Source organism: Ixodes scapularis, unplaced genomic scaffold, assembly GCF_016920785.2.
Source record: "Ixodes scapularis isolate PalLabHiFi unplaced genomic scaffold, ASM1692078v2 PGA_scaffold20__3_contigs__length_1032517, whole genome shotgun sequence".
NCBI lineage: Eukaryota > Metazoa > Arthropoda > Arachnida > Ixodida > Ixodidae > Ixodes > Ixodes scapularis.
Genome location: NW_024609847.1, coordinates 45,924 through 118,012, shown reverse-complemented (window position 1 = coordinate 118,012; position 72,089 = coordinate 45,924).

Genomic DNA, 72,089 nt, shown 5'->3' with positions numbered 1-72,089 from the left:
GAACGGTAGCCTCATCTTTGAGGACTTGGCGAAAGTTATACGAAAGCGCAGCACCCGGGGGAAAGCAGCGCTGCTCGGATCCAAAACAGACTCTGTACAGGCGTCTGCTTTTGATGCTTCTTTCGATGCGACTTTCGATGCGTCCTGTCCTGCAATTTCCCCGGTACTGCGCTTTTGTATATCTTTCACCGGGTCCTTAAAGATCGAGCCGCACGCCACGCCGGGTTTCAACAATATGCTTCGTCAAACAATTTCAATCAAGAACGAAATATAACCCACGGCTATTGTTGCAAAACGCTGTCTGCCATAGATGGATGATAGTGGCTGCACAACGAGGTTAAGGGGGTTAGAGTGATAAACCGGAAGTTCGGAAATAGCACCCCCCCGGTTGCCGCCATGTTGTACGCAAATGTGACCACTTGTCACGTGACCTCCCAAGAGCCGTGACGTCACAGGTAAGATGGCAGCGCCCATAGCTGGCGGATGCGAGTTTGTTCGGTGCGCGGTAGCCGTGATGTGCAGCTGCTTTCCGACGACTTCGTTCTTCTTCGTGCTGGCTGACGCAGGTATAATGTGAAAATATGAAGGAATGAGACTTCATACCCTTTTTGTGCAAGATCGGTCTGGATCATCTGGGTATTAACACCTGTGAGACAGCATCAGCTCTGCATCGCCGTACCGGTGCTCGGATTCCGGGATGTGTTCCAGGATCGATAGAACTTTTGAGTGCTTTTAACATGAAATTTTCGCATTCTCTTAGTTTTGTTTGAACGTTAAAATACCTGAGAATCTACGCGAAATGTATGCGTCGCGTTAGGGCCTAGGGGAAGTTGTTTCAGCCCTCCGTCACCGAACAACCATAGCAACTTTTAGCAAGGAAGCTCCTGCGATTTTGACCTTTTGTGCTAATCCACAATTTATATTCGATCGCTTTTTTTTCCTTTTTTTGTGTGTGAGTGCGAGGTGCACTTATTTTCAACTACGAGGATGACGTTTTTTTGAGCGTGGGGAAGAATAAATCGTTGCAGGCACCTGCTTCAAAGCTATTCGACTTGCTGTAAGAACAACTGTTTTTGTGCATGCATGGATTAACTGCACACTTTTTCTCTTTTGTAGGATTTATTGCACCAATAATCTTTTCCCTTAAGAGTGCATTGTATTAGTCGGTCAATTATTTAATTGTTCTAATTACCTGGATAATATGATTCATATTTGTGTTCACCCTTGCCTGGAGAGCAGTGTTGTTGAAAAATGTTGAGTACCATTCCTTTCGGTCTTTTCAATAGACTCTTTTCAAAAGTGTGGGCGGCCTATACTTCGTATCACCGTAGCTTGGAAAAGGCTAACTGCCACAGCCCCCTCGAGCCAATCAGAGAGACGGAGCGAAGGGGTGTGAAAAATCTGTGCAGACGAGCACTCTGATGACATGTTGTCATGTGCCTCTCTCCAACGTGCATATTGACTCACCGAGACTGTAGCCTTTGCCATCTGCAAAATTCTGCTGAAACAAATTACAGTAGCTACTACTCTAATTACCCCAGGCTTTCATACTTTGGGCATTTGTTCGACAAGGATGTTGTGTCCGCCATCCCTGTGAATTCGGTTCAGCACCTATGGGACTCGAATGCTGCATTAGCGTTCGACGTGAACTGAGGCCCATTCGTGTGCTTTACGCCAAAAAAAAAATTGGTGACAGTTGTGTTGCTTGATGGGGTTCTGCAAAGGGTCTAATGTGTCATACATATAGGAAGTGACATGCTATACACCAATGCATCAACACATACTACATACTATTAAACACTATGCTTAGAGGTGTGTTTGTTTACCAATTAACACGTTACAGCAGTGTGCTTTAATGTTATTATCATGTGTGTAGTTTTAAGTATCCTCTCTGCATTGCCGACGAAGGACCCTGGAGGAAATAAATTAATAAATAACATTTTCACATCACTGGAATTGGTTTTCGGACTCACCACATGTTCAGAAAAAGTTGAACGAATGCAACCCCATCCAAGAAGTCTGCCAGTCTGGTATGTCCCATTCATTAATATTGAAGGGTCAGAGATGCGAGTGTCCTCGTAAGGTCCAGAGCGTGCAGTGAACACAATTCTCGGTGTATAGACTCTCAAGGCGTGAAGGCAAGCGGAAATATGTTTATCTGGTTAGTGTATCAAATATGTTTATTTCCACTTGATTACATAATTATTGATTCTTAGTAAATTGTTCCATAACGAGTTCTTTCTGCGTGTTGAAAGTTGTGAAAGCGCACAATTAAGACGAATACGAAGACGGAGAGGCAAACAGGACGAGCGCTGACTATAAACTGAATTTTTTATTAAAAAAAAATAGAAACAGCAAAATAAAACCAGGAAAAGCCACAAATAATTGTGGCTTTTCCTGGTTTCCGACAACAAGCATCGCCACATTACTTCTTTCTGCGACAGTCTCGTGTCAGATGTTCAGTCGTAGTACCTGTGGACCTTGTTGTCGGATGACGCTCCTGGCACGTCACTGTTCAGTTTGGTCAAGTGGCAACTTTGACCGACTGATGCTGTCTTGTAATCGTACCTCATGTGGGGCCACTGACGTCTGATGCATTGAAGCTGCAGGGCTGGCTTCTAATCCGAAAATTTTCCTGGTAGTTTTCTGCACCAATGCAGCAAGCTCGGACATTTACTGCTCACGTGGCTGTGCCTTTTGCTGTACCGTTGACTTGATAGCTGGCAACAATGTTTGTTTGCCATCCAAGTCTGGTGATGCTTGCAGTTCACTTTTGAGAGCAACCAACCATTCTATTCCTTCAACTCACTCAGGGGCATTCTCCCTCAAAGTTGGAAATTGTGTGCTTCGTGGAGTGGACACAGATAATTGGTGTCAGCAAATTTTTAGGTATTGTCCTTGGACGACAACGGACACCAAAAATCCACTTTCACTGCATTGCCGCTCACCTTCTTTGTCGAGCTTACATCTCGTTGAGGTCATGGACATCAGAAGCTTCGGGGTAATCAGGCATTCCGCGTCTTATATTCAGCACCTTCGGCATCAGGGACAAAGGTCGCCGAAGGTAATGCTTTATCTCCCGCGGTCACTCTTCGAGACGTGATTGAGGGTCGTTCGGCACGAACCCTCGCAGACCAATCCATTGGTACGGGCAACTTTGGTAGACATGGTCGGCTTCATGCAGTGGTAGCAAAGTGGTTTTCGGTCGGCCATTCGCATCACCTACGTTTTCCTCGGTAAACTTTGTTGAGCACAGACCTACACACGATGTCGGGAATGCATCGGCATATGGAGTGTCTCACTGAATTGGCATTGAATACTAAGGGCGGTCGTTGTGCCATTGTGGGGTAAGTTGGCCTTGGTTTGTCAAATGCCGCTTCGCTCACAGAAGTCTCGGTTGAAATACCTGTCAAACTTGTTCCGAAACAATCTCGGCAATCAAAATAAAAGCCGGGCAACTGATGGCAGGAAATCGCTTAATGATCTCCTCCCAGACAACGTCGTGGATGATGTCGTGGGTGCCGGGGAGGCTGGCGTCGAAGTAGCAGCTGGACAACTCGAGTGTCGAGACGCCGAGAAGTTGTTCATAGTGACAGGCTCGGGCATGCAGTGCACATTCAATGTTGGAAGCCTCGGTGATATGAACACTTCGACAGTTGTTGGGGGGTTACGGACAAGGCTGCCGAAGGTGTTGTCCCTTACATGAGGGGCATCGGATTCTTAGGTTCTTGTCTTCTGTAGCATCAAGGTCGGCGTGGGCGTGGGCGCTCGATCAAGACCAAAACACCCTCCACGAGTGCGGTGGCGCTCTCGTTGGGGCAGTGTCCTGGACAAAATCAAGAATGCGGCTCTCTCTCTTTGATGTTGGCTGAAGAATGCGCGCTTCAGCTCGATCTTGCAAACTTCCCATGACGCTAAGGAGGATCCAAGGTTCTCAGACCAGCGCCGGCAGTTTCTTCCACGAGAAGTATAGGTTCTGCCGGAGCTGGTTGTCTGTCCATTCAATGTGGCGGTCGACACTGTCAAATTGTTCAATCCAGTCCTTGACGTCTTCATACAGCTTGCGTGAAAAAGCGTCGGAGTGTCATTTGCGACGGGCATGCAAACAACGGTGGGAGGGGACGCAGTTTGCTGCTACAAGGTTGTCATTGTTGGCTTAGTCAGCTTCGGATTTTTTGGCAGGAGACCGAATTCCGGTGGTTTTTCCTGGTAGCAGCAACCGCCTCGGATTTCAGGTGCTTCGTGGTGTATTTCCGAGGTTACTCCTTGTGATACTCGCTCGTCTTGCGGTTGTTCTGCCAGGCTCGGGTTAGGACTTTGCTTACGGCTCGCCGGGGGTATAAGACGGAGGATAGTCAGCCACCCGTGTCTCATTATCGGGCAACTCGGCTGAGGAGCCGCTGGGTTCACACAGAGTGAAGGGCTATGGGTAAAGTACCCAGCATCTCTATTAGAACATACAATGGCAGCCGAGCATAACCTGCAGTGTTCCAGAATAGTGAATATTGACAGAAGATAGGACTGGAACAAGGATCCGTGACAATATAACAAAACTCGCAGAAGAGAGTCTATCCTGACCACTGAAGAAGCTGCATTGCTTTAGTGGCATTCTGTCCGAATAAATCCTCTCCTTCGGGGTTTGGCGACTGCCGTGGACGAACTGAACTGAAATTGATGTAGGACCACGTTTTTGGTAATGAGCCACTGCAGACTGTTGCCACAAAGCGGCGTGAGCTGGATAGGTAACACGCTCGATGAAATGTCCGTACAGCTTGCAATTCGCGTAACGAGTGTGGATTAAACGTTTGTGTTGACGAAACGTGCGACAGACCAGCGGGATCAATACCAACTGCAACACCTTTGCTCCGTGAAAGTGCACGTCTACGCCGGAACAATTTCGAAAGCAGCAAAGCATCACCTAAAGCGTGGCACAGGAACTACCAGCTTGAAGGCAGCTCTTTGGTGCGCCGCACACCTGTGCTCAGTGAAAGTGCACGTCTACGCCGGAACAATTTGGGAAGCAGCGCAGCATCGTTCAGCACGGCACGGGAACCACCAGCTTCAAGGCAGCCTTCCGGTGTGCCGCACAACCAAAGTGAGCCTTCGGTCATTTGACCGAAGCTGCACCACGATTGCACACCGCCAAGCACGACTCACGCAATTTCCGTCGCTAAACTGTGTATCCAAATATATTGCACACGCTTCACTGCAAACTTCGAAGATTTCGATGGTCAACGAGAGCACAGAAACGTCACCTTAAATTTTATCCCAGCGGTATCCGAATCAATCCGAGGTCCGAGCAACGTAGGTCAGATTGTCTCTTCCGTGGCAATATCCCAGTCGGTAATCAGCGAAATGAACACCGTTCCTCCGTATTTTGACGTTATACCTACGTCAAACACCACGCTGAACTCTGAACTCGCTTTCGACCGGCCTCATATGACGACTGCCGCGTCTGAAATCAACTCGACGAGACGAGCGACAACCAACAAATCATCCGACAAGCTCCGGCCCAGCTGGGGCCAGCCGGTGCATGGGCGCTGCCATCTTTCCTGTGATGTCACGTATTTGGTTTGGTCATGTGACGTGTGGTCAAATTTGCGTACAATGGCAGCCGCCGTATGGGGGTCACTTTCGAGTGCAGACCGGAACCCCGGTTTATCGCTCTAAGCCCCTCTACCTCGTTGTGGCTGCACAACAAGGTAGAGGGGCTTAGAGTGATAAACCGGAAGTTCGGAACATTGCGGCACCCCCCCCCCCCCCGGATGCCGCCATGTTATACGCAAATGAGACCACTCGTCACGGGACCTCACAAGAGCCGTGACGTCGCTGGTAAGATGGCAGCGCCCAGAGCTGGCGGATGCGAGTTTGTTGGTGCGCGGTAGCCGTGATGTGCAGCTTCTTTCCGACGACTTCGAGCTTGTTCGTGCTCGCTGACGCAGGTATAATGTGAAAATATTAAGGAATAAGACTTTATACCCTTTTTGTGCAAGATCGGTCTGGATCATCTGGGTATTAACACCTGTGAGACAGCATCAGCCGTATCGCCGTACCGGTGCTCGGATTCCCGGATGTGTTCGAGGATCGATGAAATTTTTGCATTCTCTTAGCTTTGTTTGAACGTTGGGATGTCTGAGAATCGATGCGGAATGTATGCGTCGGACGTAGGGCCCAGGGAAATTTGTTTTAGCCCTAAGTAACTGCAGAATCACAACTTCTAGCGAGGAGGCTCTTGCGATTTTTACGTTTTGTACTAATGAACAATTTTACGATATAACTTCTAGCATAAAATATTCACATTTTTCTAGCTTCCTTTGAACGTTAGAGTGTCTGAGAATCGAAGCGAAAGGCGTACGTTGTGTTAGGGCCTCGGGGAAGTTGTTTCAGCCCTGCGTCACTGAATAACCATAGCAACTTCTAGCGAGGAAGCTCCTGCGATCTTTAACCTTTTGTGCTAACCGACGATTCTACATTTGATGGAAATACTTTTTTGAAGTGAAAAGCTGGCGTTTGCTTAATTGACGTGCACGCGAACTCTTACAAAGCATTCGAACCAACCATTCGGAAAAAAGGAGCATTTCCAATGTTGATAATACAGTTTGTTTGTCCCCTTGGAACTCGGAACACAGCAAGTCTTAAAATTTTTATTGATCAGTGCACAAAACGTTTCATCCGATGTCTCTTAGAAATTAGTATTAGTAGGCTCTTTACCTTGCCGGTCGGTATCAATAGTCCACAGTAACCTACAATTGAATGAAAATACTCCTCTTTGGTAGTTGTCTAATCCATCATTCTAACTTCTAGAATCTTTAAAGAATGCAGCCTCTCTCTTTAGAGATCTAGAGATAGAACCACACATATCAGCAATTCGTTAATTTATAGTATTGCACCTCAGAAATAGAAGATTAACTGCACATCTTTCTCTTTCGTAGGATTTATTGCAGCAATACTTTTTTTCATCAAGAGTTCATTGTAATAGTCGGTCAATTATTTACTTGCTCTAATTACTTGGACAAGAGGACTCATAGTTGCGTTCATGACTTGCCCGAAGAGCAGTCCGGTTGAAAAATGTTGACTACCGTTCTTTCCAGTCTCGTCAATAGACATTTTTTTTAAAAGTGTGGGCAGCCTAAACTTCGTTTCATCGTAACTTGGTATCGGGAAACCGCCACAGCCCCTCGAGCCAATCACAGAGACGGAGTGAAGGTGTGTGACAAATCTGTGCAGACGAGCACTCTGATGACATGTTGTCATGTGCCTCTCTCCAACGTGCATATTGACTCACCTAGACTGTAGCCTTCGCCGTTTGCCGGATTGTGATGAAAACTGTTGCGGAATGGGCATCCCCATTCCTTTCCAGCTCCATTCCGGGGAATTAGAGTTTTCGATAATTCAATTCCTTTCAACTCCAAGGAATGGGGACATAGGGCCAATTCCAACTCCTGGAATGGCTGAATCATTCCATTCCATTCCTCTGATTTCTAAACATAAAAATTGGCACTTAACAGCTGCATTGCGTTGCAGGGTTGGGCAGAAATAGTCAAAAATGTATTTAAAAATACAAATAGTGGGATAGATGAAAATAGTAGCTGCAATACTGATACTCAAATATATCTGTAAAAATGCATCGCGATACGTATCGGAAATACATTTTAAAAAGAGTCAAAAAGTCTTTATAAGATTAAATACATATACGTTTTAGGGATGAAAGAAATTTGAATACTGATGATTCAATACATTTTTCAAATTTTTTTAAGACGCACACTGAGAAGAGGCTTTAAGTTTGAAGTGGAAGATTTTCTTCTTTATCCCGAAATTATTTTTCCGCAGGCTTAGCACTTCGGCTTAGAGGTAGTGGTTCCGGACAAAGAGGAGCCTTCAATGTGTTAAAAAAACGTTCCATCAAGGATTGACCGCGGTCCCTTCCCTGGCATCCTGTCTGACTGACCAGTGATGCGAAAAAACTTCTACCTCTAAATAAATTACATCAAAACATCATCACTTCACTGTCCAATAAAGGTGCCCCTGTCAACACTGATCACATGACGTCACGGCGCAATGAACTATTATTCTTTTATCTGCAGGTGTTGCCTTAAACATGAAACTTTACCCACGCTGCTGTATGAAAGGACAATACGTGCTTTCGTTGTAGGTGACCTCGTTGAAGACCTTGCAGGCAGTTGCATTTGGAATTTTCGAGAATAGGGTCGACCACCTTTAGCGTTCTGGAGTGCATATCTTATCTCCTGTTACAGTTGAAAAATCGATACGGTGCATCCCTGTTGTGACGGTCCTGCCTGCCGACCTTCCGCCTCCAACGCATGAATGGAAGTCCTCAAGTTTCGGCTAGCATCATCCAGACAGAGACCTGTGGATTGCGACCTGAGATGGCCGGCACAGGTGTGAGCTCTCCGAAAAACAGCGCGCTCGAGACGAGTCGCAGGAGTACGAAGTCTGGGGCGGCACAGCGAGGCCACGTCTGCCCTCCTTCCTGGGTATCGGATCAACAGAGCAGCGGGTCAGGTTCACGTCGACTGATGACGTAACTTTGAGCCGTGCATTAGGCGCAGCGCATTCGGATTTGTGTTGAACTTCACTGGTGAAAGGCGCCACCGCCGCCCCCCTTCCCTCCCCCCTTTGTTCTTTGCTTCGACGCTTGTTTTTTGTGTTGCATATTTTTTTCCATACAAGTCTGTTAGGGTTCCACGCGGGTTTACAGTTTCCTGCTCAATTTATTTCTGAACAACTGACTCACTGACTAACTCGTTGTAGCTATACGTAAAAAAAAAAAATACTAAATTAAAAAAAAAATATAAAGAACCGGGCCGACACCATTTCCATTTCATTCCGGACAAAATGCATCTAATTCCATTTCCAATCCATTCCTCTCAACGTTGCCGCCATTCCATTCCCATTCCATATCGGGGTCGCGAAAATGTGGAATGATTCCGGAATCATTTGAACTCCGGATTGACGATTCCGCAACAAATGTATTAAGGCAGCTACTTCTCTAATTACCGAAGGCCTTCTTACTTTAGGAATTTTTTCAACAAGAATGTTACTTCAGCCATCACAGTGAACTCGACTGAGCACCTATTGGACTCGGATGCTGCATTAGCGTTCGACGTGAACTGGAACTCATTCGTGTGCTTTACGGCGAAAAAAAATGTTACAGTCGTGTTGCTTCATGGGGTTTTGCAAAGGGTCTGTTGTGTCATACGTATAGGAAGTGTGTTTCTATATAACAATGCATCAACACATACTATTAAACTAGTTGCTCAGATGCGCATTTGTGTGTGCAATTAACAAGTTACAGCAATAATTATTTCTTACAATTGTAATTTTTATTTTCGGTAGCAGGGACCGTTTTGTGCTCATTGATGTCTGAGTGCTTTTATGTTATTATAATGTGTGTAGTTTTAAGTATCCTCTCTGCAATGCCTACAGAGGCACTTGTAGGGAATAAATTAATTAACAACATTTTCATATCACTGAAGTTGGTTTTCGTATGCGTCCCACAATGCAGCCAGTCTGGTACATGTCCCATTATTAATGTTGAGGGATCAGAGATGCGAGTGTCCTCAAAATGTCCAGAAACGTGCGGTGAACACAATTCCTTGCGTATACACTGAACGCGTAAAGGCGAGCAGAAATTGTTTATTTGGTTAGTGTATCAAATATGTTTATTTCCACCTGATTACATAATTATTGGTTCTTTGCAAATGGTTCCATAACAAGTTCTTTCAGCGACAGTCTCGTGTCAGGTGTTCAGTCGTAGTACCTGTGCTCCATGTTGTTGGATGACGCTGCTGGCACGTCGGTGGTCAGTCTGGTCAAGTGGCAACTTTTACCGACTGATGCTGACTTGTAATCATACGTCATGTGCGGCCACTGACATCTGGTGCACTAAATCTGCAGGGCTGGCTTGTAATCCGCAAATTATCCTGGTAGTTTTCTGCGTGAATGCAGCAAGCTCGGGCATGTATTGCTTCCATGACTGTGCCTTTTGCTATACTGTTGACTTGATGGCCGGCAACAATGTTTCTTCGCTATCCAAGCCATTTCACTTCCGTTTTGTAATGGGGATATCTTCTGCATCCCGCGACCACCGCAACTTGTGTAAGTCTTGTTTTGCAAAGTGAAGTCGAATGATGCTTAATGTCCACTTTTGAGAGCAACCAACCATTCGACTTCTTTAAGTCACTCAGCGCCATTCTCCCTCAAAGATAGAAATTCTGTGCTTCGTGGCGCGGACACAGATAATTGGTGTAAGCGAATTATTAGGTATTGTCCTTAGACGACAACCGACACCAAATCAACTGTCCTTGCATTGCCGCTCACCTGCTTTGTCGTACTTACCTCTCGCCGAAGGAATGGGGAACTGGAGCTTCGGGGTCATGTCCACACCAGGGACAAAGGCCGCCGAAGATAGTCCTCAATGTCCCGCGGAACCTTCTCGAGACGTGGTCGAGGGTCGTTCGGCACGAACCCTCGCAGGCCAATTCATTGGTACGCGCAGCTCTGGTAGACATGGTCAGTGGTAGCAGAGGCTCATGCAGTGGTAGCAGAGCCGTCTTCGGTCGGCCATTCGCAACACATTCGTATTTGGCGGTGTACTTTATTCAGCGCGGACCTACAGTGGTTCTTCCCGATGTCGGGAATGCTTCGGCGTTGGAGTGTCTCGAATTTTCATTGAATAGTAACGGGTAGCCGGTGGTGGATGTCGTTACATTGTGGCATAAGTCGCCCTCGGTTCGTCAGATGCCGCTTCGCTCGAAGAAGTTTTTATGTGAAGTGAATGTTGAACTTGTTCCGAAACAATCTCGGCAATTAAAATAAAGGCCGGGCAACTGATGGCAGGAAGTAGCTTCCTGATCTCCTCCCGGAAAACGTCGTGGATGATGTCGCGGATGCCTGGGAGGCTGGCGTCGAAGTTGTAGCTGGACGACTCAAGCGTCAAAACGCTGGAGAGCTGTTGATAGTGACAGGCTCGAGCCTGTAGTGTACATTCAATGTTGGAAGCCTCGGTAAAATAAGCCCTTCGACTGTTGTTGGGGAGTTGCGGACAAGACTGGCCGAAGGTGTTGTCCCTTACATGAGGGACATGGGATTCTTAGCTTCTTGTCTTCTGTAGCATCAGGGTCGGAGTGGGCGCTCGATCAAGCGCAAAACCTCGTCCACGAGGGAGGTGACGCTCTCATTTGGACAGTGTCCTGGACAGAATCGGGAATTCGGCTCCCTCTCGTCAATGTTGGCTCATGAACGTCACTTCGGCGCGATCTTGCATACTTCCCACGACGTTAAGAAGGATTCGTGCTTTTCAAACCAGTGCCTGGCGGTTTCTTCCGCAAGGAGTCTAGGTTCTACAGGAGCTGGTTGTCTGTCCACCCACTGGGGCGGGAAACACGGTCATATTGTTCAATCAAGCCCTCGACGTCTTCATACACCTGGCGTGAAAGGGCGGCGGAGTGTAAGGTGCGACAGGCATGCAAACAATGGTGCGAGCGGACGCCGTTGGCTGCTACAGGTTTGTCATTGTTAGCTTAGTCAGCTTCGGTTTTTCTGGCAAAAGACCGAATTGTGGTGGTTCTTGCTGGTAGCATCGACTGGCTCGAATTTCAGGTTCTTCGTGGTGTATTTTCAAGGTTCGTCCTTGCGGTACTCGCTCTTCTCGCGGTTTTTCTGCCGGGCTCGGGATAGGACTTGGTTCACGGCTCCCCGGGGGTTCAAGACGCGGGATAATCCGCCACCCGTGTCCCGTTAGTGGGCAACTGCACTGAGGAGCCGTCAGGGTGCACACAGAGTGAAGGGCTACGGGTAAAGTTCCCAGCACCTCCACGGGAACTTACGATGACAGCTGAGCGTGGCCTGAAACTTTCCAGAATTGTAAATAGTGTTAGAAGATAAGACTTGAGCAAGCACCCGTGACAATATAAAAAAACTGACAGAAGAGAATCCATCCTGACCATTAAAGAAGCTGCATTGCTTTGGTGGCATTCCATCCTCTTCTTCGGGGTTCGGCGACTGCCATGGACGAACTGAACTGAAATGGATGGCGGACCAGTTTTCTGGTAAAGAGCCGCTGCAGACTGTCGTAGCAAAGTGGCGTGAACGGGTGGACTGGGTAGGTAATACACGCGATGAAATGTCCACACAGCTTGCAATTCGCGTAATGAGTGTTGATGAAACTTTTGTGTCGACAAAACGTGCGACAGACCGGCGGAATCAATACCAACTGCAACACCTGTGCTCTGTGAAAGTACACGTTTACGCCAGAACAATTTAGGAAGCAGCACAGCATCACCTAAAGCACGGCACAGGAGCTAGCAGCTTGAAGGCCGCTCTGCGGTGCGCCGCACATCTGTGCTCCGTGAAAATGCACGTCTACGCCGGAACAATTTGGGAAGCAGCACAGCATCACTTAGCACGGCGCGGGAACTACCAGCTTCAAGGCAGAGCTCCGGTGCGCCGCACAACCAAAGTGAGTCTTCGGTCATTTGAACGAAGCGGCACCATGATTGCACACTGCCAAGCACGACACACGCAATTTCCGTCGCTAAATTGTGTATCAAAATATATTGCACACGCTTCACTGCAGACCTCGAAGATTCCGGTGGTCAACGAGAGCACAGAAACGTCACCTTAAATTTTATCCCAGCGGTATCCGAATCAATCCGAGGTCCGAGCAACGTAGGTCAGATTGTCTCTTCCGTGGCAATATCCCAGTCGGTCATCAGCGAAATGAACACCGTTCCTCTGTATTTTCACGTTATACCTACGTCAAACACCACGCTGAACTCTGAACTCGCTTTCGACCGGCCTCATATGACGACTTCCGCGTCTGAAATCAACTCGCCGAGTCGAGCGACAACCAACAAAGCATCCGACAAGCTCCGGCCCAGCTGGGGCCAGCCGCTGGATGGGCGCTGCCATCTTCCCTGTGACGTCACGTTTTTGGCTTGGTCACGTGACAAGTGGTCAAATTTGTGTACAAGGGCAGCGGCCTTGTAGGGGTCACTTTCGGGGGCAGACCGGAACCCCGGTTTATCGCTCTAAGCCCCTCTACTTCGTTGTGGCTGCACCAGCTGTCCATTGACAAGACGATATAACTCTACCAAAAATATGGCCGCCAGTGGCCGCATTCGCGGAGCGGGCAAACGCGATCCTGCAATTGTCATAGAGATCAGTGAGCTAGCCACGTCGCGAAAGTTAGGCCTTATTTTCATACGTGCCAAGTCTTAGACGGCCTTTTCATATAACCTCGCATTTCAACTTTTAGAAATTAGTATTTATTGGGAGCTAGAGATGTTCCCCTCAAAGCGCACAAAAGAAAAAACACACCGGGCATCTTAAACAATCTCTTTGAGCGATCACATGTGGGCAAATACAGGAGACGCTCCCAGCCGAATGCAGCTGATGGAGTTCCCGGTTCGGCCAATAGGGGCGCCGCGTCGCTGGCTTTTTTCTCGTAGGTCCATCCAAAGAGCAGATTCGTTGGTCTACCCAACTGTTTCACACCAGACTGTTTGGCCGCTGTGCTTTTAAGCGCTGGCGTCGTGTATATCATCATCGCTACCGAAACCGAAGCACTCTGGACTCTACCGACTAATCACCAACTTTCAGTGTGAGGGCACAAACGACCGCTTTCTCTCCTTTTTGTTTGTTTGCACTCGACACTCCAAGCTTTCAAACCGTTCCGTGCGTGTTGAAATCGAAAGTTTAGATTTTACGGAGTACGGATCGCTGCGCGGCTGCGCACAGAAAATGATTAGAGGGATTAAAGACGTCTCTACAGGGTGAAACAAGGAGACGGCAGGCTCTTTAAAGTGACCGGAACCTATCGCGCTACGACTTCGTGCAGCGTTGCCCACAGATGGTGCATTTTTTTTTTTTTTAAATTTGCGAAGAGCAAACTTACCTGAGAAAAAAGTAAAGAAAGAAAAAGGCTTGGCTGCTATGGAAACGCCGCGACGCCACCGGTCTGCAAACTACACGGCGCCGTTTCGCACGGGAGACAAGAGATGGCGCAACAAACGCCGCCAACGAACGAGCACACGGCGCCGAGAGCAGGCCTTTTTAGTAGACGATCTTTTCCACTCAAAAGCTGCGCGCGTTCCGCAGGCGGCAACAGTTGCAGAAACAAAAAAGAGAGGCGCGGTAACAACAAGGAACTGCAGTTCCTTTCTGCAAAAGGGCCGGCTCTCGGCGTCGTCTGCTCGTTCGTTGGCGGCAGTTGGCGTCGCGACCGCTTGCACCATCTCTTGTCTCCCGTGCGAAACGGCGCCGTGTTGTTTGCAGACCGGTGGCGTCGCTTCATTTCCATAAAAGCTAAGCCTTTTTCTTTCTTTACTTTTTCCTCAGGTAAATTCGCTCTTTGAAAATTTTACGAAAAAAATGCACCATCTGCGGGCAACGCTGCACAAACTCGTAGCGCGATAGGTTAAGAAACCGAATTTTCCGGTCGATTTAAAGAGACTGCCGTCTCCTTGTTTCACCCTGTAGTTTGACAGAGATTCTGCCGAGTCAGTTCCGTGCCTCATGACCGCGTATTACTAAGTCTACTGCGTGGCGAAGTGGTGTAACAGTTCTTAAAAACAAAAAAACTCGGAGTGCTCATTCTTCTGGTTCCAACAGACAGGTGAGCCTCTATATCAAACCTTTTAGGGGCGAAGCTCCTTAGGGGCTAGCCATGTCCGTATGTCCGTCCGATGTCCGGCGTAGGATGCTCGTGTAGGGAGAGAAAAAAACGCATCTTTACGTGGTGAATGATGTTGATTGGGGCGAAGCTCTGGTGGTGCTTGTCTGCTTAGACGGTGAGCCGCAGCATGCCGAGCCTTTCGTTCGTTTTCATCCATGTCAGAAAGAGAATATGTAGTATGGAACGTGGTTATATACGAATTTGGGCATTTCACCGCAGCGTGACAAGGATGAAAACGAACGAGAGGCTCGGCATGCTGCGGCTCAGCGTCTACGCAGACAAGCACCACCAGAGCTTCGCCCCAATCAACATCATTCACCACGTGAAAATGCGTTTTTTTTGTTTTGTTTTTTTTTTGCTTTTTTTTTTGTCAGCGTTCGAAACTAGAAGCATTGAAATATATTATCTTTCTATTACAGCATCGAAATAGATTGCGTATGCAAATTGCCAGGACTTCGGAAGCCTGCCGATGAGCAAGCTGCGCCAGCATCGTTTATGCAGTGAGCACGCCGGCGCTACCGCGTTTGCAAGCTGTATGATGATTCGTTTGCGGAAAAACGAGCGCCCCACCGTTCTTGTTACGAATCTGTTGCTGCAAGGACTGGTTCCTCCATGTGAGTTCCAGTCAGAGTAATCTTCAGTTAATTTGACAGCTTCGTGTTTATCTTAGGATACAGTACCTAAAAGCACCTACAGTCAGATATATAGTCCCTCCAAAACATTAGTTTCTTTTTTCTTCTTTGCGTTGTCAATTAGCGAGTTTGTTTATGGTTTGATAATCAATTATTCTTGTGCACCTCGTCTCCAACCCTGCCTTAATTAACTTAAAATGCAAGCCTTTTGCGTTATTTCAGAGTCGATTTGTTTGATTGGGTATAAGCGTTTTTGTTTGTAGGAGTTGTTTATAAAGCCACTTAAATCGATGATAAGTGCTGTTCTGTTTGTTTGTATATTAAAGTAATTAATTTCGTTTTACATATTTGACAACGTTTGCAGCGTTTACTGCCTACCGCAGATCTTGGTTCCCCTTGGAGGGCGGTGGACTGCCAACGGAGTTCGTAAATACTTGCTTGAAATACCGCAACTCATTTGAATGGTGTTCAATAAAAAAATAGATTTAAATGAACGGGCTGTTTTTGTTTTATTGCCCTGGTAATGTCACGCGAAGCGCACCGCAGCTCGTCTGCTGGACTGGTGCCGTGCTGGCCGCTCGCAGCGGCTAGTACGGCACCGGTCCAACAGACAAAAAACGTGCGCGGCAAAAAAAAAAAAGGGGGAGGGGGACGGGAAGGCGAAAAGGGTACACGGCGCACGCCCACGCCAACGAGAGTGGTGGCGCCATCTGGCCGTCTTTCTAAATCGATATACTTCAGTCTCACACCGTACGTAGTTCCCGTTTCTGCCACTGGCGCCTTCTGGCGCTAGTTTCTCCTTGCCACGGTGGAGGCTACAGCTCCACTCGGTGGACGCTCCTGCGAAAAGGAAGTTTTTAACTTTTTATACCGGTCGCGCCATCTGGAGCACGACTGCAAATTTATTGCCAGGTGAAGTGCTGGAAGCTCTGGAAGATGGCAGCGCTAGAGCACTATATAGCTCCTACGGAGCAGAGTAGCGCCATCGTTTGATCCGCGTGTTTCGCCGACATACTGACAGAGCAGCTTGGCGCGAGTCACGTGGTACTCAGGGTTCCAGGGGGCGGCCCGCCCTATGGGAGAATACATGGAGATCAACACAACACGGCTGATTAAAAAATAAACGCCAAGTTCACACTGTTAGAAACAACCCAGGCAGCACCGAGTTCGGGCCAAAACTTGGCTTGCGTCTGGCAGTTTAGGGCATTAAAAAGCCCGAAGAAGCCAAAGTAGTGCCAAACCTGACCTCCCTTGGCAACAGTCTGGGTATCTTGACCCTAATTCGCCAAACAAGTGCCAAACTTAGGCTTCGCTGCCGGGTAGTTCGGTTATTATCTGGCATCTTCGGGCCTAAATCGCCTAACAAATGCCAGATTTAGGCTTACTGCCCGTTAGTTCGGCAGATCTTTGGCATTTTTGGGCCAAAATCGCCAAACTAATGCCAAAGTTAGGCTTCACTTTTTGATAGTTCGGCTATCACCTGGCACATTCGGGCCAAAATCGCCACAGATGTGCCAGAGTTAGGCTTACTACCTTGTAGTTCGGCGGAGCTTTGGCATTTTTGAGCCAAAATCGCCAAACTAATGCCAAAGTTAGGCTTCACTTTTTGACAGTTCGGCTGTCACCAGGCACATTCGGGCCAAAATCGCCACAGATGTGCCAGAGTTAGGCTTACTACCTTGTAGTTCGGCAGAGCTTTGGCATTTTCGGGCCAAAATCGCCAAACTAATGCCAAAGTTAGGCTTCACTTTTTGACAGTTCGGCTGTCACCTAGCACATTCGGACCAAAATCGCCACAGATGTGCCAGAGTTAGGCTTACTACCTTGTAGTTCGGCTGAGATCTGGCATCTTTGGGCCCAAGTCGCCAAGCGAGTGCCCAAGTTAGGCTTCGCTTCCCGATAGTTTGGCTGTGATCTGGCAGCGACGGGCCAAAGGTGCCAAACAAGTGCCAGAACTAGGCTTACTGCCTTGGAGTTCGGCTGATGAGGTATTTGATGTACGCGGGTGGTCTTCATCTTAATTAAATAGAAATCAAGTTTTATTCGGCTGGCAACTTTATCTTATTTTGGTTGTCTCTTGATTTCTGCAGTCCAAAGGTTGGCTGAATGTTTTGACGCGGCTGGAGCAGGCTTTGCAAACGCAAATTGTGCCAGATGTTTTACTCGCGCGTAGGTACACAAGCCAATATCGGGACGCGCCGTGAGACTGGTTCGACATTATGGCGCGTTCACACCGGCGACGCGATCTAGTCGCGCCATAACTTTCATCGCAAAAGCGACCATCGCGGGCAAAAAGTGACGGGTTTTGAGCAGTCGCTTGCTGACCCGACGTTTTGCGATGCACTCTAGTCGCGGTGAGGCCGAGCCAACCAACGGCGTTCGGAGCGAGAGTTTTTGAGACGCGACTCGCCAACGAAGGCATTGGACTCGCTCATCGCGCACGCCAAATTGACCAACTAATAACTTTTTTTTTTTTTTTTGCGATGCGATTTAGTTGGATCGCGCGACTGCTATCTTCGGTGTGAATCCGCCTTTACAGAAAGTGCTGTGCGCACGTCTCAACAAGATATATCATTATTGAGGGGTGTCCAAACAGGACACTACAAAACGCACAACTCCTACAAATCGTGAAAATTGAAGTGGACGCGCCCGCTTCAAGCCCGCTTCAATTTTCACGATTTGTCGGAGTCGTGTCCTGTTTGGACACCCCTTTAGGCGGCGCATTGCAAAAGCGAGCGTGGCTCTGTGTGTGTCTTGCATCGTGATTGAGCACTGTCAAATCCTAGCGATAACAAAGTGCGGAAACGACCGTGGCTCTATGGCGCGGTTCCCGCATCACACTTGGGGGATGAAAATGAAATCCCGGAAATTGTACTATTTTAGCGTGTTGATACTTTTTAAACATTAAAAAGTGGAGACACAAAAGGGACGATAAAGACAGGACAATCTTTGAACTTTAAAGGCCGCTGTACAAACGGGACGTTCTGCAGAAAAAAACCTTCTGTCCCGAAGCTGGGGGACGGGGAGGGAAAGGTCAAATGTTGGATGAAAAGAGGTTTAGAGAATGGGATTAGCCTCGGGGCGAGCCATCCTCTCGAGAGGGAGTGGGGACGGAACAAAGCTGCCGTGGGGTTCCGGCTAAAAGGTGGAAGAAAGTTAAGCTTGTCAAACGGCGACCTCGGATCCGAGGACGGGCACGCCAGAGAATTTGAAAATAGCTGCTTGATTAGCCGGACGACCCAGTGCGGTCTACTGGTTCTAGAATGTGACTCGGAAGAAGAAAACTCGTTTTGGTCGAAAACTCTAAAAGCATTCTGGACGTGAACTCTTGCCACAAATAAAAATAACACATGCATGAAAAACTGCGAAGGCACCTAAGCTTTCGCCTATGATGTGGGAATGCGTGAGCATTACAGGCAGAGTTATGTTGGCGCAACTTGCAATAAAGAAAGAAAAAAAAAGTTATGTTGGCGCAACGGATAGCGCGCTAGTTTCACGATCAAGAGGGCCTAGCTTCGAAACCGGGCAGGGGATGGGTTTTTTTCTCGTGTTATTTTTTTTTCGTTTTTTTTTTTGTTTGGTCACGTGACAAGAAAAATCACATGAACAGAATTTTTTTTTGGCCAAGTTACCAGAGGTTTTTTTTCTAATTTCTCCTTTTCTTCAGTCTTTCTTTCTTTCTTTTTCCTTTTTTTCGGTTTACGGTTCCTATCGCAAAGCACTATGCACCTATTTCGCGTTACATTGGCGTTAGCCAAATCGTTTTATTTATGGCAGGGAATTCTGCCGTACGTACGTATCTTACGTTACTATTACCAACCCTGGATTTCGTCCGGCAACCGGTTTGGGAATGACGACGCCAAATTTGTGTTATAATTTCTTTGAGGTCTAAGGCCTCGTTATCCGTCGGTCTCTAAGATTAGCTCTTCAAGTATCTTTTGGGAAAGGGTTGACGACAGGCATTTTTAAGGAGCACGTGTGTCGACCAGAGTGAACATTGCTGAAGCGCCTCTAGTGTGATTTTGGCCGTAAATAACTGGAGGCCCCGGGCAAACCAACCCAATGGAGAAAAGTATCTACCTTTCTGGTTTCATAGAGGTTATGAAAGTCAAAAGGCACGAATCCTACCGGCTGGCAAACGCAATCGTGTTGATAATAGCGCATAGGAGTTTGTATGACTCTCTCTGGCGGCGCGCAGAGGGTAAATGCACGGAGGTAATATATGCTTTTGCCCAGTCACCTCGCGAACGGTTGGGTATTGGCTGCAGAGATCCATTTCGCGTTGTTTTATTACGGGATTATATCTTGATTTCTTTGTTCCTAGTTTCACAGACGGAACGAAATCGCTTTTGTCGTGTGGTGTCACGGCGGGAAGACAGAAATCAATCAGAGTACCGAAATTAGACGCTTGTGCTCGTTCTATAGCGCTTCTAAAAACCGTGCGATCACGGCTGTGTATCGTCAACATTGCATAAACTGCCGTTACTTGTACTCGTATTGCATCGTGAGGGAACGACTATGACTGGGTAAACAGAAATAGGGAGAATGGGTGCGTGTGATTTGTTGAAGTTCGAATCAACAAATCGAGCTTCAACGAATGCGATAGTATTGCATTCACTCAACCAGCTATATGAGTTTTCAGATCCTTCCAAGTATGCGATTCGTGTTCTGCCAGTGGTACCTCAGTTAGATTAAAAAACAAAATCCACGTTAAAAAAAAAAAAAAAAAAATTACGGTGACTCGAGTTGCTCCCGCGCCGAATCATGTCTCACGTAAGCGTAATTTTGGGTTCGATGCACGACGAGGGGTCTTCAAATATAAAAATATTTTGATTACGATTATTTGCGGCGCTAAAAGTTTGAAAGCCAAGCAGTGAAGACGATGGTGTTCTTATAGATATTTTATACATTTTATTTTACACTGTTTGAATACGCTGCCGTCGTTATGTCCTTGAATTATTGGCTAGCTTGTGGCGGACAGGGAAGTCTTGCAGGACCATTGTGATAGGACCTACACTAAACCTGCCGCGCTTCGAAAAATGTTAGTCCAATGCATACCAGCTTGTTCAAGGCGGGCGAAGCGTTACGCATCCGGCAAAGCGCATTAAATCGCTGCCCGCGACGTTTTTTTTCTTTTTTATTTTTATTAATTTATTTATTTATTTATTTATTATTATTTTTTTTTTTTGTGCAGCGAGATAATCTTTAGTCAAGCAGCACGCCCCCTCTACGGCCGGTTATGCCGGATTAACGGAGGCGTCTCCTAATCCATTCTCCGCGTTGGCCCCTCGGGGGAGGGCGGTGAAGGGAGGAAAGGAGGGCAGGAGAGGAGGAAACGCAAAAAAAAAGTGGAAAGAGCGAACTTTATTTTCGGCTTCAACCTCGAAACCCGCCCGCTCCGTGGGAGTACCGGAAAGAGAAATCTTGGCGGAAGGAGAGGAAGCGAAGGAAGTGTACGCGATCCCCCTGTCCTGCGGGACCAGGTACATCGGGCAAACGGGGCGATGCCTCAATGACCGACTCCGAGAACATCAAATGAACCCCGAAAGAGCTGCTTCGGAGTCCAAGCACCCGATCGTCATTCACGGGAGAAAATGTCCCGGTTGCGCTCCTAATTTATGTAATAACAAAAACGGCTTGACATAACAAAAATAACAATTTAATTAAACATTGCGCCTCCAATGCGGGAGGCATCTTCAGTAGAGCACAGAGCGAGTGAGAGTCGCACAAAAAAGTTCGGCTATTTAGGCATAAAGTTTGTGTACACGTCCGGCAGGGGGCCACGGTTCTTGTTTACCAGCGATGAATCACTTCCGCGTTTGTCGTTCTGGATGAACCAAGATTCCAGCAGCTTCCTCGGTTCCCACCTTTTATTCCCCTCCAAGGTCGATGCCTTGTCAATGTCAAATTGGTGTCCTGACGTCCATGCGGGTCGACGAGTTCGGACTTGAAGCCGAACGCTGACAGGCTAGGCAAGGCGACAAGGTCACCGGCAGAAGCGGCCTTACCTTTTATGCGTTGTTGATGCCCCTTCGACCTCGCCTTTTGCAAATCCTCCCCACCTCGTTTTGCGTCTTCGTGTGGCTGTCAGCGAGCTCGACAGCCGCTTTAAGCAAATCAAAAGGATGAAGCGAAACGCGTGACTCAGCGTGACCTCTTTACATAGGACGCGTAGGACAAAAACGTTTGGACGAAAATTTGTCACGTGACTTTCTCTGTCACGCTGATGGGATCTCCGGGGCTGTCGTTTTCGCCGTTTGCCTAGTTATAGAAATAAGCAGGCCACGTAGGTCCGGTTTTCGAACTGGGCTCTTCAGTGTTCTGTTGCTTTCGTGCCTTGCAGACGCGGCCGTGTTTTTTCGTCGTAAACGGTCGGAATACGTCCATGCCAATTTTTCGGTAACAGTCATTTTTTGCACCGGAGTTCGTGGAATACTTGTGATGTGTTTGTTGGACATGCTTCGACAAAAACTGCTCTTCGCCGACGACGAGACGTCAGTTGAATGTGCGCAACCTTCTTCCTCGAATGTGTTTGTGGGGTGCCTGAGTTGGATTATGCATCTATCAAGGATTACATGATATCACTCTTTTATTAGTAAGTGCACTGCCAGCATGATTCTGATAGTCGTCCTGCTTTCCTTTCATTCTCCGCGGTTTTACGTGTGATGAGTTTTGCTTGGCATGAGGACAATGTTAATTGTATTTCATAATTTGCTTTTCGTTTTACAGAGAAGTGTGACCTTGTAAATATGTTGAGAATACACTGTGTGTAATGATAGTTGTTTAATAAACTTCTGGGAGCGATCGAAAACAATTTGTTTGTCCGTATAAGTGATTGGATATGCAACAAATGACATGCAACGTACACATACTTGCACGACGTTCGGCCAATACGAAGCAGACACATCGTAGGGTTTTCGCACAATATTACGTGAACGCTAGGCCGGGGCGAAACAGCTGTACGGCATTGCCTGCCGGGTATCAAACGGTGGTGCAAAACTGGACAGTTGAGCGATATTGGAACCGACTTTCGGCCGGCACTGGCACGATACTGCAAAGTATTGCCGTGATGCTTGGGAACGGAGGTGATGACATGTTACTATCGTGCTTCCAACGCTTATTTATTTTATTTCTCTTCTGGGACGCGTAAAAGAGCACTTCTGTGACACACCAGAGATATTCGAAACTTGGGCTGGCCTCTCGGCTTTCTTTACCACTTTTGGCACTTACTTGGCACTTCAGTGGGTAGCCAGGAAAGAACCAAACTTCGGCATGCCCCGAATCGACAAATTAAGATTTACTGCGGCAGTTATGGCTCAAGTCTGGCACTTACTTTGGCACAACTGTGGCGGACCAGAGAAAAGCCAAACTCGGCGAGGCTGAAATACCGAAATTAGGCGTTGCTTTGGTAGTTATGGCTCAAGTATGGCACACTTCGGCACTCCTGTGGCGTATCAGAGAAACGCCAAATTTTGGCGTGTCCGAAATACCCAAATTAGGCGTAGCTCTGGCAGTTATGGCTGAATTATTGCATCAACTTTGGCGCTCCTCTGGCGGACCAGAGAAACGCCGAACCTTAGCACGTCCCAAATACCGAAATGAGGCGTTGCTCTGGCGGCTGTGGCTGAAGTATGGCACCAACTTTGGCGCTCCTCTGGCGGACCAGAGAAACGCCAAACCTTGGCACGTCCCAAATACCGAAATTAGGCGTTGCTCTAGCAGTTATGGCTGAAGTATGGCACCAACTTTGGCGCTCCTCCGGCGGACCAGAGAAACGCCAAACCTTGGCATGCCCCGAATTCCCAGTTTAGGTTTTACTATGGCAGTTATGGCTCAAATCTGGCACCAACTTTAGCGCTCCTCTGGCGGACCAGAGCAACGCCACACTTTGGCATGTCGAAAATACCCAAATTGGGCATCGCTCTGGCAGTTATAGCTCTAGTATTGCACTACTTCGGCAATCCTGTGGCGGACCCGAGAAAAGCCAAACTTTGGCACGTCCCAAATACCGAAATTAGGCGTTGCTCTGGCAGTTATGGCTGAAGTATGGCACCAACTTTGGCGCTCCTCTGGCGGACCAGAGAAACGCCAAACCTTGGCACGTCCCAAATACCGAAATTAGGCGTTGCTCTGGCAGTTATGGCTGAAGTATGGCACCAACTTTGGCGCTCCTCTGGCAGACCAGAGAAATGCCAAACCTTGGCACGCCCCGAATTCCCAGATTAGGATTTACTATGGCAGTTATGGCTCAAGTATGGCTCCAACTTTGGCACTCCTCTGGCGTACCGGGGAAGAGCCAAACTTTGGCATGCCATAGGATCGCCCAACTAAGGCTATAGTTAGGCACCGTACTTTGGCACTGATGAATGCCATGGTGCAAAAACCTAACTGCACCAAAGTTGGGCCCTTATGTTTCCCAGACCTTTGCCCAAGTTGGGCATTCCTCTGGCGTGCTACCTGGGAAGTCTGTCTTGAAGTTGGTAAAGCACTAAACACTTTATCAAAGTTTCAATTATATTGGATGCGTGTGAACATTTTGAGAAGGCAATTTCCATGGCAATGGCGTTTGAAGCAGACGATTGTTTTACGCTGCGGAAATAGACTTTGTGGATTGGCCGGAGCGGGTCACGTGAACGGTGTGACGTCGCCCCGTCGTCTGCTGCCAAATGCTGCTCAGGCAATAAAAAAAAATTACGTCATTACATCGCGCACAACTTAGCGAAAATTATTGTAAACTGTTCCTTTATTATGTCAAAAACTATTGTCGTTCTGTACATCCCCAAAATAATCAAAAAGCAGCTATTTTCTCGAGTTCCCCATGCATTCGTGGCCGGAGTTGGAGCCCCCGGGTGTTCGTCGCTAGTCGCCGAGAGATGGCGTTCTAGATAGCGCTACTCTGCACCGACCAGTGTTGAACAAAATACTCGTTAAAAGTATTTAAGTTAAGTTACTAAATACCGCCTTCGTAAAGTATTTCAAATACTACTCCGTAATCCGCCACAGGACAACGAACTATGCAGACAAGGCGATTCAAATTCAAAACACGTGACCGTCATGTGAACGGAGCGCAGCACCCTCTCTTGGATGCAGCATGAACCCTGTGTGACATCACGTGAGTGCCCTCTGTCGGACGCAGTTCGAGCCCTGTGACATCACACGTGAGACGCCCTGAGCGCCGCAATTCAAGTCCTATAGCGCCCTCTGTCGGACGAAGCTCGGACCCTGTGACATCACGTGGTTGTTATCAGATGATGACCACAGCTGTCAACACACACACGAACAACTAAGACGACTGAAGCGGTCTCAGAAGCAATGTGCTCGTAGCTCAGGGGGTGGAGTGTCGCGCTGGTGTGCCCCAGGTAGAGAGGTAGCTCTACCTCGGGCACACCCGTTTGCTCTACTGACGTCTAACCCCTGGTTAGCTCAGTTGGTAGAGCGCTCCACTTGTAATGGAGAGGTCCCGGGTTCGATACCCCGACCAGGCGGATTTTTTCGGTCGCTCACCAGTCACCTAGCTGTGTTTGGAGATTTATGTTTGTCCTTTGTCCCTCTTGTTCCCCTTCTCCAGGGATTACTTTCGTCATTCTTGTCCAGCTCGCTTGCACCTTTGCATTTAATTGCATTATAATTATAACTTTAAATTGCAAGCTTCACCCTTGTTGGTGTTCGACTGGTGGCAGCTGATAAAACCCGTTTGCTCTACTGACGTGTAACCCCTGGTTAGCTCAGTTGGTAGAGAGCTCCACTTGTAATGGAGAAGTCCCGGGTGCGATACCCGGACCAGGCGGATTTTTTCGGTCCCTCACCAGTCTTAGCTGTGTTTGGAGATTTATGTTTGTCCTTTGTCCCTCTTGTTCCCGTTCTCCAGGGATTACTTTCGTCGATTTCCAGCCAGCCCCGGAGCCTTTTAATCGAATAAAAGGGGCGTTTACCGCGCAGCAATTCAAATTCAAAAGATGTGACCATCATGTGACCGGAGCGCAGCACCCTCTGCTGGACGCAGCGCGAACCCTGTGTGACATCACGTGAGCGCCCTCTGTCGGACGCAGCTCGAACCCTCTGACGTTACACGTAAGACGCCTTCAGCACCGCAGTTCAAGTCCTATAGCACCCTCTGTTGGACGAAGCTCGGACCCTGTGACATCACGTGGTTGTTATCAGATGATGGCCACAGCTGTCAACACACACACGAACAACTAAGACGACTTCAGCAGTCTCGGAAGCAATGTGCTCGTAGCTCGGGGGGTAGAGTGTCGGGCTGGTGTGTCCGAGGTAGAGAGCTCGATTCTCAGCCGGCCGCGGAGCCTTTTTAATCGACTAAAATGCATTTACCACCCAGCGATTCAAATTCAAAACACGTGACCGTCATGTGACCGGAGCGCAGCGCCCTCGGTTGGACGCAGCTCAAACCCTGTGACATCACACGTGAGACGCCCTGAGCGCCGCAATTCAAGTCCTATAGCGCCCTCTGTCGAACGAAGCTCGGACCCTGTGACAAGAGAGGGAAGAGGCCCCTTCCCTCTCTTGTTTCACTTAATGTCTTCTAAATTTATTACGAAATCGAATAATATACAAATTATTAATATAAGTCGATCTGTTCCGTAACTACAGCGAATATAAAGGTGCTTGTCTTCGGTGGTGCTTGTCTTCGTTGGTTTTAAGGTACCTCTCTCTCCCGTGCGGTAGCGCTCGCTGTCCACGAAATGCGAAGTCGTCGGCCGGATCGGCACAGTGCAAGGTGTTCTTCCGCGGCCGTATTCCGCGCCCGTATCCTGTTTTATTCTGCACGCCGAGGCGTCAGTGCGCGTGTCTCGCTTTTGCTGGTTCTCGGTGGGTAGGTCTCCGTGTTCTCGCACCTGGCAAATTCACCTTGGAGCTATGGGTCGAAGACGACCGCCCTGTGACAGGTCCGTCAATACGTTGTGCTTGTTTGCACTTTTTTTTTTCTTTTAGAAACGGGCTTGTTTTTTCCGCAAAGTTTTATTTTATCGTTATCTTTCACACAAACGTCCTTCGGCCTTGGGGTCGTGGAAATCGGGGATGAAACGTCCACTGAGTAGATCGGTCTTTGCCTCATTTTTATTTTTCACGGACGTCCTGTGACCTCCGTACGGTTTGTGGTCACCGCAATCTAACGCGGGGAAAAACGGGTAGCCTGCTCTGGTAGTCAGGGTATTCCGAGGGGAGGGTGATAACTCGCTGTTCTTCTGGAAATTCACACATTGCCCAAAAAGGTGACATTGGTAATGATTAGGGTATGCTTTTCCGGTGTTTATTTTTGAGCAAAAATCGGTGCTTGTTTTTCGGTGCTTATTTTTTGAACACCAGTGTATTATGGTTCAACGTCTCCTGATAACGCTAAATAGCGTTGATAACCGAAGAAAAATGCGATTGGACAAGAAAATTTCAAATTTCCAGTTCTATTCACATATCTCATAAGCTCTTCTCGTGGGAGCATCTATCCCGACGAAAAATGCCTCAGTCATTGAGCTGTGAAGGCATACGCAGTGTACAATCTTTCGGCCTAGAGAGGTATTATGCACGCTCGAACGCGCTTCACAGCCCAGTAAACGAAGTTGGTGACACCCAGAAGGCAAGTTTTTCAATGGTTTGTAGTAGGCAAAAAAAAAACAAATAACAATGAATGCATATCAGTTCTCCAAACGAAGAGGCGCGTTTCTAAGGTCAATGGTTCCGGACGGCACTAATGTTGGCGTTGTGTTCCAAGAACCACACCGACCTCTGAATAAGCACTGGAAGGGTGGAGGATCGACGAGATGAAACGTTTCACAAACTTCTACAGAGGAGGCAGTAGATGTTAAGGTAGGTTGTTTTCCCCGACCTCGATGGACCACCTTGAAGTTGCCGTCGAAAACCGGGGAATCGTGGATGAAGCTAGTTGCTGGAGGGCTGGTTGCGTCGGTGGTGATACAGAGGCGATCGACAACTCGGAGGGTTAACGAGATGAACGAAACTTTACTTCGACAAAAAAAAAAAAGAATCAAACAATTAGATAAAATACAAGTGCAAACTGTAATAAACTGCCGCGCACGGCTTACAGAGTGCACACACGCCTCGGCGTCGGATGGTCCTACCACGCACGGTAAGGACGGCGACTACCTTGTAGCCGCGAGGACGAAGACGCTGTCGCGCACGACAGGTAACGCGGCGCACCGCGGGAGCTGAACGTCAGTGGGGTCGCTCACGAGCCCCTTCCAAAACTGAAAGATTTTCCTGTCCGGCCAGGGTCTAAATCAGCGTGCCAGAACTTGTTTAGACCAATCAGGGTTCGACCCTGGTCTCATGGGCTAGAGGGACCAAACTGCGACGCCTTCACACGAGGCACTTCCGACCACTCGGGTGAGAGGTCATTGCTCCGTGGGTGAACCAAAAGCCAAGCCTTGGTTCTCAGAAGCCGAGGATAAAATACGACTCATGGCTTTCCTATCTGCCACAGAAGATACATATTCGCGAACGGTGAGAACCACCAAGACATGTCGGCTGGGGCACGTCAATGCCACCGCTGAAGGCCGTTGGCAACAAAGTTAAAAGAAAGACACGCCAGGCATATACAGAATATAGGGGGAGCGCCTGGTCTACGGGCGTTACGGAAGAGTTCCGTGACGCCCATAGACGGCCTGGCGACCGGCGACGTGTTAATGTCTCGGCCGTGGGTCCCCGCCAAACCCTTGCGCACGCTGTAAGATAACACTCTTCAGGTGAGGACAGCGCGCTCCTCGCGACGTGCCCGATAAAGTTCGCTCTTCACTCTCTCTCACTATGGTTTCAAGCGGCGCCGGCAGGTGACTCGTCGACCTGTGGGCACGTAAAATACGGCTTGTGCCGCCTCATTTACCACATGCGCAGAGCTCCAGCCTCCAGCGAGGTTGTCGCACGTGCAGAAAGACCGCGGTGTACCGGGGTGTCATGGCAACGAGATAATTTTTTTCGCTCTCACACAGTTTCACCGTTTGGCCGCCGGCGACACTGTCAGCCTCGGGCACGGTGGCAGCGTAATGATGCATCTTTTTGGATGCCCGTCGAACGAACACTATCTGATTCCTCGCGCCGCGCGTTCGGCCCCGCCGTGTCCTCACCTAAAGAGTGTATCTTACACCGTGCCCTTGCGTCTGGCCCGCGTCTCAGGGTCAATGGGTAGACGCACGCGGCGCTGAGACAGCAGCCTCTTGTTGGCAAGTTAAGTGTTTTCACGTGGGTTCGAAAACCGGGGTTCCGCATGAAATGCAACGAAGAGGACGACATGGCCGCGGCCATTTCCCCGATACCGGGAAAAGCTCATAAACAAGCAGACTTCCAACTTGTAACGGCACGGGACCCCTTGAAACGCGACACTCGACTCCCAAAGCGCCTCCCCATTCCCGACCAAAGCGCCGTCAGGCGGCTGAACAAAACAGAGCTGGGCAGGCCGTCAAGTCAGTCGGAAAAAAGTAATAAATAAAAGCGACCACCTTTACAGAGGCGTTTCGAAGAAACTAGCCGTCGCTAGGGCGGGAACAGTCACCGACTGGAGTGTTTTGGTTTTACCCAGGCCGAATATTTCCAACCACCGGAGTATTTCGATTGCAACCAAATTAGTATTTTCGTCACCGGTGGATGTTTATCAACTCAGAATAATAAAGTTTGTCCTGAAAATTATGTTTTTTTTTTTCTTGGTGATTAGAGGTGATTTGTTGAGTTCAATACTTCGCATTATCGAAATAACAAACATCGAAATGCTGAACACCGGATAGTGAAGTTGCTAAAAAGCCAAAGCGCCGGAAGGCAACCCTGAACTGCAACAATATTTATTTACTTCGACATCGAAACGTATTTCTGTAAGGGAAACTGCAATAGGGTAAGAAAGAAGGGAGAATGGAAGTTCCGGAAAGGGAAAGGTAGTTCGGAAGAATAGAGTGAGGAGAATAGGGAGTTTCAGCAGATCGTTTCCGCGTCATCTGCTCTGAGACCTTGAACTACGCAGAAAAGGCTGGAGGCGTGCATGCTCAGTTGCGGCGCCTTCTTTGGGGATACCGATACGGAGGAGAAAAACGGCCTGCTAAATCTTGCTGTCTTCAAAGCTGACTGGTGACGTCACGCAGAGGAAACGGCGGCCAAACGTTCCAGGCGTGGCAAATCAACCCCCTTTCGAGATACGCTCATGAAGGTGGTGCTTATGCTATGTTTGCGGCGACGCATAGCAAACGCCTCAACGATCGAGATTCCTATAAACCCTTACCTACGCAAATGATAATCTACAACGCGGCCAAAAGAGATGTCTTGGGCACCCCGATAAGTCGTTTTAGTTCACACTGCGTATTATCGGTTTCCCGAAGTTAGCACAAATAATTTCAAAGTGCGGAGTTTCTGTGTGGCTAAAAGAAAACGAAGCACCCTAAATATTCCATAGCTTCGCTTAGTGAAGTGGCCTACTAATCCTTGGGGTCTCGTGCCTGTTCTGAAAACGGGCACAAAAAGAAAAAGAGCTCTTGAACGTTTTTGCTTAGACCTGAGGGACACACCCGACCCCTTTCGTAACAAGAGTCGATACAAATTTCTACCTCGTTTCACTAGGAAGAGCGAAGAGAAAAAAAATGCCTCCCCTCTCACCCCGCACGTCGTCTGCTCCGCCAAGTGAGCTGTACCTAGCATCCGGCTGGCGTTCAAACTCGGTTTAAAATCGCGTCATTTTGGAAATTTCAAGCACAACTATGCGGATTTTGATGTGTAATGTGTAATGCTATGCTCGATAAAAACGACAAACCGAGCCTTATTGCAATGCTACTTGCGTGTGAATAAAAAAAAGGGAGGAAGAACTGTGTCAGAGTGGCTGGTCGCTCCGGTGAAAAGTAAATCCGGTTGCTGTAGCTATTTCACTATACGAAATTCGTACCGGTGTAGGTCTTTAGCGACAATGAGTGAAAGTCTGGAATAATAAATAATAACGTGCTCTCCTGGCGCAATAGACACAGTCGTTGAGTTGCCGGCTGACTCCACTGCTATAGAAGTCACGGAACAAAGATACGCTATTTGATCATTTACTGAAATAAAACAACAGAGCGCTAAAGGCTGATTTTAGAGCAGCCAGAAATATTCTGAAAACGCGAACCACCTCATAACGGCAGCCACTAGCTAGAGTTCGATGTTCGGTAAACCCCGCCGGTACAGCCCAAAAATGGAGAACGGCGACCTCCGGGTTTGTCGTCTGCCAGCAGAGTCGGGCGCGGGCCCTCTCTTTTGTTTTACCCCGCCGAACCTGCTGAACTTCCCGGATGTGTGGAGAGGGCGCTGCGTTCTAACAAAATGGCGCCGCCCTGAGAGCTCTAAATGAAATGGTCTATATATATGGCCTCGTAGGACCGCCGAGCTCGTCAAATAACCCCAGCGAAGCACATGGCATCGCTCTCTTGCGGCAACACAAAAAAATTCCGTAATATAATTTTTACATTCGTTACTTTCACAACACCATGATACCTTGTATTTTATCCTTTCCTCGTTCATATTTTTTCTGCGCATTATGGTTGTTATGGCGACAGGTGCGACTTCACTCTCGATTTTGAACGTTAGTTGAGAGCAGAAACTCAGATATAGACCGATTTCACCAGCCAGTTTGACTACGCCACCGCTGCCGCAATACATCGAGTGAACTTTAGTTTTTTTGCGCGTGCGACAGCCTCGCTAGAGCTCTGCGCGTGCAGTGCACGAACAGTCTCCCGCACTGACGATCGCCTCCTGTGAACTAAAGTTATGGCTGCCTCGCTCATGCGTCGAACGCTTGGTGAGGTGGGTAATGACTACGGTGGTAATGACTCAGGATATTGCAATCCGTCTCGAGATTTCTGTTTTTATATAGTAAATAGATTTGTTTTGTGGAGTTAGCAACCCACCGCAGTTTTTCAGCCATTATGTATTTGGAAGGCTGCCATGCAGTGAGGGAAAAATGTTACTTCGGTTACCGCGTCTAGATCGAGGTCAGCGGGGCCAAGACAGCAGCGTAGAGTGGGAAATTGCGGGCGCTGACATCGTCGGTCCCGTAATACAGAACGAGGGGAAGCGCGCTCGCTTTGCATCTACGTTTTGCCTTTGATAAACTGTTCTTCAGGGTGAGTTGTTTCTGATACAGTGACTTTCGCCGGTTGTTTCTGCAGAAATGAAGCAAAAGGACACTAATTATTGTCACTGCAAATGATGTTTTATCAGCTTTTGCGTTTATGACAGGGAAAACTTGCTAGTTTGTCTCACCGGGACCGACGATGTCTGCTTCCTTGTATTGCCATTTCGAGTCGACTGCAAAGCATGGGAAGATGCTGGGCCTTTTTCTCCATATTATTATACGATCTCTATGTTCGATGTAGACCATCGATGCTCGTAAGAGCCATCAATGCAAGTCCTACTTTTGTCTCCCGCCTGGCTCTATAAAACCACCGAGCTCGTCAAACACCACAAGCAAAGTGGGAGCTTTCGCGCTTTTGCGGCAGCATCAGTTCTTCTGAAAAAGCTTCTTCAATAGATCTAGAAGCCTTGTTTATGCTTCATTATTTTGAACCGCATATAAACGCGACGTTCCGCTTGTAAAACGTCCAAGTGAAAAATGTACGATGGCGTCCGTCGTATATTCATTACTTCTATAACATCGTAGCACCTCGAATCCTAATCTTTCCTCGTTCAAATGTTCCTTTTCGCATTACGGTTGTTACGGCGTCAAATAAAAAACAAACGCTACAGTTATTTAATTACATGTACGGAGCATGTAATCTAAAGACCGTACACTCAGTGGTTTCAGTCCACCTAAGCTTATGAGTCTACCATATCATGTGTTGAAGCAAATAAAAGTCATTGCCAAAATGATTAGAATAGAAAGCGAGTCTAATGCGGGCGTCTTCCAGCCAACATTCGCGCGCCTTCAATACGATTTCTCAATAAATCGCCACTGTGCCCCCTAGACACACTTTGGGGGCCAAGAGATGTTTACGTCGCTGCCCGAAATCTTGAATCACCTTGTAGCGCTGCACCCCAATAAAATGCAAAACGAACTCTATAGGCTGGTTCACAAAGTTGCGTTTGGTTCCGCTCGAGTACGACGCGTGCCATTAAAGCTCAGGCATGTCTATGCTCGACGCAACTGTAGCCATAGTAACCTCCGGTTGTAAGCCGGCGGAAGTGGCTGCAGTCGCAGTCAAACAAAAATGTGTGAACCATCAGCCTTCAATCGCTCCCAACCGCGTAAGCAAAAATCAAAAACACGCCAAAAACGAAAAAAAAATGGAGTGGAGCAATCAATGGGATTCATCCGATGGAAATGCGCGAGCGTTAGTTCTTCCTCACCCCCTTCGTGTCACGTAACACGAAATCATGTAATCCTACGTGATAGCGTGACACGAAAACGTCATCTTACGTAATCCCTTCATACGAACTGACGTCATCTTACGTGATCACGTGACACAAACACGTCATCTTACATGATCTCGTTGCACTAAATGGCGTCATCTTACGTGATCACGTTACACGAAATGACGCCATCTTACGTGATCACGTTTCACGAAATCACGTCATCTTACGTGATCACGCGACGCGTCATCTTACGTGATCACGTAACACGTCATCTTGTAAGTCAACCTCTCCCCACAGCAAGACGCTCCGCGCTTCCCGGGCCCGTGCAGTGCTGCAGTCGAAAGCAAGCTCCCTACGGCAAGGGAAAGCCTCTGAAGTCTCACATTGAGAATACTCGCAAGCGACCGTATGTGGAAACTTCGCACGTTGAGGTTTTTGGCGAGATCGAGCCATCGTGTTCCATTAACTATTGTTGAAGTTATCGTTCAATAAAGCCCTAAAAGAATATTAATGTAGTTGGTATAGACATCAATATCTAATCACAAATGCGGTGTGACGTCGTTTAATTAACGTGTATATACAAGTGTAGCAATAAATGACTTATTTGTGCATAGATGTTTCAAAATGTGTTTGTTTTTCGACATAGGACTCTGGGAGAAGGATGTGTTCAGATTTCTCTTCATGAGCGCAAATACACCTGACGCAATAAATAGCGACAATTTCGTCGTCCCAGTGGTGAGCAGGTGATTTCTTGCTCGAAACAATGATGCCATTTCACAAATCCAGTTCTGTGACATATGCTTTTCTAATGTCTGACCACAATTTTGGAAACCTTTCAGTCCAAACGAGTATTCTACTGTTTGTTTTTGTTAGCTTAGAAGGGGGTCACAGAGCCTATCTCTTTGTCTTCCTCTAGGACAGACGTACAGAGTTATACCGCAACACGCATCTGTGGAGCACTCAGTCTCCTGTTGGCGGTAAGTAGCGTTCCAACACAACTCAGCTCCGTAGTTTATCGAGGACACGGCTAGCCGCTGCCCATAGCGCGACCGTTCAGACTAGGGAAATGGTCTTGAAGAACCGAGAAATTGTATCTTGTACACAATAATCAAATGTCGTTAGTATATTCTACTTGTTAAGCCAAATAAATATTTGCAGCTTGTGAGAATATGTTTGCGTGACAAATTACTGTTCACACTCCTGAAGGATGTTAGCGAATCCTTCATGTTCGTGGCTCGCAGTTATCGGTACCCCCTCGGAGTGACTTCACCATATTGTTTTTTTGCTTGCAGGACATTATAAAAATCACAAACACACGAGAGAGAAAAATCTTATGAGTACGCGTGTTTAGCTTGGGAAGAAACTAATCCTTTTTGTTGGAAGTTTCACTAACGTATGCTGGCAGCTCGTTTCCTGTCTGTTTTGTCTATATTCCGTTTCACCGTAATTTGGCTACCCTCAGTCAGAGCTGCTGTGAGAGAATCACAGTCGCGGAGCAAAGCACGTGACACCTACTTTTACGCCTGCAGCGCGTCTCCAACTGGTGTGTTTAGCGTCCTATGCTGGCCATGCATCAAAACAAAAGTGGTCCCGAAGTGGCAACAAATGACGTCAGAGAAGACGGAGTGTCACGCTGTTGCATCTCGCGATCCTGGCAATTCATCGTAGAAATGCTGGCGAAAACCTCGAGCGAACACGAGTGTCGCTGTCGTCATGGCGTCCCAACGAAAAGCAATCATGCATTTTCGACGTTTTTGTAGTTCAGTAATTTAAGTTACTGTATACAACTTTTTAAGAAAGTAAAGACATCACAACCAAATAGGAACTTCCGTGCTAAAACATGCAGTGTGAAGTGAAAACAACTGCTACTATCTATTTTTTTTTTCTTTATGTCCACAAAAAAGAGCCTGTGCAGCATCGATAGTACGTTTTTTTTTTGTTTTTTTTTCGCACATTATGTGATGTCCTCTAACACGAAGGTAACGACGTAAAAGCGCTGTAGAGACGACATAAAAACAAAAATTGAAGTAAATCGAGCTTTATAGTGGAAAGAAAAGATAAATACTTAACGACTTTTTACGGTAAACACTTCAACTCTAAGTAGAACTTCAACCAAGTGACGGTTACGCGCTTTCATGCCCATTTCAACGAAGTTGGGAGAACGAAGTATTGCATGTTGTGAATACACATTTGGAGCAGCATGTTTATGTTAGAGGCATTGTGAGTAACCGCTGCGCAGTATCTGCCAACAGAAGATATTATTTGGGCACAGTCTCAACTGTTTCCGTCTATGTGTGTTACGAATACAGCAACTCTGCTCGTAGAAGAAGTGATGAGGAAATGGCGTGCCCTTGCTGATACGATTGTGATTATGGAATAAAATTTTTTAATCAACCAATAATTGCGACCTGTCCGGTCGCCTGGAACCCCGACAACAACTATCGTTCTCTTGAAAGTTCATTCTAATATTTACACGTTTTGTGGAGTTCATCGAGCGAATTAGAATGTTCCAACAATGAGCTAAACCTACACGAATTCTCGAATTCAACACGGCGCTTTTGAATTTCAGCGCTGTAGATAGTTCTGCGTCGTCTAACAGTTTTGCAACGACGAAAATAATCCCTGGAGAAGGGGAACAAGAGGGACAATTGGACAAACACCAATATCCATACACAGCTATACACTCTAAGAAAAAAAGGGTGTAGTCAGGTGCATCAGGCGCTTACGCACCCTTTTCCTGAAAGACTCACCCTCCGTTGCGCAGCCAGTGTGCTTGTACACCGACAATGAGCATCCCCTCTCCCTTAAAAACATCTAGGTGTACCAATGCACCGCCACGCTAGCCACGCGCCCCGATCAGCTTGTGCTTGGATTCCCCCATGGGAGTCACTTTTTGGGGTTGGGCAGTTTCTTAGGAAGTATGGAGCTACCCTGTTCCCTCGGTATTGATAGTAGAGTGGACGCTATACTTGTTTTAGGCCAATCGGGTCTCTGGGTAGGATCACGTGACTACAGTCTACAAGCTAGAGATAAGGCAGAGCACGGCACCTTCCTGAAGGCCAAGGCCACGGATAGCATCCACTGCACTATTAACTTTCAAGAGGATATAAGCGAACTTTCAAGAGGATATAAGCGACCAATCCTTTCATTGTTGGGTTGCCCCTGAAGATAAGCCTTTGCAAGGGCGCCCCCTTTTGGCCTTGAAGGAGCTGCAATTTTCATACTCATTTCTTTTTCTTGCTCTCCTTAAGCTGAAAGCATGGAAGAAGGCGCGCAGTTGCCGGACCAATGAACCGGAAGCTTTTTTTATGCCCCGACTCCTCTGTCTGAGCGCGGATAACGGCAGGAGCGTGATCATGTGGCAAAGGTTTCACGGATGACGTAGTAGCTTTCTTCGACCTCGGAATGTCTGCTTCCCGGCCTAGTTGCGCTGTGCTGCGACCAGCGGGGCTGCCGTAGATTTCGCCCGCGACAACGTATTCGAGTGTACCAAGATTTCGAGTATTTGAAAAGTCCCACGCATATATCGGCAACAGGGGATTTCTTCAAGAAAACCCAAGGAATTCATGTGATGTGTTTAGTGTTCGGTTCGGCAAACTACTGCTTCTGCCACATCGTGTTGAATCTTCACGGACCCCTTTCTTTCGTTTTTGTGTTCGTGTGGTTCTGCAGTGCCCGTGTCGACATATATATCAGATTACATATTTCAAGTCCGGTATTTTCATCGTAAGTGCTCTGCAACCTACTCTTTTGCAACAACTAACCAATCCGTTCCAAACAACCTTTAGAATTAGGCAGTGTCTATTTTCTAGCAGCCGGAAGAATAATTTCCCCGAAATTCTATCGGCCGTCGCGTGCCATTAGCTGTCTACAATCATGTGACAACTGCAGGTGGAACACTCACTTTCTTATTCTCCTGACGTTTTGTGAAAACACCTTTTTGTCGATACAAGTTTTTTAGACACGTTTCATCGACACTAACGTTTCATCGTCACTCGTTACGCAAAATGCACGCTGTAGGGACATTTTGTCGCGCGTGTATCTCTGAGGCGCGTGCTCACCGACCCAGCCCCCCGTTCGCGCCGCTTCGTGGCGACAGTCTGCGGCGGCTCATTAAAAAAATGTTAACCCACCTGTCCCACCCATACAAGTCACTTCGCGGATACTATCTGGAAATCCTCATTGCAAGAAAAAAAGAAAAGAAAAGAGAAGCTAATATAGGAAAGCTACTCTGAGCTGTCGATGAAACGTCGTTCGATGAATTAATGGCGACTGCCGGTGGATATTTGTGAAAATAATTCTACCGGCTGCTGGCAAAATGGGCACTACCTAAGACTCAACCCCGGTTCTTGTTTGCTCAGTAATCTTTTTCAGTTGTGTAACAGCTTCTTTGCACGTCTTCAGATATTACGATTGCTTGCAAGTTTGTACTTGTTTACGGAATAGGCTGTCTAATAAACTTCGATGAGATTTGAAAACAATACCGTGTGTCCGTTTACCTCTCTTTTTGCAATCACCGGGGCGCATACATTTTTTACTGTTTTACTTGATGTCTTAAATAAGTTTATGAAGTTATGAAACGGGTGCATAAAGTGGTGTGATCATACACCTTTGAATCGGGTGCTTCTGTGTTCTCTCGGAATTCAGTGACTGTAGAAAGAGATGTAACAGTACACTATTGAACGGGGAGCTCCTGTGTTCCCTTTGAGAGCGGTAGGTGTAGAAAGGGGAGTAATGTTGCACTATTGAGTGGGGTGCATCTGTGTTCCCTTTGAATGAGGCGGGTGTATGAAGCGGTGCAATGGCACACCATCGAATGGGGTGCATCTGTGTTCCCTTTCATTTGATTGGGTGTAGAAAGAGGTGTAGCCGTACACCATTAAACGCGGTGCACCTGTGTTCACTTCGAGTGAGATTTCTGTAGAAAAAGGTGTACATGTGCACCACAAAACGGGTGTACACGTACTCCCATATTTGGGGCGCACATTTTTCCCCCAAAGGGTGTATTATATGTGACAAGCACTTACACCCCAAGACACCCGTTTTTTTTTTAGTGTAGTCCGTTGCAACCTAAGAACGAAGGGCGAGGGTAAGACGGGCCGGGGAGGAGGAAGCAGACGGAACGCTAACGAGAGAAGGAGGTTTCCCTCTCTCTTGTCCAGCGTTCCGTCTGCTTCCTCCTCCACGGCCCGTCTTACCCTCGCCCTTCGTTCTTAGGTTGCAACAGGCTATAGCTGAGTATGGAGATTTGTGTTTGTCCTTTGTCCCTCTTGTTCCCCTTCTCCATGGATTATTTTCGTCGTTGGAAAGCATCGGAATGATTCAAAATCACTGCGGAGTTGCTACTCGGGAAGATAAGACGGGTACTTGGGAGAAACGGACCTTGGCATTTGAGACAGGGGCACAACCGGGGCACAAACGTGCTACAATCGCATACCCTTCCAATGTCATCGCTTGGGCGACCGCGGGCGCCCAAGAAACCTTTCTTTTCTTCTTTTTAGGGGGGGGGGGGGGGGGGGCGGGGCGGGGAGAGAACTGGTGTAGGCACTGATTGTCTTCCTCCTTTATGGCTTTTGACAGACGCACAACGAGACTGGCAGAACAAGCGCATGATTCATTTCTTTCGACGGAGGCGTTCAGTTTGTGTATGCGAACAAGATTTTTTTTCCCTTTTAGTAGTTAGTTGTTCTTGCCTTGACTCGGTTCCCAGTGGGTGCGTTGTCGTTGTATGCCCACAATGGTTTCCTTTTTTAGTTTATGGTAGTTTTTGTGCTGATGGGGTATCAAGGTAGACGAAAAAACAACAACAAAGAAACAAAAAAGTTGTTGTTGCGATCAGGAGCGTTTTCAATGCCCGGAGCACTTCGCCTTCGTTTCCGTGACATGCCGCTTGCTTTCGCGTAGCACCCCTCAATTCTAAAGGCTACTGTGTTCTTCAGGGAAGACGATTTTAGGAGCCTGCAGTGCTACCACAGGTGCAGGATTGAGAGCGTAACCCACGCACTTGAAGAGAAGGGGAAGCTTTCGTCTTATCGGGACTTTCTTTTATGAGTTTCCACGTCGCGATTGCCCTTTAAGATGAACTGTCATTTATTTCTCGCTCGTGGCTTCCAAGTACTGCGCGCGGGTGGTGCACGATAGACCCCAATTTCAAAAGCCCCGCGTCAAATGCCCCACGCCATAAGCCCCGTTTCTTTTTCCCCAGTTTTGAAGTCCCCATTCCCAAAAGACCATAACACGAAAGCCACTAATCTCAAAAGCCCCGCGTCAAATGCCCCCTGTGTCAACAGCCCTTGTCCTCTATGCGTCAACGCACACTGGGCAAAAGAGAGAGCCCGTTCGTCGAACGAGCCGCTTTCGCTAGTATTTTTTTTGCTCGTTAGGGGCAGCGGTTTGTTGGTAGAAACACTACGCGTACCGTTATAATTCAAAGCTAGGGCAACCTATTTATTTACAAAGTCTGCTTACAACACGTGCATGGCTACTACAGGGACACTTAGATTCACTCCGAAACGTTGAATCTTCTGAAGAAAGCCATCCAGGTTGCAATCGTTCTTCCAGATCTTTGACGCTCTCGCCCTTGTCGTTCCACCTCTTGAGTTGTTTCCTCGCCTGGCCATTGTTGGACAGCTGGAGCACGGACACCCGACTGGTAAAAAGCTTAGAAATTCCAGATATAATCGCCACGCCAACATCTAGATGAACTGAAACATACCTGTATTCCGAAGGACACGTTCTCCCTCTGTCAGGACTGTTGCGCTGCAGTTGATGGCACGATACTTTTGACAGCGCCAAACAGTGGTTCCATTCTTGTTATGGTGGTGTAAAACATACTTATATCCGTCTAGATGAAGCTCATCCTTACCCCTCTACGTCCGAAGTACCTCAATGGTATACCCGACGGTCTGAGACGCTTGCTAACGAAACGTGCCCTTAAATATGTAATTAGAAATAAACAGCGCGCAGAAATACAGACAAGGACAAAGGAAAGATGCTTACGACAAACATTTATGCAAAAAACACCAACGAAGTATACCGCAATATCACTTTAGCTCGTGCCAAGATAATTTCTTTTTCGCCTAGAAAAAACGATGTTTGGCTGACTTATGCATTTTGCCCCTCTTTTGTTGTTGCATACGCTTCCAAAAATTCCTCGGTGGTTTTCTTTGTGCCCCTCCCGATGAGGGTGATGTTGTTGAATTTGGGCTGACATTTACAAGCAGCACAATGTAGAGGCAAGTGACTTCAGCGGTCGACCGCAGTGACCAGTCTTGCACACGGGCTTGGTCATTAATACATCGGTCAGTTTGGCGATGTACACTCTTTCGCAACTTAGCGCGACCTTGTACACCACACCAATCACACATATGAATGTCAAACCGTCATCATCGTGGGGGGGGTGGGGGGCACAAGTAAGACCACCAGAGAATTATTGGAAGCGTATGCAATAACCACTACCACGGGGGCAAATAGAACGGGGTCATTGAATGCGGGGATTTTGGCATGGGGACAAATAAATGTGGGGATTTTAGCATGTGGGGCAAATAGAATGGGGCCATTGAGTGCGGGGTTTTTGAAACCCGGGGCAAGTGGCACGGGGCTTCTCTGACGGGGAATCTACACCCGGGGCAATCTTGCTACACTCCTGCGCACAACTAGTTAGATAGGGTATATTCATAGCTGATTAACACGATGCATATCTCTAACGCACAATAGTTTGCGAAATCAAGGTTTCGATGAAATGGATAACTCACACGTACAGTTTGACGCGCAATACCTTTGAGGTATTGACTCGCGAGAGAAGCCCCCAATGCGGCTGAGTATGGCGATGTTCCAGACCCAACATCTAAATTTTGTTGCCTTACCTGTTACTGTTTCGCGCGCATTTTGAACCATATCAAAATTAAAGCGCATGATGAACTGAAAGGGACACTCCTTTTCCGCTCGATGGAAATTTCATGCAAGCTCTCTGCCTTCGCTGGTACCTTGAGCGTTTCCCAGCGATGCGGAGAGTTCCATAAAACAAAAAAAACAACAAAAAAAAAAAACGTAGGATGGTATCCTTTGCACACTCATTACTTCTATAACACCAAGCCATTTCGTATCCTTTTGTTTTTCTTTGATGGTAATAATTTCTTTCTGCGCATTACGGCTGTTCCGACGCTAAGTCTGTCTGCACCTTCAAATTTGAACTAATAGGCTCCGATCAGGGACGAACAAATTATAATCAGGAAAATATAACTAACACTGTAGCAAATCAAATCTATTTATTAATTAATTTACTTATTTATTCACTTACCCACAGCGCCAGTGGCATTACAGTGCACTCTTTAAAAAAAGGACTCCAAAGGGAGTCACTGCTTCCATGCCTCTCTTTGACACTTCACGACTCTCTTAGAGAGTCAAGTTTTCCTGTGACCCTATTTTGACTCTTTCCCTTCTCAACGGGAGTCACAGGTCAGCCGCATTTGCCCTACCGAAAAAAAAGTATGAATACTGCTTAGCGGCATCCATTTGGCAACCCAAGCCCCGCCGTTTCCCTATGCACCTCGAGAAAGGGAGTCCGACACCATTTAGTTCAAAGCTTTGTCGACATTTTATTTTCAATATTAATTGTGCAAAAAAAATTAAAAAGGAAAGGAAAAAATAATGCACAAAGTTTCGTCGACATTCACTTTTCTCAAGAATAATTGAAAAAAAAAAACAAAAAAAAACGTATGTTTATTTTTTGCATCGAACCTGGGTTCGCTGCGAAAGAAGCGGGCATCTTTCCACATAGCTACACCTGCGAGTACTCGTTTTGAGAATTCGTTTTATACGAGATTCAACAAGTTTCGCGTCGTGCATATTATTCGAAACCGAATCCTGCGTCTGCATTTTACATATTTCTAGAACTGTCGTGGGGTGCGTCTCTGGGAGCGGGTGAAGGTGCAGCAGCTTATTCAAGACTATACTCCGTTTCATACGTAGCATGCAACGCAGTCAAAGCTAGCGCACTGGTTTGCATCGCCGACCGTGTCTACGTTCACCCCATAAAATACTGCGTCCCCTGCGAAAACACTTATAAGAAAATCGAAAAAGGTGCCTCCTTGGAGCTAGAAACTGATAGTGGTGTTATGATTTCGACGGAGCACAAATTTTTTTCAATAAAAAGGAAAAGATAATGTAAACTACTTTAAATTGTTTTCGTTTTCGTCCGTGCGGCAGCAGCTGCAGTTTTTCTAGTTGTGTCGCACTGGCTGGTTTCGAGAAGATGGCGTCTTACGCAACAAGCTCAAGTACCTCTCCTGCTCGGATATTTTCGAAGATTCGTTGTGCGCACACCTTGAAAGAGTGCAAGCAGGTGATCGCCAACGTGCACGCGAGTACAAAAACGCGTTTCCCGGAGAAGTCGGTCGTGAAGTCCTGGAGACGGTCAGTAACAACACCGGAGTGTGCGCCCGTACTGTCGCGAAGTACAAGGCGCAGTGTGTATCTGGCAAGCTGGCGTCCCCGAAGCGAAAACCTCGCCATGAAGAAGTTTCGAGCACGGGGACTGTCAAGCATGCCGAATTCACGCACAACGCCATTCGCCTCAAGGTGCATAGCAAGTACCCCGAGAGGGGGATTCCTACCCTTGACAGCTATTTCAAAATAAACTGTTCAGGCCACAACCATTGTCGATTAACGTCCTATTATAAATTTTGGGGCAAGGCTGCTATCAGTGAGATTCCTCATTTCACGCTGCACGAAAAAAAATATATAACTCGGTGATGGAGGCAAATAACACTTGCAAAGCGGCAGAGCAGATGGTAGAAATGTGGCCTCTCGGCGACTTATAAATAAAAAGCAAAAAGAAAGGAGGAATTGAAATATGCAGTTCGGCAATGCGCACAATCTTGCACAAAAAAAATAACTAAAAAGCAAAAAAAAAAAAAAAAGCGCGTCTAGTGGGTTTGAACCACTGCCGCCGAGACGTCGGTATCGCCAGAGCAGCCATACCACTCGTCCACGAAACGCGCCCAGGAACACATTTTTTTGTCTGTATTTTCATGCGCACCACTTCAATACCTTTGACAGCTTTGCACGCTATGTATGAAAATGAGTATAAGTGCCCATTTTGAGAACCACACCACCACACTGCGAGTTGAAGCAACGCCGAAGGCTCGCGTCTCGAAGCGCCGCCTGTTGAATAACCATTCGAAGAGTTTACACACTGTGAAGGTAAGAGCGCTGACACCGAAGAGCTCTCTTTACAACGCCTACACACACGCACAGAGCTCACAATTGAAGGGGGGTCACTGAGGTTTTAAGAGCCACTGATCGTAGCAATCGCATTCCAAAGACGCCACGTTGTCGTAGATTCTTTTTCACCAGCTAGGTCCTGTAGGAATGGGGCCGAGGCTGGGGGATTTATCGCCGCAAACGCAAGGAACCAAGCAAACGACGTGAGGCTCGCGGACGCGGTTCGTGGGAGCCGACGACGTCCAAGCCACGATCCGAGCAGCCCTAGTAGTAGCCTTGCTTCCGAGAAGACTGTATATTCTTTCCGGCGGGCACACAATACTCCGACCGCATGCTTGCGGCTGATGTGGATTGCAGGAGGTGGATAACGGGACGACCAATGCACAGAAAATAGGTTGAGCACAACACAGCACGCAATGACTGTCGCCGCCATGTTGAAATAAAACCCAGCTGAGGCAGGCTAAGCTACAGTTTAGTACACGACAAAGCTGAGACAGGCCAAGGTTCAGTTTAGTACACAACGAACATACTTCATTTACAGTGGCTTAAAGGGGGTAGCGTGGTTATCGCGTAGCCTCCACCATACGTCAGGAACGGCCGCTTCTTGGAAGACGTTGTAGGTGGCGCTTCTATCCGCAGCTCCGTTGGGTGCCTCAATCGGCCGGCAAATAGAGGCACCCTAAGACGCATCATAACTAATATAAATACCTCAAAAACAATTGTTTCTTTCCAGCGAACTTCCAACGACATGATTTGTGTTTGAAGGAGAATAAAACTGTGAAACTAGCAGACGACAGTGTATTCGACAGCTGTGAATCCGCCGGAGCTGGCCGGAGCCAAGCTGACCACGCGGCCAAGCCGGAGCCATAGCCGGAACGACGGTGCTGCAAGCGCCAGCGCCACCCGCGGCCGTCTTCTAACGCTTTGCCGCTTCTCCGGTTTCGTTCGTTACACTACCCCCTTTAAGCCACTGTACTTCATTACAAAGAATTAGATAAATGTTTAAACAAATTTTTTTACGTTTAAAAGTTCTAATGTATGTCTACTAAAACAGAAACATTTACGTTGCGTCAAATGAGTTTCGTCGTAACCAGCGAACGTCGCCGCGTGGCCGCGTCGCCAACGCCAGCGTAACCAAAATTAAAAACAAAGCAAGCTGCAACCTTTCGGGCAGCTTCAGGCCTTTAGTGCCTTCGAAGAACGTTCTCCGAAAAACGAAAAGTGTCTCAGGTGCCGCCGTGCCCATGGACCCAGCTGTGAGTTTGAGTCTACTTGGTGAGTACTCGCCTATTCGCTTGACTTTTTCAGTGCTTTCTTTTCGGAGCGTTTGTGAAGTGTCCTTGTGTGTGTGTGCAGGAAGCATGAAGGCGAACGCGGCGAAAGTGTGGGGCTCCTTGTCGCACACGTGCTTTGCGCATGGGATGACCTTCGAGCTTTTCCCAAGGAAGTCCCGCAACCGACCTGTCAGCACGGCCTGTCACTGAGCGAGCAGTCAGATTGCGGGAACGCACACAGAGGCGAAGGTCCCACCGAAGCCGGAGGGAGGGATGGGACTTCGTAAGTGTATGGGGAGCTCTATCTCGTGGATCGGTGGACAAGACGAGTTCTACAAATCGGGTGGCGCCTTGGTACCACCTAACTAGGTGGTGTGTTTCGCGGAGCCCATGACTGCTAAAGGTACCCATTACGTGCTGGCGCTCGTAATCGCACCCCGTTTGCTTTCACTGCGGGTGTTCGAATTCAGGTTCGATTCTCTGCATTGATGATGTTGCTTGAGAACAGTTCTTTTTTGACTAGGGCACGAACTTTTTATACAAAATGCTGTATATGTTATAATGCAATTAAATGCAAAGGTGCAAGCGAGCTGGACAAGAATGACGAAATTAATCTTTGGAGAAGGGGAGCAAGGGGGACAAAGGACAAACATAAATCTCCAAACAACAGCTAGGTGACTGGTGAGCGACCGAAAAAATCCGCCTGGCCCGGGTATCCGGGATTTTTTCGGTCGCTCACCAGTCACCTAGCTGTTGTTTGGAGATTTATGTTTGTCCTTTGTCCCCCTTGCTCCCCTTCTCCAGGGATTAATTTCGTCATTCTTGTCCAGCTCGCTTGCACCTTTGCATTTAATTGCATTATAACATAACCTTAAATTTGCAAGCTTCACCCCGTTTGGTGTTAGACTGGTGGCAGCTGATAAAACCCGTTTGCTCTACTGACGTCTAACCCCTGGTTAGCTCAGTTGGTAGAGCGCTCCACTTGTAATGGAGAGGTCCCGGGTTCGATACCCGGACCAGGCGGATTTTTTCGGTCGCTCACCAGTCACCTAGCTGTTGTTTGGAGATTTATGTTTGTCCTTTGTCCCCCTTGCTCCCCTTCTCCAGGGATTAATTTCGTCATGCTGTATATGTTGCACTTATTTGGTAGCCCTCTGGCTGTAGTGTATTGTGAAGGTTGTGGGAAAAAACGCGCATTGAGTAATTACAAAAAGATATATATATATATGTATATGTATATACTTCAAGTGCCGTCCGAATGTCTTATGTAAAGCGAATTGTCAAAAAGAATTTTTCGAAGTTTTAGCGTTGCTTATTGGAAATTGTAGCATAGCTTGCCTCGTAGGCAGCGGACCTGGATTCGATCCACAGTGTGGGCTTACTTTTTAAAATCTTTTTCTCGAACATTTCGTTTTGTCGAGGCATTTAGCGATATTTACATCATTTCTTTTTTACCATTAACACTGGGGAAAAAAAGGATGTTGTTGACGAAACTTTGCTTAAAGGGGGCCCTGCAACAACTTGTTGACTGGTTTGTAATTTGCACCGAACTTGAGCGCACTGAAAGTAGTAACTTAATCTTTCCTCACGTTTAGCTTTATTTTAAAGGTTATAGGCAATATAGAATTACAAAAACAAACAAAAATAACCTCCTTCATGACGTCTTAGGTCCTGGCTTGAGTGGCCGTGAACTAGAGGAGTGGTGAGCTCATCGAGCGCTCACAGCTGCCGCACTCCGTGTCGATGGCTCGAGAGGGCGCCACTAAAGCATGTTCTGGATAGGCTGTATGAGGCGGGTGGCCAGGGCGGCTTGCATTGCATTTGCTGCGCGATTAAGGACTAATTTGGCATAACACTTCATTGGCCAAAAACTACAGCAAACACGGTGTAAAGATCAGTTCAAAACGGGACCCACTTCGCGCTGCCATACCGCCAAATGGCCAAATCGTCAACCAAGCCCGCGCTGAAACCCTTCGGAGCGCTCGGAACCGGTCGAATCCTCGATTTGGTATACGATCGCAGTGCCGCCGTGTACATCCGGGACCTTTCTACGCTCGCTGTTCGTCGGAGCCTCATCCCACAAGCCTTTTTCAGTATGCGCCGTTTTTTCCGCCGCTTGGTGGCGGGTTTGTCGACGAGTCTTTTCTTGTTTCCGTACTTTATAAACTGCATTTGTTTCTTTTCTGATCTAAATTACCGAACAAAAACTACTTTCATACATAATTCAAACGGTTCGCGACACTTATATTTTGTATTTCGATTAAAACAAAAACTTTTAGCGGCTCTGAACAGTGGTATGCCAAGGACCAAAGACGTCACATATTGCGCGCTTTCGGCGATGGCGGTCGCCCTCGTAGGTGGAGGAGGTTTCCGCGTCTTCCGGTTAAAATATGACTCACTGATATTTAGTTACTCTCTCCGTGCCCGCTGGCTTGCCCGAACCCCAAGAGACGTGGAAATCGCAAAGAAGGTAGGTGCTTAAATATGATTGCAGGGCCCCTTTAACAAAACGGTATGGGCGTCCCTTTCCGGAGGTACATGGGAGGCAGCGGGGCTTGGTATGGGACAGAGGGGCTGGACGCTGCGAGGCGTCATGTGCAACGGGGCCAAGTAGGTTAATAGTTTTGTAATTAGCAGCCACACACTGTTGCCGCGAGGCGGCATGAATGTATGCGGGGGGTTGGTTAACGAGCTCCCCAGGGATACATGTGCTGTACGACTTTCTTTCGGACGGCACTTGTAGGCACAGGTGGAGTTCCGTCGGACGGCACTGTAGACAGCCAAAAAAACAACAGAAAATGAGGTGTTTCAAACAACTTTCTTGAAGAGATCATGAACTGATTTTTCAACTACTTCCTCGTCAGCTTTCCTCCTCAGTACATAACCAGAGTGAGAAACCATGTGGTCGTATTTCACTGAAACCCAAAGTTCTGCCAGCAGTCTGAGAGCCAGCATGGACAAAGCCCTACATAAATTTCACACTTCACATTTTTGCAAGTGCTGACAACCATGAAGGGAGCGACGGGACAAGCGATGGCGATCCTTTTTGCTATATCTAAGCCGCACGACGAGGCACACTGCATGAAAACAACTGGAGCAAGCGACCAATGTGATGAGCGACGTTTTCTAGTAATTCAAGGATCTAGCAGCTCTACAAGCGGCAGTGAGAAATCTCCGTCGCTGTTCCCGATGCTCGTCTCGTTGCTCACTAAATCGCTTACATGCGGTCCAGCCTTAATTGTCTGAAAGCGAGAGACACGTGCCACGAGTGAGTACTGTGCTGCCACTCACTTCCAAGTGTCTCATTTCAGGGCTACACTGCCATTCGCTTCCAAGTCCTGCACGGGCCTCCTGCTCAGGCGATTTGATGCCACTTACAAAACTAGCACAAACTCTTCAAGGGGGTTTAGGTGCAGTTAGTCATCCGGTGTGTCTGCCGAACCACTCTTTACGATGCCTCGACAGTCCACAGTCACTTCACAGTAACAAGTTGGGACGCCATGATGACAGCGGCACTTGTGCCTGCTTGTCTTATTCACTAGAGGTTTGAAGACCAACTGCAGACTTTCGACAGCACGACACTTTCGGTTTTGTAACATCATTGTTGCTTCCTTGGGACAACTCTTAATACATGGGAGGAACAAGATGGCAATTGCACCAGTGGGGAATACGTCCAGGCACTATACCTGTACTAAAACTTGCTTGATCACCTGTTTTTTTATGATTATCTTGACACTTGCAGCGTTACCTCCGAGGCGGGGTTTCCCGACCAGAAGAAAATGTTGACATGGCCATAGGCAAGGAAAAGTTCGACTCGCGCTGCTGATCCTGTTGTCCCTGTGCCCCTACAAGGGCGAGGACCTGGTCAATAGGAGTGTGACAGGCCAAACTTCCAGGCGTGACAAAGTATGGCGCCGTGGGAAGGAAGCCCATTAGACCTGTCAAAGCGGATGCAATTGCAGGTGCGTGCCTTGCTGCATGTCCGCCTTCCTGGCTCTAAACTATGTAGAAATTGGCAGGTTCAGCATCGTGCATTATATAGGTTTTATAGACCATACGCGGAAATAGCTCTTGAGTATCATCATCATGCCGCTCGGAGCGACATGTGGTGGGTTTTGATATTTTGAATGTGCAAATAACACTATACCTCGTCTCGCCTCAGCATGAACTAGCTGCGAAAGCTGTGCAAGCGTAAGCGGGTAGCCTTGGCTGGAGGATGGAACCGCAGTATGTTTGCGTCCACAGAATTCCAAAGTCAACGGCAGAAGCTTCCGAGGGTCTCCCAAGCATGCACCAGCAACCTCGGGAGGATACATGGGCACTGCCATCTTGGAAGCACTTTCCAAGATTAAAGAAAATGAACACAGTTGGCAAAAACTTGAGTCTTAAGGCCCGTTCACACTCTTGCAACCGAGTACGACCGACAGAGACGAGATCAGTTAAAACTTCTTAAAAGTTCTTAGGACGAGGGTACACACTGGGGGCATTCTGGCGCCATTATGCGGTGACCCTGGAACTGCATTTTACAAGAGCAAAAGTTTCGCGGAATTTCCGAGGTCAAACGTGTTTGATACTTGTAAGAAAGGCTTGTTTATAACGTTAACAAACGTTTTTCGAGCCAAGAAAGAAAGGATAATGCGCAAGAGAAATAGTAAATAAGCCGGACCGACAAGTTTACACTGCTACCCAATAAATGGCGCCAGTGTGTCCTCTCGTTGTAAGAGGTATTAAGGAACCCAGTTTTAAGAGGTCGCAAGAGTGTGAACGGGCCTTTAGAGAACCATGCAGTGAACGGAAAACTTAACAGTTCATGCGTTCTTGGCATTTCATCGGGTTGTCGGCAGGCCTCTTCACGATGTATAATATGTGCATTACTTTGGTATTTGTTGATTTTTCTGGAAACGGGTGCCAGCAGGTACGGGCATAGACAATGGTAATTATATTCGTGCATCTGTACAACTTTTTTTGTTATTTTATAATAAAGCTTGCTATTTAGTTTTGAAAGGACTTCGTGGTTACCATGGCGAAGTTGCAAACATTATATCGGTGCTCTCGAAACCACTCCAAGGTCAGAACTAATGCCAAGGCATCTAAAAAAAATAATGTGACCAGAAACAATGTCATTTATTATGTTGTCAAGCTAGGCCTCACAAATATTAGCCAAATCGGCTCCAATAATACCTACCGATGTTGGAGGGTGTCTTTAGTGCCCATGCTTGTTGTTTAATTAGACCTTGAACATGGTTCCTTACTACGTAGGACTTGCATTACGAATGAGTTTTCTAGTTAACGGTGGTGTTCCTGTTAACAAACCATTGTATTAGGTAGGTAGAAAATAAGAGTGAGGAAGTAAACTTTGGTCTTTAATGGCAAGTAGGTTCATATGGAATCATTTTTGCTTCAGTAGAGGCTCAAGTATGCACGACACTGAAGGGACTTTCCTTTCAGTCGACGGAGACAAGGGTACTACAAGAGCCAGCGAGGGAAAGAGAACGGGACCTCTTGGTGTCAACGCCTTGCCGCCTGCGTGGCTGTGCCCCGAAACGCGCAGTTTTTGCCGAGGTAAACAGTTGGGTTATTTAAAAGTTTTGCGTTTTTGCGGATAAAGAAAACATGACTCACTTGCATGCCTTGCTGTAAACAATCCAATGCAGCACTGAAATTTGTGAGTTGCAGATAATGTCACTGGTAGGATAGATAACCTCTACATTCTCAGAGTTCTGTGGACAAAGGGGCTGCCCAAAGATTACACAGCAGGATGATGCCCCGCTACAGAGCACCAGTATATATCGTACCATAGCCTCCTTTATATTGACAAAACCTGGCAGATTCCCACGAGAAGCGGTCGCCGAAATGGAAAAGGCGGAGTGGCATAACACGGAGAAGAGTCTCGCCACAGCGGACGCGAAACACGACAAAAGTATGTTTTCGGTCCTTGCCGCTGCAAAAGCTGTGTGCTGACGTCCAAATTCACCGAGGAATGGCTCTTTAATGTTCTGTGCTACCAAATACTCACGCTCCAAAATCTGTGACCAGGCACTCTATGACTCCGTCGTTGAACTGGCAGGCTTTGTGAGTTTAGAGGTGCTATGGTCATACTCTACTCCACTTTACTCCTTTTTTTTTCAGGGGGAGGGCATATTTTGTTTGCATTCTTATAAAAGAGGGTTAGACTGTTATGATTAAATTGGTGTGGACAACCACTAACAAGCTCTGTTTGCTGTCGTCAGGGCCTAAGCTATTCTTATCAATGCCGATCTTCGCAAAAGAAAACAAGATAGGGGAAGGGACAAGAGCGGAGGAAAGCCGTGCCGTTTGTGTGGTTGATGTAACTACTCATGCTAAAGTAAAATTACATGCAACTATGGTTGTTTAAGATAAATCTGTTTGAAAGGGTGTCTTCCCTATGTGAATCTGTAAACGCATATTTGTTTTAAAGCAGGAGACCAATTGACACAAGTATCATCGCTGTCTTCTCAACTGGTTATTTCAATATTTTATTAGGAGTACTTGGCCATGACTTAAAACAAATTAAATACCAGATTCGGGCTCATGTTGGCCTTAAGCTGAATTTCGCCAGAGAAGTAAATGCTGAAACTAGACAACATAATTTAAAGCAAACTCTCTGCAGCGACAAAGAGTTGGAAATAGTTACCTAAATAATAGAGGAAGCAGTTTCAGGGCAACGGTATACAGATTGGACCTATGAGAGCCTAATCAGGCTTTTTGCTCTGGAACTAGACAAAGTTCAGAGTAAACGAAAGGGGAAGCAAGGACATAGACCAAAAAGCTGGTGGGACAAAGAAGTGAAGCAAGCGATACAAGAACGTCAAGAAGCCTCTAGAGAACACAGGTATTCCAAGCGCAGTGGCGATTCAGAAACGGAAGTAAAGAGAAAATGGGACACTTTTATAACTTGTCGCCGAGAGGCATCCAGTTTGATCAATGCGAAAATTCAGAGAAAGGGTGAGGAATGGATGAGTGATGTAAGCAAGAAAGATAGAAACGCAGCTAAGAAGTTTTGGGAGCACTTGAACTCACTCGGTGAAACGACGCAAGCTAGACAGAGGTTCATACTCTCGCATCAGGGAGATCAATTAGAGGGAGATGATGCGAGACGATATATAGGAGCAGTGATAGAGGAGAAATTTCAGGAGCGGGTACATGTGGAAGATAGGAGAACCGAAGGAAGTAGCAGTCCAGCTTGTGATATCGCGGATTTTGGACAAAGAGAATGGGAAAAGGCAGAACGAAGAGTCCCTAGTGGCACGTCGACAGGCACAGATGGTATCCCTTTCAAGCTGGTGAAGAATTTGGGTCCTAAATCTAAGGCAAAACAAAGGGAGGTAGTGAGCACTATGATAACAAAAGGAAATATTCCAGATGAATGGAGGCTTAGTAGGACGAGTATGATATATAAGGGAAAGGGAGATAATTCTGACATTAGGAATTATCGCCCCATAACCGTGACACCAATTATTTACAGGTTGGCAATGCAGATTATAAAGAACAGATTGGAGGAATAGGTAGATTGCGAGGGCATACTGGGCGAGTTACAGAACGGGTTTCGGAAACAAAGAAGGTTGGAGGACAATATATTTTCTCTAACACAGTGTATAGAAATAGTGCAAAAACAAAACAGACAGCTCTGGCTGGCATTTCTGGATATAAAGGGTGCCTATGACAATGTGTACCAAAAGAACCTGTGGGACATACAGGAGAGCTTAAACCTACATTAAGGACTAACAGCCCTATTAAAGAACATTTACAAAGATAATAAGGTTATTATAACATGGGAAGGAAAGGCTACGGGGGGAGATAGAGGTAAGACGAGGCCTTAGGCAGGGGTGCCCGTTATCGCCTTTGCTGTTTATGTTGTATCCGAGAGGATTGGAGGATAGACTAGAGAAGAGTGGGCTTGGATTCGACCTTTCATACAGTAAACTAGGCCCAAAAATTCAGCAATCCTTATCGGGATTGATGTATGCGGATAATATTGTACTAATGGCTAACAACAGGACAGAGTTGCAGGAATTAATGAGCATCTGTGGTAAGGAAGGAGAGGAATTAGGTTTAGAATTCAATAATGAAAAATCAGCGGTCATGATTTTTAACAGTGATGAAGTGGAGAGGCTGAAAATACAGAATATTACAGTTAAGAGAGCTAGTAAATACAAGTTTCTAGGAGTATGGACATGTGATGGTGCAGAATATCTCAGTGAATATGAAAAGTATGTAATAGGTAAGGGCAACAGAAATGCAGCTGTAATGAAAAATAGAGCACTTTGGAATTACAACAGGTATGAGGTGGTGAGAGAGATTTCGAAAGGGGTCATGGTGCCTGGCTTGACATTTGGAAACGCAGTGCTATGCATGAAATCTGAAGTCGATGGAAGACTAGAAATAAAACAGCGCGGAGTAGGTAGGCTGGCTTTGGGGGCCCATTACAAAACGCCAAACCAGTGAGTACAAGGAGACATGGGATGGGCGTCTTTTGAGAGCAGGGAAGTGGTGAGCAAGATAGAATTTGAGGATCGGTCGAGGCAAATGAATAGGGACCAATGGGCACGAAAGGTTTCCAGCTATTTATGCATGAGGAGTACAAACACAAGGTAGAGACAGCGCACTAGGAAATTAAGAGGAAAGTTTTTTAGGCTATAGTGGAGATACGGAAGAGCAGGTCTCAGTTAAGAAGAAAGTTAAGGCCACAGAAAGAGATCGATGGCTAGACCGAATTCAGACAAAGACGGCTCTGGAAAGCTATAGATTAAACAAAACAGTTATTGCCAAAGAAAGCATTTATGACAACTCTACGGGAAGCTCATTGCTTGAGGCGAGGACGGGTGTTCTGCGAACCAGAACATACAGAGCGAGGTACCAGGAAGGGGATACAGTGTGCACTGCTTGTGGAGAGGAGGACGAGACGGCTGAGCACTTGATACTCTACTGTAAAGGGCTTCACCCTATGCCTACCGAAGACAACATAGATTTAATAAAGTCATTGGGTTTTAGAGACAGCGAAGGGAGAGTGGATTTCAAGACTGTAGAGATTACCAAGCAAAGATTAAATGAATGGCGGCAGAAAGCGAGAGAAAACTAGGTATTTTCTTATTAACTGATGGCAAGGGGGTTTCATAGCCCCACTTTCTTTGCGGTGCGGAGTGAATATAGATTTCACATATAAATATTATAAGCTTAAATGTTGAAACAAAATGGCTAGGTGGCATAAGCTACCGCCCGATCCAAAGGGCTCAGCCGGATTCATCCATCTATCCATCCGTTGTAAGAGGTTTTAAGGAACCCAGTATTAAGAGGTCGCAAGAGTGTGAACGGGCCTTTAGAGAACCATGCAATGAACGGAAAACTTAACAGTTCATGCGTTCTTGGCATTTCATCAGTTTCTTGGCAGGCCTCTTCGCGATGTATAATATGTGCATTACTTTGGTATTTGTTGATTTTTCTGCAAACAGGTGCCAGCAGGTAGGGCATAGACAATGGTAATTATATTCGTGCATCTGTACAACTTTTTTTATTTTCTTTTTAAAGTTTGCTATTTAGTTTTGAAAGAACTTCGTGGTTCCCATGGCGAAGTTCCAAACATTATATTGGTGCGCTCAAAACCAGTCCAAGGTCAGAACTAATGCCAAGGCATCTAAAAAAATAATGTGACCAGAAACAATGTCATTTATTATGTTGTCAAGCTAGGCCTCGCAAATGTTAGACAAATCGGGTCCACTAATACCCACCCATGTAATAGGGTGTCTTTAGTGCCCATGCTTGTTGTTTAATTAGACCTTGAACATGATTCCTTACTACGTAGGACTTGCATTACGAATGAGTTTTCTAGTTAATGGTGGTGTTCCTGTTAACAAACCATTGCATTAGGTAGGTAGAAAATAACATAGAAGAAGTAAACTTTGATCTTTAATGGCAAGTAGGTTCATGTGGAATCATTTTTGCTTCAGTGGAGGCTCAAGTATGCACGACACTGAAGGGACTTTCTTTTCAGTCGACGGAGACAAGGGTACCACAAGAGCCAGCAAGGGAAAGAGAATGGGACCTCTTGGTGTCAACGCCTTGTCGCCTGTGGGCTGTGCCCCGAACCGTGCAGTTTTTGCCGAAAGTAAGCAATTGGGAGATTTGAAAGTTTTGCGTTTTTGCGGATAAAAAAAAACATGACTCACTTGCATGCCTTGCTGTAAACAATCCAATGCAGAACTGAAATTTGTGAGTTGCAGGTAATGGTGACAGGTAGGATATATAACCTCTACATTCTCAGAGTTCTGTGGACAAAGGAGCTGCCCAAAGATTACACAGCAGGATGGCGCCCTGATACAGAGCACTAGTATATGTTGTACCATAGCCTCTTTTATAGTACTGACAAAACCTGGCAGATTGCCGCGAGAAGCGGTCGCCGAAATGGAATAGGTGGAGTGGCATACAACGAACAAGAGTATCGCCGCAGCGGACGCGAAACACGAAAAAAAGTATGTTTTGGGTCCTCTTCACTGCAAAAGCTGTGTGCTGACGTTAAGGTTCCCCGAGGAATGGCTCTTTAGTGCTCTGTGCTACCAAATCCTCACGCTCCAAATCTGTGACCAGGTACTCTATGACTCCGTCGTCGAACTGGCAGGCTTTGTGAGTTTAGAGGTGCTATGGTCATACTCTGATCCACTTTACTCCTTTGTTTTCAGGGGGAGGGCATCTTTTTGTTTGCATTTTTAAAAAAGAGGGTTAGACTGTTATGATTAAATTGGTGTGGACAGCCACTAACAAGCTCTGTTTGCTGTCGTCAGGGCCTACGCTATTCTTATCAATGCCGATCTTTGTAAAAGTAAACAAGATAGGGGAATGGACAGGAGCGGAGGAAAGCCGTGCCGTTTGCGTGGTTGATGTAACTACTCATGCTAAAGATAAATCACATGCAACTATGGTTGTTTAAGATAAATCTGTTTGAAAGGGTGTCTTCGCTATGTCAATCTGTAAACGTATTTTTTTTTTTAAAGCTGGAGACCAATTGACACAAGTATCATCCACTGTCTTCTCAACTGGTTATTTCAATATTTTATTAGGAGTACTTGGCCATGACTTCAAAAGAAACCAAGGACCAGATTCGGGCTTATGTTGGAAGGCGGTTCTTTCCTGCCAAACTTCAGAAACATTTATCTAAGCAAAGATGATAAACAAATTACTATTAGTTTTAATGTCCTACCTTTTTTGCATGCAAAAGGTGCCTATATCCGTACAGCACACGAAATGTTATAGGATACTTTGTAGTGCAGAGATACATTATCTTGTTACTCAGATGGAAAATTGTGATGATTACTACCTTGTAGTAGGCCTTGTACATGAAGCCTTCCCTCACATGCACACAGATGTTAAAGCAAGCTTTAAGCCTTCTCTAAATTCCATCGTGGCTTGCTTTCGTTACAACTAAAAAGGGAGCACAATCAGACGGGGACGAGAAAGGAAGAAACAAGTGCTCACTACCAACTAGTTTATTCAGAAAAAACGTCTTCCCTTTCTTCCTTGTCCCTGTCTTAGTGTACTCTTTTTTTCATTGCAGCCACGAAGCAGCTTGCCCAGCAAAGAATTTTATAATGCTTTCTTTGACTGTACTAGAGAGTCTCAGTAGATAAGCCCCAGTCTTGCCTAGCAGCTAGCGTATGCAGGGTGCTGCAGAACAGGTTCAGCTAGACTTGGTACCCTCCCCTCTTTCCTCAGTTGGGACCATGCACCTTGTGCTTCAAGTGCTCTTAGTGCACTTGCTTGTTTATTATTTACGTTCCCTTTGAGCCTTAAATTGATATTCTTTTAAAAGGAAAAACAGACAATAGCCGCAGCAGCCTCCCCCGCCCCTCCACTCTCTATCTCTCTCCATGGGAATATTCTAGGTTTCTCCTGATGGCTAAAATAATTTTGAATGCAATAATCTGCATTTTTATGTTGTCTATCTGTAACCTGATACATCATCAGGGTGTCTACAAACCTGAAATTCTCAGGGAAAATGACCACTGAAAGTGGAACGGCGATACGGAACAAAGCTTGACGGTTGCGCATGGGCACGAGCCGCACGACTATGCTGAATAATGTTTCCGAATTATGATCCTTTGACCCAGAAATGGTCAGGAAGTTTTTATCGAAATGGTCAAGGGAAATTCTAGAAAAGTCAAGGAATTTGAAATCAGTAATTTGGTAGACACCCTGATGCAGCGGTTCCACCGTACGAAACACTTCACAATCAAGCGAGAATTGGGGAAAGCGAAATATGGAAAGGCAGCAATGGGCGTCTGCCTCACTTGCTTTACTCTGCTGCATGGACTTTCCATCTATGACACTGTGGACACTTAGCATGTCTTCGACAATTTTACTTTGCTCACCTACAACTTCGTCAGACTTCCAGAACTTATTTCTTATCATTGGCTTTTTTTTTTCCCAGGACCCAGTAAAAACTTTCGGGAACCCGGCATTACTTTTCACTGGAAAGCACCCATGGACATCTGGAAGCATGTGCGTTGTCTGCGGGGACCTATGAATCGACTTCCTTACTTTTCAGCAAGAATATCTTGGGTATTAGCCATGTACTGAGCATAGAAAGGTCAGTATGTGGGGGGGAATGGACGAAGCACACTTTTTGTGCTTGAGCACCCTCATGGGTAAAAAAATACAAAGATTTCGGTAAGAGCTGTGAAAGTTGTGACAGCACTCGGAGCACATTCCTAGAACAAGGAAAAAGAATTACCAGTAACGGTTACTGTTTTAATGTTTTTCATATGTATTTGGTGAATATTCCAGCTATAATACAAAGGTTTGTGTGTTCCATTGTGTATCTAAGCTTCTGGTAGATTTTTTTTTGTGCATCTGTTGGCATGAGGATTGAAACCATAAAAGAATAAACTGCAAAAAGAAAAACAAAGCTTTGAAAAAACAGCAAGTAGGCAAACAAAGTTTTTAGGAAACTTGTCGCCTTTTTTATTCTAATTTATTCCTCAACACCAAGCACGCAAAGCAAGCCTTCACAAAACTTGTCATTGTAATTTATTTTCGTTCTTGTCTAATGGTTATACCAGTTTTGTGTATTAGTATTATTTCTTATGATGCTATTTGTTTAGTTATTGTGATAAAACTACTGTTATAAGCCGAAGCAGGCTTTTGAGCCAATATGTATGACATTAGTTACTAATAAAGTAATTGTTTTAAATACTTGTGGCTTGTTTTGCAGTACCTGCATGGTAGGACTCATGAAGTTACATTTGCACAAATGGCAGTGATATGAGCTGAGAGAAAACAGCTATCTTTATTGTTAAATATGAATATTCCTGCAATTTATTTCCACCCACCGGTCCACTCAAAGCAGGCATGAAGCAACAGAATATGCTCGTTCACACCAGCTCTTGAATTAGTCTAGACATGTGATAAAAAAGAACTAATAGAAAGTTAAGCTGCCGATTAAAATAAAACTTTTACTTTTTTGTTGTTGTTGTGTGCAAATTTCAATGTAACAACACAATGCTGTCCTGAAAGCTTTTTTGTGTTTCATGATAAATTTTAGAGCAGCATTCAGTTCAGCATCGTTAAGACCATCATCGTTCATTTTTCCCTGTTTCATTACAGGAAATTGTAAGATATCAGTTCTGCATTTCGACGTTTACACTTGCAGACAATTGATGTTACCGCTTCTTTCAGGTGGAATTGAAGTTTCCATTTCAACTTTGTTACTACCCTTGTTTTAGAGAAATTCAAGTTGAACCTCGCAGGCGGCAAGAAGTCTACTAACGATCACAATGCCTCACTTCGTTCAACAAACTGATACTTGATTAGGGCTGCTATACTCCAGACAAAGTGAGAGTCAGCACTGACCATCTTTCGGAGAGTCGCTAATGCACTCCCATGACTCTTTTGCGATAGGAGTCGGGGGACTCTTCATAAAAGGAGGGTCCTCACAACTCTTGGTAGAGAGCCACGGGGATTACCAGGAAGGAGTCGTGTGACGCTTTTTCTCCGTTGGATGAGAGTCGTTAAAGAGTCGCGGTTGACTACGTCACCTGGATTCGCCCATACACTACCCTGACTCCAGTGTGATGAGAGTCACAGGATTCTTTTTTAAATAAGAGTCAAGTGACCACAAACTGGAGTCGTGGGGGAGTCAAACCAGGGGGAGTCGTGGCGACTCTCTTTAAGAAAAGAGTCGAGGGACTCTACAAACTGGAGTCGATTCTGCGGCGCGCCAATACCCCCCAAAGAGAGTCATAGCGACTCTTTCTTTTTTAAAGTATGGTATTTCCGATCATATCGATCGGAAATACGATTAGACACATTCCATCTGAACACATATTGTGCACTGCGAATGCAATGGCGAGTCAGCGTGCAAAACGCCGCCACAGTACGCTACCACAACATCTAAGCGATTTTTGCATAGCACCAAGCACGAAAAAGAGAAAACAGTTATGCATTCGCATAAACGAAGCAAATTTATTTAAAGCCCGGACAATCCGTACGTCCAATCTAGCTAAGGTTATCCGTAGACTCGACCATGTCATTTGTTGAAACAGATAAAAGACGTGGGAAAAATGAATAGACTGAATAAGTGGATCTAATGGCGAATTCCATGGTCGTTTTGGAGCGCGCCGGGATCGACTTTTCTGGAGCGAGCCTATTTCACTGGGCGATCGGGATCGAGACGGACGTGTTCCACTGGTCGTTTTGGATTAGCTCCCTCTCCAGATCTCGATCTGGATCCGAGAAAAGTCGCTCCGACGATTTCGGGGAATCCAACCGGGAGCCAGCCGGGCCAGCCCAAGGCGCCAACACGTGACTTCCTTTCTCACGGGGCATCTCGCATGATATCGCCTCAGAATTCGTAATGGCCGCTTGCTTACCCCTTGGCTCGACAGCCGGTTCGTTTTCCAGGAAGGAGAAGAGAAGGTCTTGGCCGCGCTACGGGCATTCTGGCAATCTTTGCTAGAAGCTCCCGAGACATTCCTGCCGCTCGTGAGCCGAACACCTGTTAAGGCCGGTTCAGACACTTGCGTTTGAGTGCGTTTGAGTACGTTGTGTCGAGAAGCGAAAGCGAGTTACCGGCACACCTGTGCTTCGTATGAAGCGTGGAATTTAGTTCAAGGAATCGTCTTGGCACGCGACATAAGCAGCAAGGATGTCCTGGTTTCTCGCTGGCGCAATGCAGTCAGACGCAGTAAACGCAACTGTCTGAACCAGGCTTTGGCGCCGCAATTGCGAAAACGTCTTCGAAACGACCGCGACGGCCACGGAAATGGGATTCCCGGGCAGTTGAATGACGGGAAGGCATCCGCCGATCCCGGAGCAGTGGTCATGTTCCACTGGGGATCCGTAGGCGCGCGACCCCGTTCGGATCGTGTGCTCCAGTCCGGATCTGGTCAACTGATCCCGGCGCGCTCCAAGACGCCCAGTGGAATTCGCCATAATGCAGGTATTTTACCAACCGACGGTCGCGCGCTTTCAATACCATTTCCAATTGTCATTGCGCACCTTGGACACACTTTGGGGAGCAATGCATATTTACATCGCCGCCAGAGGTTTTCATTGAACGTGTAGTGCTGACCAAAATAAAATGCTAACCTGACTTTCAATCGCTCGCTGCAAAGGACTATTTCGAAGAGGTGGTACTCTAGGTCACTTGAGGTAAAAAAAAAAAAAGAACAAAAACCAAGCTATAGAAACGAGCGTCGTAAAAAGGGAAATGACATTTTTATTCCTACCTCCGATCAGAAACGAGCGCCACCCACTGCATCCCACAGCGCAGAAGCCGGACTCGGCCACCTCGGGTATTATCCCTGACGTCCGATGCAATGCACACTGAGCTGACTGACCAAAGACATACCAAGCGCGCGCGAGGGAGGGAGAAACTTCCTCCGCCGGGAGAACACGGCACGTTTCGGGGATCTATTTCACGCAGCGGATAACGAGGGCCTTTTCACACTTCGATACTGGCGCCATCTAGAAGTTGCGCGTTTAACCCCGTCACGAGCTGCGCGCCATCTGGTGGCTGAAACGGACGAATAAATAGAGGTACCGCGCCCTCTTAAGCGAAAACGCCTAATAGAAAAGCTTCATGCTGCTCAAGCTACATCTCAAATATAGTCTTGGCCATGGAGAGAGTCCCAAGTGAGACAGCCCAAATATAGGGACAAAGTAAAGAATGAAGAAACACAAGCATATACCAGTTATTTGTTTATGTGTTTTCATATCGCTCCTATTCGGCCTTCGCAGGATTCGGGTAGTATTTCAATGGACTCCCCTGGTGGTGTCTGTGGACAAGTTTATAATATCACTCAAGTAATGCACAACAAAAATATGTGAAGGTATCTAGCCCATTATTAGTCTCGTAGGCTTTAAAATTGAAATTTTAGTTAAATCAAATTGTCCCAAAGCTAAAATACCACAATATTTCCTCACGCAAACTGTCACCCTTCACAGGTTCAAAATTTTCTTCTACTAGTGCAGCATCTATCACTGAACACCCGTTCAAATGTTTGCTGTTCCTCCTGTTTTCCTCTGTAGTCAGGAGGTCCAGCTCTGGGGAGTTTGGAGGCTGAGGAAGCGTTTGGGGAACTGCAGCAGTGCCTCTTTTAATTGGAAATGACAATTCAAACTAAACGGAGTATTTTTTGAATACACAAGGCTGGAATAAAGAAAGAATGTCAGAAAATAGTATAAACATTACAAATTACGGTACTATTACAATGCATATTTTGGGTAGTTCAATACATCTAATACAGGCAACTGGGGGCAACTCGGCCGTTTTTCCTGCTGTCATACAAAATACTTTCCAGACATTGTGCATAATCTAAAAAAAAAATAATACGTGCCTGCATACGTGTACAGACTATATCTTAAATTCCCGAAGAAGCTACATTTATGTAAAACAACCTTGCCCACAAGCACTTCGAAGGTCTTTAGACCCATGGCCTTTAAAGGGGTACTCCGGCGATTTTTTTAGCTACCTCTACTAACTATATTTTATGACTCCCCGGCCTTTACCCTTTCCGGTATGCTATTTTGTATCGAGAAATTCATAATAGTTATTGCAAAATCGGAAAATGAAAATGATGCAAAAATCAACATTCAAATATACCCGCCCCTTTTCAGTGCCGTGACGTCAGTAGAAGGTCAGCTTGCAAGTCGGGCGAGCAGTCTAAAAAATAGAATATGCCAATCATTTGTTCCGTGCTGGAGCGCGGGAACAGGAGCGAGCTTCCAAAGCATTCATTTGACACCATGAAACTGCTTCGAATCAGTTGGGAACAAATTCTACAGTCTAAAGAGTGAACCCCTGCCTTCCACTGACGTCACTTTTTCGTTGTTGCCAGTAGAGACTTTCAGTTTGAAAAACACGGTGAGGACCAACATTGTAAATTGAATACCTTCGTGAAAAAAAAATTATTTTGACCTAATATTTGGGATACTACTTTGGCGATGTTATTTGGCGAGTTTAGCGAAATTTCAAGCAAATCGGGGACCATGAAGAACTCGCCGGAGTACCCCTTTAAAGCATCTGCTAACCAGCGCTTGCAGAGTCTCACGCGCAGAGTCGGGATCGCGAGCTAATCCGCCGATAGCTTTAGGGATTTGTAACTCAATTATAAAGATAAAAGTGACAAGCACGCTTATAAAAGGTACTGTAGCTCGTCGGTATCGGCCTAACCCAGCGTTGTGTACACGAGGTAAACGAGGTCCCGCTCCTGGAAAGTGATTGCTGCACACAACGGCCAAATCAAGAAACTACAGTCTCAAGAAAAAAGGGTGTCAAAAGGTATATTCTTACATCCTTTGTCCCATATAATACACCCCACAATTTCAATTCGACGTGCGGTGCCCTACAGTCGAACAATGGGCCTGAAATTTTACGAGGGGCTTGATAGCCGTGTGGTACTACATTTTAAACAGCTAAAGTACGTATCAAAGACCACATAAAGAAAACACCGAGTTTTTACAGTAGGGCCAAGAAAACCCGGATTATTATTTTCGTGTTCAGTAAAACGTACGTTAGCTATTTTAATATGTTGTACCACACGGCTATCAAGCCCCTCGTAAAATTTCGGGCCGTCTGTTCGACTGTAGGGCGCTGTATGTCGAATTGAAATTCGGGGGTGTATTATATGGGACAAAGGGTGTAAGAATACACCTTTTGACACCCTTTTTTCTTGAGAGTGTAGCGCAGGGAAGCGAGCCTGACGCGAGATCGCGAAGCGGAGTCCTTGCCCTGACGTCACGGTACACCTTACCCAATCAGGGCTCGGCGACCGCAGCGACGCTTCTGTTCGCTCTCGCGGCTAATGGCAGGTTGCAGGGCCTGTTTCATATGCAACAAGCAGGCACTTTTCTTATACTGTGTGATGAAATAAGAGTTTTAGTCAATCGTGTTTTCGGGTGATGCCATGCGGGAGTTCGCGTCGCCACTTCAATGCATGTTCTGAAGCGCGCGTGGTAGTGGTAGCCGGGTCTTTAGAAACGATCTGCTAAAACCCCCTCGTAACTGGAACAGAATAGCTAGGTGATCTTTTCACATTAAAGGCCGGTTCACACATACAGCGGAGCGCTAAGTAAGCGCTACGTGAGGGCTCAAAGGAGCGCTCATGTGGCGCTTCCTAGCGCGTGAGTCGTGACGTACACTCTTAGAAAAAAGGGTATGGATAGTCCTCCCTTAGGGTAGGAACGGTCTTGTAACCTATGTTCCTTTAGAGGGGAGAAACTTTCGTCCCTGAAGCAGGGGGCAAAGTTACTCCGTCGCTTGCATCTCAATATGGCGGCCCCGAATCGAGCAAATCGAGCCCAATAAGGCTTGACGAGGACGCTACGTCTCTTGTACGGGACGAGGGGAGCAGCAAATAAAAGCATAACACGAGCTTTCCGCGAACTGTGTTTATTTCCGAAGCTAGATTCCCGCCACAGGCGTTTCGAAAGCAGTTACTCAGTCTTCTCGTCGACAGCACTGCGATGTTAAAACAACCGATAAACAGTTGCTTCGTGCACTTTGCCTCTTACCTTTGGTGTTCCTCGAGTCACAATTATTTTGCCAACCGCACATCACGGAGAAGTTGCAAACCAATCCGCGGAACCAAAAGCCGCACTCAAAAGAACAAACTCGAAGCCGCTGTTTATCGCGTAGCGTGAAAGGTGGAATCGCTAGCCACCAGATAGCGGGGTCGCGGGGTCAAGCAGAGTAATTGCAAGTAGCTAGGCGAGGTGGCGCTAGGTACCGAGCCCCATTCATGTTCTACAAAAAATAATTTCCTCTTCCCATGCCACTACTGCGCTTCAGAGCTCCAGTGACAAAAATTGGTTTCTTTTAATTGCAACTGTTCATAAAATAAGATAACTCTTTGCATAAAAATAAATTCTCTAAACCTAGACATGCGTGTATCAAGGTCTGGATACACTGCCCACAAAGTCGAACCGGTCGAGTCTGGTGAAAAGTTTCGAAGGTCCGTCGAACCCGTTCGACCCAGTCGAACCCCGAAAGTTCGACCTAAAAATCCGGTTCGACAAAAGTTCGCGACACCCCTAGTCACGTCGGCGATAATTCCAGTCTTCTGTTCACAACCCACAACACTGCCATCACGATGTTACAGCTATGTGGCTGACACGCACAAATACAGAACCACGTTGAACGCCGGTTGCACTCGGCATCGGAAAACAGAACCGAACTCAGCACGGAAGGGACCCAGGCAGCCGTAGCGTGAAAGGTTGAATCGCTAGCCACCAGATGGCGGGGTCGCGGGGTCAAGCAGAGTAATTGCAAGTAGCTAGGCGAGGTGGCGCTAGGTACCGCGCCCCATTCATGTTCTACAAAAAATAATTTCCTCTTCCCATGCCACTACTGCGCTTCAGAGCCGCTCTCCGGCGCTCGGGGATCCTCTACTATACACACATTGCGCTTATTACAAGCATCAGGTGAACATACATTGAGCACATACACGGCACACGCAAATATCAATACATCGGAGCACCACACTGACCCGAACACTACACCCGTGCTCTGCGTTTCCGTCTTTTATACTGGTCATTTTGAACGTACGAAACTTTTCGGTGACTCCCTAAACAATAAAATATATTCCCAGCATGTTGAGTTTTTTCCAGCAATGCCATACCCCTGAGAGTATTTTAAATGGCTCAGGGGATGAATCTGTTATTAAAACGTAAACGCTCGATCATGCCGTAATTATTTGAAAGCCGCTCCAATACGGTTCGAGGCCATGAGTTTGTTTTCCCACACGGCACGTCGTAGCCTGTATTTTTATTGGTTTTTCTATTTTTGCTGTTCGCGCAAAGCTGCATTTGCCGTCTTAAATTAATCTCTGTAGAGCGGATATTCACTCAGCTGGAAGTGATGCTTCACGGGCTGAGAAATCGCTTTTCGATCAACTTGAATGCAGTCAAAGCTGCGACTAGCGGCAGGTACGGAGCTACGCCGTGGCGAGCTTGAAAACTTATAGCGCTCATCCCAGCGGGCCACTTGGAGGGCAGTTTCTCCAGGAACCGTAGTATATTTAAACAGCAAATTAAAGGGTAGCTTTTTTCGATTTTACCTACTCTTGTTTTTTAATGCTAAAATTAAACACAGTAAATATACGTACTTTCCGTCACGGTTTCGTACTGTTGTCCTTTGCCCAGAGCACAATCGCTGTCGGGGACGAGACAACCGACAGTCACATTGGCCACTGTACGAAAGGAGCTTACCGTTCAGACCAGCGTTCCAACATGACTATCCGCACGTTGATCGATTGCACGTAATCCTTCAAGTGGTATTAAACTTTTTAATGTAAAGCGGAATGTCAACCTGCGACAGCCCGCCCCCTCCGATCACGGCCCAACCAGCGGCATCAATGCCCGACAGTTTACGCCATCTCATCTTGTTACACCACTGACAGGCGAACACACGGTCACATCTAGGGGTGTCGCGAACCGGCCGAGGTTCGAGTTCGACCAGGTTCGACTTTTTCGAACCCTTTGCGGAAATTCGACGAACCTTGTGTTGAGGTTCAACTCGCGTGCGCATGTGCGACAGGCTGGACAGTTGGCTTCGGATTGGATGGTAATGGCTAAGGGATGAATTAAGGGCACCGTTGATTGGTTATTTTTGTTAATACAGTACAAAACAATTAAGTTATTAACGTTTCCAGTGACTAAAATTGGTTTCTTTTAATTGCAACTGTTCATAAAATAAAATAACTCTTTGCATAAAAATAAATTCTCTAAACCTAGACATGCGTGTATCAAGGTTTGGCCACACTGCCTACAAAGTCGAACCGGTCGAATCTGGTGAAAAGTTTTGAAGGTTCGTCGAACCCGTTCGACCCAGTCGAACCCCGAAAGTTCGACCTAAAAATCCGGTTCGACAAAAGTTCGCGACACCCCTAGTCACATCGGCGATAATTCCAGTCTTCTGTTCACAACCCACAACACTGCCATCAAGATGTTACAGCTATGTTGCTGACACGCACAAATACAGAACCACGTTGAACGCCGGTTGCAGTCGGCATCGAAAAACAGAACCGAATTCAGCACGGAAGGGACCCAGGCAGCCGGCTGCAAAAGCTGCCTGTCTTGGACGCAGTTCCTTCAGTTTCCGTAACGTCGAAAACGTCGACACAGTTCCGCGTGGTTTCGCTACCGTAGTTCCGTGCTTCGCGAGTCCCGCAATTCGGAGACAGCCATCCCCCAGTGTACGTGGCGCTGCTGGCACTGCTCCGGAACTTCGCTGTTTCTAGCGGCTTCGTTTGCTCGTTTGATAAAATTAGTGATAAAAACGTCAATGCAACCGAAATGTTCTGCACGTTTAGACTAGAAGACGGAATTACAGGCGGCCCTCGCTGCCGCTGAAGCTCAATCAACTCAACAGCTCTTTATTACACAACGTGCGCGGCCTGCTCGAAAAACGAAACCGAAAGAAGATGAGTCGGGAGGGCGGAAGCTTTCTCCCGTCTGCCTGGAGAAGGAGAAAAACGTCTCGTTCCTCCCCTTTTCTCGTGTCCGCTTGGGGGCGCGCCAGCAGAAGGGAGGAAGACGCGCCGTTGCTACTTTCTTCCATTTTTTTTAGAGTGTAGCGCTCGGTTAGCGCCACAGCAGCGCTCTCCTAGCGCTTCCGAAGCGCTCTGTTATACAGAAGCGCTCTGTTAGCGCTCTCGCGCTCCGTGTGCCGTGCTTGCTGCTGCGGAACAGCGCGTGCACGGCGATTCCTTTGTTGTTGTTTTTCATGTGGTGCTGAAAGAAGAGTAAGTAAAAGAACCCCTCTCCAAGCAAAGGGTCAGGCAGGTGATCCAGAGTCATGGACTCCGAGCCGGGGGGGGGGGGGGGGGGGGGGAACACGGTGCTACTATAGCGGTGCAAAGCGGAGGCGGCCATATTAAAACCGCTTACGTTGCGAGCATAGGTTTTGCAGCGAAGCAGTTGCTGCCATATAGGGCGTACTGAATTTTACTTTCTTTTTCGTTTTTAAAAGAGAATGTATTGTTGTGTTAGATAAGTCCTCCTGCATACAGACAAACAAGTTTAATTATATTTGTTTTGTTTACTTGGTATAGGTTTTGCAGCGAAGCAGTTGCTGCCATATAGGGCGTACTGAATTTTACTTTCTTTTTCGTTTTTAAAAGAGAATGTATTGTTGTGTTAGATAAGTCCTCCTGCATACAGACAACCAAGTTTAATTATATTTGTTTTGTTTACTTGGTTTGAAACCCTAAAAACGGGTTTTTGACGACTTATTGCTTCCATGATTTCGGAGTACGCAAGAAAGTTATCTCGCTGCTCTGGTTTCGGTTACAAAAGCAAGGCAAAACGCTCGTAGTTCCCGCCGTCAGTACACGTTGGACACCTTCCACACTCTGACACCGGATAACTGGATGAACAATGAGTTAGATTTACTTCAGAGGTCACTTTCGCCGCTTCTTCACCGTCCAGCAGCCGGATCAGCTGGCGGCAAGCCGCGGATGAAACGTTTGAGCATCAACAGCCTAGAGCAGGGAGGGGTCTCAAACACTTGTCCCGCGGGCCGCATGTGGCCCGTGATTCGCTGGGACGCGGCCCGCAAGCAACCGGCTACGAGTCGCGGTTCCCATGTCTCGAGCGCTAGAAAAAGTATGCGGCTTCGTGATCTCTTCTCGCCGATTCATTTTCCTCGAAAAGTAGCTCTCCTCTTTTAACACATTCACATAGTTTATACTTATCTATGTTTATTTGCCCTATGTTTTGCTTTATTTTTTTGCTTCCCAGCTTTTTTGTAATGTACTACTGTTCCGCTACCAGGCCGCAAGCGCGAGCTTTTCGTTGAAGGGCCCGTCTCGGCTGCGCGAACTTTTGACCAGCCGGTGCAACAGCCAAAAATAAAGCCACGAGCTCGGAATCCTCGACTTCAAAAAATGTCACAATTAAAAGACACGTATTTGCTCTGCGTTGCAATAAAAATTTTAAGGAAAGCAAGAACTGCCAAATTAGCAGATTGTTTTTTTTTAGAGCGCAGCTCTTAGGGGCCCGTTTCCGGCTTGAGCGGCGTCGGCGTCGCCGTCGCCGTTGGCGTCGCCGTCGCCGTCGGCGTCGGCGTCGGCGTAACCGCGCGGTGCATCATGGGAAATGTCCCATAATGCACCGCGCGAGCCCCCCACCGGGGTCACGTGACTTCGTGGGGGGCACGTGACCCCCCGAGGTCACGTGACCCCCGAAGTCACGTGACTCTCCTGAGGTCACGTGACTCCCCTGAGGTCACGTGACCCCCTCCTCGAGGTCACGTGACCCCCCGAGGTCACGTGACCCCCGCCGATGTCGCGGGACCCCCCCGATGACGTCATCGACACTGATGACGTCACCGGCATCCACATAGTCATCGTCATCATCACTGATGACGTCATCATCAGTGATGATGACGATGACGATGCGGATGCCGGTGACGTCATCAGTGATGATGACGATGACGATGTGGATGCCGGTAACGTCATCAGTGACGATGACGATGTGGATGCCGGTGACGTCATCAGTGATAATGACGATGACGATGTGGATGCCGGTGACGTCATCAGTGATGATGACGATGACGATGCGGATGCCGGTGACGTCATCAGTGATGATGACGATGACGATGTGGATGCCGGTGACGTCATCAGTGATGACGATGACGATGTGGATGCCGGTGACGTCATCAGTGATGATGACGATGACGATGTGGATGCCGGTGACGTTACCAACATCCGCATCGTCATCGTCATCATCACTGATGACGTCATCAGTGACGTCACTGATGTCGTCACCGGCATCCGCATCGTCATCGTCATCATCACTGATGACGTCGTCAGCGACGTCACTGATGACGTCACCGACGTTCGCATCGTAATCGTCATCATCACTGGTGAAGTCATCAGTGACGTCACTAATGACGTCATCGGTAGCCGCATCGTCATCGTCACTGATGACATCATCGGTGACGTCAGTGATGACATCATCGGCATTGGGGTCACGTGACCCCCAAGGTCACGTGACCCCCCAAGGTCAAGTGATCCCCCCCCTGGTTAGTCTAACCCCCCCCCCCCTCAGTGCCCTTCCCTCCTCCTCCTCAAGAGCTGCGCTCTAATTCGGCGTTACAGGGAGTTGTAAGCGGCTTTCACTTTTTTTTTAGAAACATGTTTAGAGCTTGGGAACGACAGTGTACATCTTCCCTTGTTTTATTAAAAATGGCAGCACATTGGCTGGGCGGTGTCATTTTAATTCTAGCTATCCCTAGTAGCACCATATGTTGCCATAACGTGACTGGAATGTCACAAATGTAATTTAACGTTGGTGCACATTTGGGTATGTTATAGCAATGTTTGAAAACTAACGTCACAGAAACGTTCTCCTGTAACACTGTTTGACTGTCACTGAACGTCATGCAACGTTACGTCACATAGGCAAACGTTCCAGGGATGTTAGAGAAGCAACATTGGAGCAACGTTTAAAAATAACCTCTAGCTAACATTTCCATCCTGACATACAAGCAATGTTATGAAGCGATGTTGGCCAAATGCGAGAAATTGTGACGGATCACCACATCACACAGAGACTGGTCAAGGATACACGAAGATGCCATACTTATAATAGTTCTATGTTCATTTTCTTGTTCAAACATTTTTATTTTTATACAAACAGAAAGACCGCTTTGATGCTAGTGACTGGCGTGTTTGAAACAAATGTTAAAAATGTACTCTGGAAAGATTGCAGAAAACTACAAAAAATATCCGTCCAAAAGGTTTATAATAAAATTGAATTCATTTGTGTGTGTGGCAATGCCTTGCACAATTTTATAATCAAGTTTAACATCATATTGGGCTAAGTAGTAGTGCAAGGCTGGCAAACTGATAATGATCATGCCTCAGATGTTGTTGCCATAGAATCGTCCAGTGAGCTTTAACTCGAGGAATAAGGTGAACAAAATGGTTTGATGTCGCCAAACTAAAGCAGACGCAAACACACTAAGGCACCCCCCCCCCCACCCCCCCATAATACGAACGAAAACACAAACCAACAGATCTTGTCGAGAAGTCTGTTGAGACTTGCCTGTTTGAGCTGGTTTCCTTCCTGCCCCTTAACCCGTCTTGGGTTGGCGAGTCTGCTCAATATTCACGAGCTAGCATGCACCCTCCTCGTTGCTTTTAGGTTAGGGTCATTCGGATGTCCTGCTTTTGGAACGCATGCTAAAGATAACAAGAGGGTGAAGTCATGGGGTGTTATTGTGTTATCATGGGTAGAAAACTCACGCTGGTGACGTGACGACCTAAAGACGTCCCTAACATGTATAGGATGGCATGAGTGTGGTAGCCTGTAAACTAATTTGGAAGACGTAGCTAGCTGAAATTATCACCAAAGGTTATTTTAGTTGTGTGCTCTATTGCATTATTTTCGAAGCGTAGCTCTGTTTCTGTAAAAAATATGAACATGATTACCCTACGGCCAGGTCGCAGAGAGCTCTTGGGGTCGACCGACTGCTCTATCCGACCCGAGCTTGCTACAAAATGTTTGAGAACTAATTTCACAACGGACTCAGGTCAAATCGAGCGATTGGGGGGTTCTTACTCTCGCCCTGTCGTGGTTGTTTGCGCCTATGCTTGCCATAGAGATTTAGAAAAATCTTGGAGCGTGCAGTATAAAATACACTTTGGTTGAAAATTTGAAGTAGTTACATGCGGAAGCTCTGATTTCAGACCAATTTACAGCTCAGCACTCTATTTATTCGGAAAACTCAGAAAGTGGCGGCTCATTGCAGCATACTGCAAGTGAGACGACTAGCGGTAGCCATTGTCTCATAGACAGAGTAGGGGAAAAGGGAGACAGTTGAGGGTGAAGGTGAGCGAGGAGATGGGAAGGAGAATAGAGGCAGGAAGAAAGAGGTCAAGTAAAGGTCGAAGGTCAAAAACACGCTCACACAAGGAAGAGAGGAGACGGAAGGAAAAGAGGGGGACTGAGGATGAGAGGCTGAGGGAGCATGAAGAGAAGTGGGGCAGGGAGGAGCAAGATCCGATGGAGGAGAGAGGAAAGAGGGGAGGAAGAGCACACAGAGGGAATATGAGACCAATGGGGGAGAAGGAGTGGAGGGGAATGAGGAGATGGGACGGGGTGGGGCCAGGTAAGATGTAAAACATCGCACGTCATAGGCCTCGGTTGCATGGACACAAGATCACACCTCCCCGACCACTCAAAATGAAGAGCCACATGCAGCTGCCACCAAAAAGAAAAGGTAAAAGGCCATGAACACAGAATCACTAAAACGAGAGAGAAGGGGGAAGAGGCAGGGATTCCCCTAGACCCCCCCTAGGGGGGGGGGGTTGAGACCCCCCCCCCTAGTTTTGCTGGACACCCCCCCTTGAATCTAAAAAACAGGAAAAAATAAAATAAAATTCTTTTCTTCGGATTGAGTAGACTTTCTCTATATATACACATCTCTGGTGTATATATAGAAAAGGGAAACATGCATTACGGGTATGAGCATTTGGTTAATAGACGTCTGTATTTAGCTAGTGGACTAAAAAAGAAACAGTTTTATATTTTGTCTAGCCTCGCATCGCCTCCTCTCCCCCCCCCCCCCCCCCCGAGCCACTGGGACACCCCCCTTGATTAGAATTCTGGAGAAACCCCTGGGAAGAGGGGAGGAAAGGTGAGGTGGATACGTAGCGGGAAGAGGAAGGTGAACGCGAGAGTAGAGGAAGAGGGGAGGGAGGAATAAGGGGAGATGGCGAGGAGGAGCAGTCAAGGGTCCGAAGTCGAGATCAAAGGTCAAAGGCAACGAACATATAATCCTATGGAGGTGGTGGCGGGGAAGTGAGGGGCCACAGGCATTAAATCATGCGAGGAAATGAGGGATATGTGAGGAAAGGCAACATAGGAGAGATTTGACGGGAATGGGGTGAGATGAAAGAAAAGTGAGTGAGAGGGAGGAGGGGAAACAGGTAGGAAGGAGATCCAGCATCAAGGGCCACAGATACACGGACGCATTCCGCCGACCACTCAAAATGAAGGGACCCAAGGGGGGAGGCACTCACTTGATCGAATGACGTGTTAGCGAACGCCCACGTTTCACCGAATGACACTTTAGCGAAAATTTGGACGCCGCGTAGCGGCGTTTTTGGGTGGGCCAAGTGGGTTCACATTTTTGTAATGAGCCTGCGCAGACTGTAGCCGCGAAGCGGCGTAAGCGCAGCGCAGCGGATGGGTTAACGCGCGCCCCCGTTATTCGCTAAAACGTCGATTCGCTCAAATGTCGCTGTTCGCTAAAACGTCATTTGCTCATGCGATATGGACCCCCCTTTGGGCCATGCACGGCCATTACCGTAAAAGACGAAGAGAAGTGAAGCGCGCGGACGAGTGAGTGAGGATGATAGGGAGTTTTCGTAGACCGCATTTCCCACTCCGCTAAGCCCTCCGCAACGAAGAAAT